Below are 70,308 nucleotides of genomic sequence, written 5' to 3' on the forward strand. Positions count from 1 at the left end.
GATTCGTGAAAAGATTCTCAGCGATAGCCACTCCATTGACAAGGCTGCTTAAGAAGGAGACTAAGTTTGAGTGGACAGAAAAGTGCGAAGAGAGTTTTCAGGAGTTGAAGCAGAGATTGATGTGGCGCCAGTGCTGACGATCCCCTCAAGACCGAGAGGATATGAGATTTATAGCGATGCTTCGCTTAAGGGGCTGGGATGCGTGCTAATGCAACATGGAAGGGTGGTTGCTTATGCATCGCGGCAGTTAAGACCTCATGAGATGAACTACCCGACCCACGACTTGGAACTGGCAGCAATCATTTTCGCGCTTAAGATTTGGAGGCACTACTTATGTGGAGAAAGGTTCCAGATCTACACGAACCATCAGAGCCTCAAGTACTTGTTTTCGCAGAAGGAATTGAATATGAGGCAGAGACGTTGGATGGAGCTGTTGAAGGACTATGACTATGACATATTGTATCATCCCGGAAAGGCCAACCGGGTAGCGGACGCCTTAAGCAAGAAATCGAGCATCGCGCATTTAATGGTCAAAGAGTGGGTTTTATTGGAAGGAGCGCGAGACTCAGAGTTTAAGTTCGAGGTAGGACACATCTCCAGTCTGATGGCGACATTAAGGATTGAACCAGAGGTGCAGACCAAAATTAAGGCGTTGCAGTCTACGGACCCTGAGATTCAGACGATCCTAGAGATGGATGGTACTAAGAGAAAACCGGACTTCTAAGTGTCCGAAGATGGGATTCTTAAGTTTCGAGGACGGTTGTGCATGCCCGATGATTTGGAGTTTAAGGAAGAGATTTTGTCGGAAGCTCATAGGAGCAATTATAGTATCCACCCGGGCAGCACGAAGATGTACCAGAACCTCCGACAGCATTATTGGTGGAACGGAATGAAGGTGGACGTGGCCAAGCATGTGGCCAAGTGTTTGACGTGCCAACAAGTGAAGGCACAGCATTGTAAACCTGGTGGAATGTTGCGGTCATTAGAAATCCCTGAATGGAAATGGGAGCATATTACTATGGATTTTGTAACGGGATTGCCAAGAAGCCAGAGGGGACACGATGCTATTTGGGTAATAGTGTACAGACTGACCAAGTCAGCGCACTTCCTGGCAGTACAAAAGGACTTCGAACTGGAAAGGTACGCAGAGTTATATGTACGGCAGATAGTCTGTCTTCATGAAGTACCGGTATCAATCACTTCGGACCGTGATCCCCGGTTTACTGCAAATTTTTGGAAGAGTCTGCAATCGGCCATGGGAACCAAGTTGCAATTCAGTACGGCCTATCATCCGCAAATGGATGGCCAGTCTGAGAGGACTATTCAGACGTTAGAGGATATGCTGAGGGCATGCATATTAGACTTTCAGGGCAAGTGGGAAGAACAGTTGCATTTGATTGAATTTGCCTACAACAATAGCTTTCAGCAGAGTATTTGGATGGCACCGTTTGAGGCACTTTATGGCAGAGCGTGTAGAACACCATTATGTTGGGATGAAGTGGGAGAAAGAAGTGTAACGGGTCCAGAGTTGGTTCAGCAGTCGATGGAAACAGTAAAGATTATCAGGAAAAGGCTGACGACAGCTTAGAGCCGTCAGAAAAGTTATGCGGACCGACGGCGTAGACCGTTAGAGTTTCAGGTTAGTGATCATGTATTCCTTAAGATCTCGTCGATGAGAAGACTGTCTCAGTTTGGTAAGAAACGAAAGCTAAGTCCGAGGTATATAGGCCCGTTCGAGATTTTGGAAAGGATTGGAACGTTGGCTTATCGTCTCGCCTTGCGGCCGAATTTGTCGCAAGTTCATAATGTCTTCCACGTGTCAATGCTGAGGAAATACGAACCGGATCCGACCCACGTGCTGAATCACGAAGTAATAGACGTGGACGACAAGGTGTCGTACGTGGAGCGACCAGTGCGAATCGAGGACGGGAAGGAACAGATTTTGAGAAACAAGACGATCCCGTTGGTCAAGGTGATTTGGGAGCATCACGGGACTGAAGGCGCCACCTGGGAAAGCGAGGAAGTAATGCGACGTCAACACCCCTATTTATTTGAATAGTCGGGTTAGATTGTAAATTTCGAGGACGAAATTTTTGTAAGGGGGGAAGAGTTGTAACGTCCTGAATTCGATCCACTTTCGTAATCAATGAAATTGATGTATTTCTCATTTCATTTTAGTAAGTCTCGCCCAGAACTGATCATTCTCGGGATACTAACCAATAGGGAGTGGCTAACTAGGAAAAATGGTACGTGGACCCAGGAACTTGACCATGAATTGAGTCTGATTCCGAGAAACAACGAGGGAATATTTTGTGTCGACGTGGGCCGATCCAAGGAGGGTGACGGATTCGGTTTGACCATCGACGTACGATCGGATAGCGGGTGATTCCGCACGATCGAGAGTACGCGCGGCTAACGATCCCGAACTTAATCCGAACAATCGCGACCCCTGAAACTAGTGATAAATTCTCGTGTTCTCTGGGAAATTGAGACCGTCATGACTCGAGTAACCCTAGGTCGATACGCGTAACCCCTAAACAGCCTCCCGTTAGCGAGAGACGCTAAAACTGCAAATTGAGCCAAATCGATCGTGGAATTAAGTCCGAACTTCGGTGTCAAATTTCGTGGGCGTGCGCAACTATTTTTGCAAGGATGACGTCATTTTTATGTGGCCACTCACATTTGGGATCAGTAGAGTCAAAAATTGAAAAATTGACCCGGGACCGAAAAATTACTATTTTGCCCCTAGGCCTAATTATAGTGTTCCGAATTTTGGGAGATTAAATTGGATTAATTTAGCCTCTATTATTGATGGACCATATTACCCCAAGATATTTTGAGTGGGATTTATCCAAGCCCTTAGATGAAGGGCATGATGGTCATTATAGGTTAGTTGGTCAACCACCCCACTAAGCTCAATTTGATAAACACTCTAGTCTCTCTCTCTCTCCTCCTCATTTCCTCCATCACCACCGGCCATCCCTTCCTCTCTCTCCCTCTCCCACGAGCTCCCTCTCTCCCTTCCTCCCGGCAGCGCGAGAAGCCGCCGGAGCGCCGCTGCCGCCGGCCGCCGGTGCCGCTCGCCTAGGCCGCCCATCTGCGCCAACCTCGCCTCACCACCACCATCTAGCCATCCCACTCTATCTCTCTCTCCTTCCCAGTTGTGTGATCAGCCCCCGCCTAGGACCGCCGCCGTCCGCAAGCCGCCGCCGCCGCCGCCGCTCGCGCCGCCGTGCAGGCCGCCCGTCGCCGCCATTTGTCCCGCCAACTCTCAGCCGCCCTTGCCACCTATTCAGCCTTGTTTGGGAGCTTAGAAATCCAAGTGAGTACAACCCTAAACCCTAGTTAGACTAATGTGCATTTCTAGATGAGTTTTAGGGGTTAATTAGGGTAATTTAGGGGTTAACTTGTGGAGGGTGTTAGGGGCTGACTTTGTGGTTAATTTAGTGGCTTAGTGTGATGATTTAATTGAGGTTTAGTGGTTCATAATGTGCTGTGTGGTGGCTGAGCTGAGGCGCCTTGATTTGGGCGAAATTGTGGATTTGGCGGATGTAATTTGTGGACCGCATGGTGGCTGTTTTCATGATGATTCTTGTGGTTTAATGTGGTGATTTGAAAGTGAATTTAGTGGCCTAGGGTGGGCTGTTCATGGCTGATTTGGTATCGGGTTGATACGGGCCATAATTGGTTAATCGAGGTTTTAGGGTGAATTGTTTAGGAATTGCGATCGACCCGTGAGGAGACGGAATTAAGTATGGCTTGATTGTGAATGTGTAGTGCCCTATGATGTGCTAGGCGACCAATTCATGAAGTGCTTGATAGACTATCGGCACGTGTAGTTTGGGTGTTTTAATTGCGTGAATTTGGGTGCCAAATTGTGTGTTGTGATTGATTGGGACTAATCGGTCTAGTGGGCATATTGAAATGTGAATTGAGCATGTTGTGGCATTAATTGAATAAATAGCCAACTAATATTGGGTGCCCCGTGTGAATTTCACGAATGCCAAGTGTGGACATTGTGGCCTTGTGCGTGCATACTGAGTATTGGCATATCATGTACATTATACGTGTGCGCATGAAAGGCATGAGCATGTGATCACCTAATCGCCCTGATGCGTTTTACGCGGGGTTCAGATAATAACTGATGTATGTGAATGTGTGATCACATAAAGCCCTGATGCGTTTTACGCGGGGTATTGAACCCGTCCTGAGGCGTGTTACGCGTGACGATGCCCGGATTACCGGAAGATGACAAACCTGATGCATTTTACGCGGGTTGTGTCGTGAGCCTGATACGTTTTACGCGGGCCAGAGATCGATCTCAAAGTGATAGACTTGATGCGTTTAACGCGGGTCGGTGAATTTGGTAAATTGTAAGTGTGCAAGAGTACAAGCGTGCGAAAGTGCATTGATGAGGCATGAGCACGAGTACGAGCACGAGCATATGCATGACATGCGTTGTGACCAAGTGACGTGTGCATGTGCCATGACTGGGTTCTGTGTTGCTATTGTGATTTATAAGTGCCTAACTTGCAGGGCCAAGTAAGTATTGGATTTGGGCCTGAGGGCCTAAATCTTTTATATTCTAGATTGAGTGTTGTTTGAGTGTTGTTTGGTGCTCGTCAGGAGGTGCATGCGAGTCTAGCTTAGGTTTAGGGGGCCTACTCGCTGAGATTTATTCTCACTGTTGTATAAACCAAACTTTTCAGACCCCCGGCCTTGAGATGTCTACAGTGCCTTTTCGTTTTGGGATCCCTTACCGGATAGACCGGGAGGAGACGGTGTACCCCGTAGGGAACGGGGATTTTTATGTGAGATACCTTACTACAGTTTTGGTGGATGCGGGAAAGCAACTTGATCAAACCCACATGTACATAGGTTGGTGTATCAGGGATCTTACAGGGACTTACGGGCCCCTTTGATCTTTTGAGGTCCCGTTTACCGAGTCAGGGAATGTTGATCGTCAGTGTCCCGATGGGGACTTGGCGAGCCCTGACCGTGCGTCCAAGGATGAGCCAGAGCAGATGGAGGAGGAGCCGGAGGTTGGGGACCCAGGCCCGGAGCCAATGGATTCGGAGGACGAGCCAGAACCGATGGAGCTGGACCTCGAGCTGGAGGCAGCACCTGAGGAGGTCGGTTCAGACGAGGAGTCATCCGGGATCGATACCGAGTTGGAGTCCATGGAGTCCGAGCCGGAGCCGTTCGAGAGTTCTTTCGGCCCGTCGAGTTCTGACTCAGACTGGGAGTCCTAGAGTAGACCCTAGACCCTAGTTAGGTCGGGCCAGTACCTTTTTGACCGGAGCCCCACCTAGTTCTAGTACCCCTGACCGCCCAGGCCACTTACCCCTTTTTGTCAGTAGTGGCCATTGACCCGCTTTTTATTTTTGGGCTCGTGCTGTATATGGATAGTGTATATGTTCTCTCTGTTAATGCAAGTGTTTATTTATAATGTTGTCGTAGTATGTGCTATCCTTGGTCATGTGTGTTTAATCGTACGGGTGTTTATATTGCTTCCGCATGTGCTTGATCTCTGTGTTGGGCGTTAGGTCGGCGACAAGTCCTGGGACGTCGCACTCGAATCGACCGCGGCAGGGATGTGGCGCGCCGTAAGGTGCAGGGCATGACATGAATTGGATCATTAAGCTTGTTACATGCCTAGGATGTGTTTGATGGATTTCTTAGGGGGTATTTGATTGTTTCTATAAGATGTGATGGCAATTCTTTAGTGATAAGAATGTGGAAAAGACGAAAATAAACCTAAAAGTGATAGCTTTGTAATTTGACTAAGTTACCAATTTACTAGCTAAATGTTGTTGATTAATTACGTGATCGATTCTTTGCATTAGCAACGTTCGCGTTGTAGAATATTTGAGTTATCGATGTTCACGTTCTGATTCTCTGAGTATACTATCATTGCTTGCATGAGAAATTAAATGAGATAACCATGTCATTATCATGTGATCATTGAAAGACATGATGATAAACGAAGAGAGGTAAGCATGTGAACATCATTGCCCACATATGTGATCATTAAAAGGGCAAGGTAATATTATGCATGAAAAAATGTGTATTGGATGTCGATTGTTGAAATGAACGTTGATTTCGCTATTGATGCAAGGGAGATCATGTTATTATAATGTTTTCATATGCATTGTTGCAATGTAAGTAAATATAGAAAGTATTATGAAAAATTATGTCCGTCGCTTACATATTAGTGGCGACGATGCCCCGTAGAGTCGTGATGCCCTGGGAGTGTTCGAGATGCCTCGAACTGGAGATGCCTCGTAGAATCAGGATGTCTCGAAGCTGAGATGCCCTAGAGTTGGGATGCCCCGTAGAGTTGGAATGCCCCGGGAGTGTTCGGGATACCTCGGAGTGAAAATGCTCCATGTGTCGAGATGCCCCGGAGTTGGGATGCCCCGGGAGTCGATGAAATGAGATGAAATAATTAATATGATGCATGACTGCATACATGTTTAAGAATTATGTGAAATAGTCACGAAATGTCTAAGTTGATTTTCAATGGTTTCATATCTTGGGCTAATCGTTAGATGGACCACTTAATTCCAAATGCTAAAAGCAGAAGCCGCCCCAAACACCCACTAACATGCTTTTGGGCCACAAGCAAACCTTGATTATCCCGAAGTCAAAGTTATCATCGGTTGGCCTCATTAGTAAGAATGACTACGTTTGTAATGAATGTATAGTACCAGATACGGTACTATCTAGGGTAAGATATGAGTTTGCTCTTTAAAGTTTTACATTTAATTAGGAGATAAATATCATCGACCATGCAGAACCCGCAAAGGGACAAACCTAAAGGCGAGTGGCTCTCTATGTGAGAGCCACTCGATTCTCCCAAAAACTCTAATAACCAGCCTTTCTCTTTCTCTTATCATTTTCTTAAAAAAATTGACTTAGGGTATCGGAGACCTATCAAGGGAAGCTCGGATTGACTTGCCCTCTCTGTGATGTGTAGATCTAATGGTCCTTTTTTTTTTTTACATAACATAGACTTATCATTTCATTTAACAACTATCCCTCAAGAGTAAGGAGCATCAAAACACAGGATCTCCCATAGAGGAGGTGGAGGGTAAAAAACCCAATAAAGTGGAAGGGCCTTAAATCTTGAGGCCTTTACAACCCAATCTGCTAATCTATTTGAATCTCAAGGGGAGTAAGCTAACTCAAGACTCTCAAAAAGGGCCATGAATCCTAAACATTCTGTGATAAGGGGCTCAACGTCCCACGAGCATAGAGAGGAATCTTGTAGGAAGTTTATCAAGGAGGAGCTATCAGTTTCCAGCACAAATTTATGTCCAGATCAGCCAGCAAAGTGTCTAAGAGCGTGGAGACAAGCAAGGGTTTCAGAGTGAAGGGCGGAGGACACTCGGATTGATTGCGTAGCTCCTTCGATCAATCTCCCTTCAGAATTGCGACACACAAAAGCAAAGCCCCTTCCGTAGGCCTCGGGAGATGTGATCCATCATTGTTAATCTTCAGCATCCCTAGCTATGGTGGTCTCCACCTCAAAGGTAAATCCTTCGATGCTCGCTCTCCTGCCTTGTTACTCCCGTTCCACTTCATATAGTTGTATGGTCCTTGAAGGAGCTCGATGTTGTCGGGGATTTTGCACATTGTCAATTTTATCGGTACTTCAATCAGTCGGCTTGTTGGTGCTTAAAAGCCGAGCCCCGGGATGGGGAAACTCTAGTTGACCGAAAGTACAAAGAGAAGGTAGTGTCAAAAGAGGATCGCATGATAAAAAAAGCCTCCTTAGTTCTAGTTAGAAAATCTTAAACCACCTTCATAAATTTCAAGAGATTAGTGGTGACTTCACGCATCATTAACAATTAAATTTTTTGGACAAGTTAAGCGGTATTAAGCCGGACACAGAGATTTGAGAAACTTCAAGAGTCAAGAGTTTCATACCCATCGTGGGCTTTGAGGCTTTAGCCTTCAGGGCTTACAGAAGCAAAGATGGATAAAAAGGCCACCTCTTCCCAAAACTCCATTCAAGCCTGTACTGAGTTTAATGCAGAACCACCTGTCACTCTCGTCCGATTCATGCTGTCACAACAACAAAAACGCTTGAAAATTGCGTGAAAACTTCTAAGCAAAGTCCACTTCGGATGGTCTTGACGGCAATCTCCTACTTTTCCTAAAATTCATCGACCGACTCGTCTACTTCCTCGCAGTTCCCGAAACGCCGTCCTATCTGACCGTAAGTATCTCTGCAGAAACAACAAGCGAACCCTGATGTCACGGTATTTACACCCACGAAGCCGTTTTCTCTTTTCCGTGTCGAACGACGGAGGCTTTGTGGCAGACTCGGTGCGGTGTTGCTTCGTCTGTGTTCTCTAGTGTTCTTGGATGATGGGTTGGAGATACAAAGCTGGTTTGGGTCTGATTGGCACGGTTGTGTTCATATGGGTCGCTTCTGCCGAGGTGACTCAGGTTAGATTTCTTTCCTTTAATTGTCTTTTGCGTATTATCTGATCTTGGTAGTTCTTCGAAATTTGAATGATGTCCGTTTGGTTGCTGCGAGAAAAGAAAAGGAGAGGTCGACCGTTTGGAATTTAAATTATACCGTGAGATCCGAAGTTAGTGATTCACTCTGCATTTGCTGCTCTATAACCCAAGAATTGATACTGATTTCTGGGAACATGACAATTGTTCTGTTCTTGATTATATGTTTTACTTGAAGGGGTTGCTTCTTCATCCCTGGTTTGGTTTCTGACTTGATAGAGGAAGAGTTGACTTTTGAAGAAAAGTTAGAAAGGATAAATGTTTTGCCTGTTTGAATGCCCTAGAAGTGTTATCGCAGCCTACATTCGTGCCAAAATCTTATTTCTGGATTATGGTAGTGCGTACACGTTGAATTGTTCATTGAATTTGGCGAATATTGTTCTTACTAAGTGTATGCTGGTTGAGATAGCGGTATCTTTTGATGGGTGTCATTTAAAACATGTTTTATTTGCTTTTGGATATATTATGTTGTCTATCCAAGTTCCTAATTTTTGTTTTTTGGGTTCTTGCTGTTCAGAAAATTTTCGAAGAATACAAACAGCCATTTGCCATTACATATCTTATGGTCTCTCTCATGGTCGTCTTTTTTCCTATCGCGTTCCTTAAGGACCGTGTATGTGACTTACTCAGAAGAGACCCTTTCAGAAGACTCTACTGTAAAATCAGTGGCAAGAGCAGCAGTTCAAGTGAACTTAACATTCCCCTTATATCCAGTGAATTGTACGATGATGCAGAGACAGCTTCAAAGAATAACCTAATTCCTGACTCGGCCTGGGATATTGGTGAGAGGGAAGAGGGTTGGCCTTTGAGGTCAATGAATGAGGAATGTGAACATCCGTTGATCAGCGAGAATCCTGGACTTGGTTCATTGGATATTGTCAAATGTAGCTTATATCTCACCCCTATATGGTTTCTGACAGAGGTAATACATCTTTGCGATTTAGAAACCTAAGTTGTTCTTTTATATGAAACAGCAATTTCTATAATCAGAAGGTGGTTTTGGATTCCTATAAGAGAGCTAGATGTGGAAGCTTGTTTAATATTTGTAAGTTTGTTGACTGCTTCCAGTCCACTATAATTTCTTAGTATTTTTGTTCAAGTGCACTGGGATAACTTGATGTTGTGTACTAGATGATAATGAATGGGGTATCTTGTCTGCATGTGATGGAATCAGATATAGATTACCCTTTCCCCCCATTCCTGTGTAATTCTTGAATACCTGTTTCTGGACAAGTTAGTAATTGACTGGTTAAATCACACGCAGTACTTGATGAATTCCGCTCTGGCAAATACCAGTGTAGCAAGTACGACTGTCCTGGCATCTACATCTTCCCTCTTCACACTTTTCTTTGGAGCTCTTCTCGGCCAGGAATCCATAAGCATTGTGAGGGTGGTCGCTGTCTTTATCAGCATGGCTGGTGTTGCCATGACCACAATTGGAGAAACTTCGGCGTCTGATGAGTCCTTAAGCGCATCAGAGTGAGTATGAGGATATAGTAGGGTTTTGCTTGCAAGATGAAGTCTTTTCCCTTATTTAGTCAGAGAAGAAGAGCATACTTGAATTTCCTAATGCTAATATCCTAAAACTTTTGTGAAAAACAATACTTTGGTAGCTTGCATACTCCGGTGTACCCCAATTTTGTCCCCAAATGAAGTGAAAGATAGGGAACTTGCACAACTAAGATATGGAGTCTGCATGGAATGTGAAAATAACTGATACTTTTTTGAAAATTTTAGTGATGTCTCTTCTACTTAATTTGGAGTGTAACGAGTTTGTTGAAGATGCAGGAAAGTTGAGTCTGCATTTCCCCACAAGAGCCGATACATTCCTTTTGGAAGATGGTCCATCGTAACCTTTTATGCCAAATTCACATTGCAACTAAACAATTACCTTTTTACATGCATCAATAAACTGAATGTTTGCCGCTTATTACGTCATGTCTGTGTGATATATCTTGCGTGTTTTTCCTGATACCTACTGTTCTTGTTGCCAAGGATCAAAAAGCACACAATCATGGGGAACATTTTTGGCCTTCTGTCAGCAGTATTATATGGTTTGTTCACAGGTGAAAATCTCTGCCTCAAAATCAGGATTTTCATAGTACTTCTTTAACTCTCTTTTCATTGTCTTTAACGGCCTGGGTCTTGTGCAGTGCTGCTAAAGAAGTTTGCAGGGTCAGAGGGAGAGAAGGTAGGTGTGCACAAGTTTTTCGGATATATTGGCCTCTTCACTCTTCTTGGCCTTTGGTGGTTTGGTAAGTGGTGCGGAAGCAGAACTGAAGCAAACTTATTCTGGTTATCTTCTGCAATGGAAACATTGAGCTGGATTTAGTTTTGACTGTTAATTTGCATGAATTTTGAGATTTAAGCTGTGGTTTTGAATATTCTAGTTGGATGGGGGAATGCGAGCCGGCTAGCTCACCTTAGTAATTGATAAGATTTAGCATTTAATTTCATGCCTAAAAGTTTAAAAGCCCAACCTTCCGGTTTTGGTTTTTCAAACATCTTTCCTTGATGATTTGTATTTTAGTTGATAGTTCTCCCCATTCCATCACATTTTTCTACTGCTTCCATAGCAGAAACTTTTCTCAGAGATGTTTGCCTCATGCAGGATGGCCACTACATGCTTTGGGGATTGAGCCCAAATTTAGCCTCCCGTCATCGACATCTATTGGTGGAGCCTTGGTTTTAAATGGCCTTGTGGGGAGTGTTCTTTTGGATTACTTTTGGTATGTCTCGCCCATTCTCGTTCCATGAAGGGTCAGTAAAACTTACCACGGTTGAAAATATGGTTCAGATGAAGTTTAGTATGCTTTTTGTGTAGTAGATGGATAAATGACAGAGCCTTTACCAATGGTTCTGAAGTGCTAATAGAATTCACTAAGTTCCAATTGACGGTTACACATTTTCTTGTTTGCAACATTAGCTAATGCTTTCTATCTATAAGTTGCCACATTCTTTGGTGGGTAATGTCGGAAAATGTTGAAACAGGGCCCTATCAATCGTCTGGACAACTCCGCTGGTTGCAACGCTTGGCATGTCCTTGACGATCCCCCTCGCAATGGTGGCAGACATGCTTGTTCACGGCCGTCGTTACTCTGCAATTTACATTGTCGGATGCGTCCAGGTATGCTCAGGTTCCTTGCCTTTATGTCACATTTGATACAATCGAAAGTTATAAGCTGAACTTGTGCTTTCATAAATGTATGATATCGGTGCAAGTATGATCAACGAAGCCTGGTTCGGACATTCTCACCAGCTCGTTCGTTTCAGGTTTTTGCAGGATTCGTCGTAGCCAATCTCTCGGATATGTTTGCAAAGAAACCAGAATTATGACACTACGAGTGTGTTTGGGTGAAAACTTTCCAACTCATGGTGCAACCACCTACATGAGATCTTCCTCACTGTAAATGGCCCTCAAGTCTGTAATACACAGGCAAATCTCTGTGCCATGACTATTGCGAACGTGATTTTCACAGTGAATAATGAGTTTATGCGCGAAATGATAAGGAGGAAGACGGTGATTACGACTTAACCCGAAATAACTTCGCATCCCTAAATATTGGTCTTTTCTTTTCTTTTTACCATGATTATTACCTTAACAATTTGTTTATGACCCTACCGTTTCCCCACGGGATATGCTCTTATGTTCCGTGGTTTGAGTCAGCTTTGTATCACATCAAATATCAAACAGAATCACTAAAAGAATATGTGGATTTACATTTTTCTGATCTCGAATCAAAACTGAGATTCACAAAACACATTGCTTGAGATCTTCGACTCGTACAATTTTTCCGGGAGAAGCTAGAGCAGTTTCATGAAGCTAAGATCCATAATAAATTAGCGGCCCTCGTCGCTCTCGGAGAAGATAACATTCATCTTCCTCTAGTTGACCTGAACCCGGAGGCCACAATCACCGGCCGGTTGCCACACCCCACCCCCCCCCCCCCCCCCAAATCTCTTGTCCGGCCGCCTGAGGTCGCGCGACTCCAGGCGACCGCCGACCCAAGCGACGGTGCATGGGCGATCGCTCGACCCAGGCGGCCATCGCCTGGGTCAGGCGACCTCGCCGACCCGTCGCCGGCCAGATCCGCCCTCGCCGGCCCTTCGCCGGCCACCCTCACGGTGAAGAAGATGAACAGTAACAGGGCAAAACCGGAAAATTGAAATTTGAGTGAGGGCAATTTGGGAAGGGAAAAATATAGGCTTCAGCATTTGTGGAATGCTGAAAGCCCAAAGCTGGTCCGGACCAGCTTTGGGCTTTCGGCATTCCAAATGCTGGCTTTCGGCTTTCCGGACTCGGAAAGCCGAACCAAACGGTTCAGCATTTTGAGAAGGGGCTTTCGAGGCCGAAAACCCCTTCCCAAAGCTGAACCAAACGGGGCCTTCATTTGTATTCCAATGTCTTCGCAGCCAACTATCAAGCACATGACAAGGACATTTGCAAAACACAATACCTCTAATCGTTAAAATTGCAGGCAAATTTATTCCAACTAAGCAGCTTCTCTGCCTCGTCCATCTCTTTGAACCTCCAATAACCGTTAATCAGTGTATTGTATGTTACCAACACAGGTGAAGTGCAGTACGCAGTCTAATAGACAAACTATCCAAAAGTCTCAACAACAGAGAATCGGCATTTGATTCGATGTCTTTTTCACTCTCTGCATCCCCTCTTACAAGTTCATCGTCATAACCAACAACAGAGAGTGAGAGAGAGAAGACAGAGAAGCACATACAGATAACCACAAAGCATCACCATCTACACTCATTCATAACATGTTTATAACAGGTTCATGTAAGAATGTCATAGCAGCCCAACAAGACACAAGCACAGAGCTACAAGCAACTGCAGTCAGGTGACAACACTGAACCTCCTAAACAAGCAAGCATTCTAATAACAAGACTGAACGAAGCATCACACCACTAATAACAGAACTAATTCAAGAATAATAGCACTTAACCAAACACTGAACCTGTGATAATAGCATTGAACCAACCATAATACCACTGAACCTGTTATAAACCAGCAAGTATTCTTACATGAACCTGTATGAACAAGTCATAACAAGAAACCAAGTATAGCAGTCCAGCAAGACACATGCATAAAACCACAAGAAACCTGTTACAAAAATACCTCACAACCAAAGAAAAAAATGTTGAATAGCTTGCAGCTTGTTGAGTAAAAACAGTTCAAACCAAAGACTGATGCAGTGAACGGATGCTGCATCAGTTCAAGTACCAATTAATCAAAAGCAGACTAAATAGCACTAATTGAAAACAAACTAAATAGCATTAGATAAACTGATCCACATTATTTGATGGAAAAGACAAACATCCCAACACAGCAGGCACAACTCAACACATAGTACATAGCCAAATCCACTCATAAACAACATGATAACTAGCAGTTTCTAGTCTACAACTCAACGTCCTTATCTAACAGCATGCACTAAATATCCACAGCATTTGCCAGCTTGCAACTTCACAGCCCACCACCAATTAAAGATTCTTGAGTGCATGGAGGTTCTGAGAAATCAGATGAAGCATGGCTTGGGGAAACTTGAACATTCCTTGCTCTTGTCTGTCTATTGAAGATGGATGAACCTAGAATATCAATAACTCTATCACAACCAGGCATCTGCAGTAAACAAACATATCAACTTGCTTTACTTTTCGATATACATATAAATAATTAGACAAAGAGATTACCCTTAAATATGCATTCCTAGTGGCTTCAGACCCAAAAAGTCCTTTCATGCCTGGAGATACAAATGAGCATAAACCATTAACTTCAACAAACTCAATGATACCTAAATCAATCGAATGTCATAGACACGAGTTCCATACCTAAATATTTGAAGAGAAAACCCCAGGCAAGTCAAAGAGTTCTGAGGAAAAAGTGGAAAAAGGGAAGCGCTAGACAAGTAACTAATGTGAGAAAGATCAAGAAAGAAAAGAGGACTGATAAAGAATAGTCCTGTGAATTTCAAATTTTATTCAGCAGAGTATTCCGCCACCATGATGCAACAGAAGGATAAGAACTCTAAGCCACTTGACCCAATAATAGAATTACTTAGGGTTTCCCTTTTCCTAGACTCGGTCAACAAAAGAAGCAGAAGACTAGGCTTCTAAAGCACAACATACTAAGTGAAACCTGTTGAGTCAAGTTTCATATGTCCACTTAGACCAACCATGAACCACACTGCAGTGCAACCAAAAAACTGTTACACTTTCGATTAAAGAACTGTGTAGTTATACTTTCGAAAGTATAAACCAGAAAAGTATCTTGACAAGCACACACAAGTAAGAACTCTGTCGCTAAGTTCGCCAGGAGCCACAAGTTTGAACAGCCCAAAAGTATGAAATTCAACTTAAAAAGCTGAACACAGGAGTTGGCTAAATTCCGGGCATAGTGACATGATAAAGAAGATCTACCAGACTTGCAGATCTCGGCATCCTAAACAATGTCCATGACAAAATAATGTCTGTAACCTTAAAGTCATTCCACAATATCAGAATAATACATTTCTTAGAGCATATCAGAGAAATCGACATGGTGCACAACCAACGAAATAGCCATTCCACGAAATTGGAAAGGAAAAAAATGAATTACTAGATAATACAATTCTTCTATTTCTCAAGATCATGGTCATTCAATGCCCTTACAAAGATCTGAACAATAGGAGCAGAACAACCCAATGTATAAGCAAACCCTCATTCAAAGTTCATCCTCCATCCTCAAGTACTCCCCAATATCGGCCTGATGGAGCACGACAAGCCCATTTGGATCCAACTTCCTACAATCCTGGGTTGACCTTTGTGAAATCCCAAATCCCAAAGGAACATCAGACATGGAAAAGACCACCACTCCATCACCTGTCATAACATTTGTCTTCAATCATCAGATATCTTCCAAATGAACCATTTTTCCCCACACAAGTATGAAGATGAGGAAGACAAATTGAACATGGTACTTCTTGAGTACTGGTCTGGGTGGATTAAAATCTTGTCCCTAATTAATCAAGTTTTGACAAATCTAAAATACAAGGCAAAAACAAACAAGTCGTTATTCTATTAAAATAAACAGCTATTTATCTTCGACATCAAGTGAAATGATTGCACTATTGTGTTTTCATTGATCTAACCTTTTGTATAAGAACCAAGACACTTCACTAACCAAAACCAAGTGCAGGAAGACTGAGTTAAATCATTTAAACAGGCTAGATCCTCAATTTCTACAAAAAATAAATCTGGATCTTCACCTCTCTCTCAATCAATTAAGGGTGCTTACTCAAAATAAGACAACACAACGTATACAACCATTCACAAATTAAACCAAAAGTGATGGTAGCAAGAAAATGTTATAGGAAGAAAGGATGATGGCAAGAAAAATGGAAGAGTGGGAGTAGGAGCCAATTCGGAGGGAATAAAGGACTGAGACGGACAATGTGATAAAGCCAAGACGAGAGGGCCATGGAAAGAAAAGAGACGGATGATTGCAAACCCAATTAGGGATTGCAACTACAGTCAAAGTGGGAGTTCCCTCCATCATCTCCATTGAGGCCACATTTTACCAGCAAATTACTGTCGATCAAGCTGAATTTTCAAGCTATTTAGATATATCATTCACCCCTTAGAAAAAGGACCAGGAAAACAGTACATCTCCAATTTAAACATTGACTAATACCCAATTAGCACAAAGTGACAATCCTAAGTTCAATTTATACAATAGCATATGAAACTTCAGATAAAGTTCCTTTGTTTCGCCCCGATGATATTCCATTCTATCTAAGTTTCTGCGTCTGACCTTCACATCTCTCTCAGATTCCAAAACCCAGACCCCATCCCACAACACCTCAAGCAGAAACATAACATTCACCAAACAACACTTAAAATCGCAAAATTTGAGCTGAAATTGACAATTCACCTGCATTGATGTTTTCGGTGATCCTTCCCAATCCACCCTTCAACACGTGATTCCCGTAAAGGAATGACATCTCCGAGGTGGGCTTGAGCCAGACCTTGTGCTTTGCGTTGGCAGCCAAAATGCTCAGCGCCTGGATTGTCAGGTGGAAGCTCCCGCCCTTGGTGAACTTGCCAATGCAGGTGCCTAGGGACGCCAGGTTGTGGCGGCCGATGTTGGTGGCTCGCTTGACCAGTGACTCGCTGACGTAGTAGACCCGGTTCTTGCAGAGCCGGAAGCAGTAGCGGCCTGGATTCGGGTCAGGCCCCTCATGGGAGGGGCTCTCGACGATATTCTTGAGGTTGTTGCCAGTGAACTTGAACAGCTTCTCAAACACCTGGGTCGTCTCCTTCTCATCCAGCGTCCTCATCACACGTTCTTGAATTTGAGCTCCTTCGGAGGTCTGTGATGAACTTTAAGGCAGAGAAATGGATCGCTTTGGATAGCCAGCTAGTGGAAACCCAGGCAGAGGACGACCTGCGGGAGGATAATTAGGAGCAGGATAGTAAGCCTGCGGTGTGGATAACAAGAGAACCGGCCTACCCTCCTATAGGAACAAACTTTAAACCTTAACTCAGTGACTTATAGGGCTGGGGCTTAACAAAAATGGAATAATCACGTTTAAACACCTCAAGTGTTGGCTGGAATGAAATATTAACGTCAAAGAGGTATTTCATCAAACATGCAGAGTGACTTCTGGGGCCGGGGCTTAACAAAAACGGAACACTCCTATCCAGAAAATATTTACAGAAAAATGCGTTTAAACACCAAAAGTGTTGGCGTGAATGGGCAACATCTATATCAAAGAGGTATTTCATCAAACACGCAGAGCGCCAGTACTTTCAGCACCTCCGCCCACATCTAAACACCAGAAAAACAGCACCCACGATTCCATGGGAAATTAGCTCCTGAAGAAGGCGAGAAATCTCGACTCCCTTAACCATCAAACCGGCAGACATAACACTGGGGAAGGCTCTCACATACTAGCACACCAAAACCCAATTTCCATAAACGATACACAACTCGATAGGACCCAAAATCACTGCCTTCCACTTCACTCAATCTTAATGCTAATCGATGACTCTGTTGGTCAAAAGTCAGGTCTTTACAGTTTGATACGGTGCCTGTCATCCTCCTACGTATGGCCCAGGAGAATCGCAGCGATACCCAAATCGAGACATTCAACGAAGAAGTCGAAAGCGAAACCGACATGGACAGAGAGTACCTCGGAGTGCAGAGGCGCCGGACGTGAGAGACGGGGGGAGGGAGCGTGAGAAACCGAGAGCGATGAACGACGACAGACAGAAAGGCGGCACCTTTGAAGGACAAAAACGTAAAAAAGGCTAACTTAGGGCAGCGTGAATTGGTTCACAATCCAATATCGGTTCCCATTTTTCTCCTTTTCAAATTAAATTAAGTAAAATTAGCATTAAAAATTAGATTTGGACCAAAATAGCGTTATTTTAGATACGTCATCGCCACGTAAGTTAGAGAAGATAATAAAAATAAAAGTCATGACATTTTTCGTTAGCCAAGTTAGACATAATTAATGAAAAAACTCGATTGCACAGTATTATACCTTTTTGTAATCTTTTTAGACTCAATTATACTTTTGTAACGAGTTTTAGAACTTTCAGTGCACTTATCCAAAAAAAATTATACTGTTTTTTCTCCTCCTTAAAGATTTGCCAAAAGGTTTTTTCTTATACAATCTTTTATTTATGGAAAATTTGACTGAAATAGATTGTAATACTCCTTCTTTTAATGGGTGTCTTTCTTTTTAGCTGGGTAGAAACATATGCCAAACAAAACGTAGAGAATAGAAAGATAAACACCATCCAATCAAAAACAAAAGTGGGCAGTGCAGTGCCGTGTTCATCCGGCCATCTGACGACCGGTTCGATCGGAGGCTGCGAACCCGGTTCGATCGGAGGCTGAGAACCCGGTTCACTCTCTCTCTCCTTCTCTCTCTTTCTCTGTATGTGTTCGCCTAAACATTACGGAGGCTACAGAGCTCCGGCCTCCGTCCGTCGTCCCAGTTTCCCGGAAGCAGCATCTCCGCAAGCCCTTAACCCCTGTTCGCCATGGCGTCAGCCGCTCGCGGAAGCGGAGGGGGTCTCATGCGCGGCCTCCGCGGGGCGATTGCGCGTCGGAGCTCGGTCTGCGCGGGCTCCCGCGTCGACGGAGCCCTTCTCCGGGAACGGGTAAGCGAGATGGTCTTCCGGGTCGATTGGTGGTTTCCGGTTCTCTTTTGTCTTTGCTCGTCCGCCCGGGGTTCGGAGGATTCTGGCTTCCGCGCGAGATTGTTGTCCCTGGCTTGCTGCTTAGCTCTTGGATTATTGCAAGTTTTCATCTTTGTTTTGAACAAAGAGTTTGGTCATTAGGACGATGATTTGTTGAGGCATTCGGTGATCTCAGCCAAGCATTTCATCCCATCTGCAATGCTTGCTTGAGCTCTCTCTTGGGCTGTAAAAAATGGGTAGTGTTTGTTCCAGGTTACTTGAATTCTTATGCACTGTCTAGCGGTAAGAAAAGCAGCTCGATAATTGAAGGGCAAGTAGAAAATATCTTATACGGTGTCTTCAATCAATCAGCATGAAGCATAGTTAGGGCATGATTGTGTAAAGGGAGAATATGGTTTCTGTTGAATCCTCCCCATTTTTTCAATTTTTGTGAAATCCTTATTGTCGTTACTGCCATTTTGAGTCGCCGATAGCCGGTGAAATCTCTCGGGAAACATCCCGGGCATGTCATTTGATGATGAGGGTTTCTGCGAGCATGCTTGATGCTTGGTACGTGGGATGATTTGAGTTATGGCAGTCATTGAAAAGGCTGCAGCGGATGGAAGAATAGCGGTAGAAATGGCAGGCACGGATAAGGGGAAGTTAACTATTAAGTTACAGGGAGCAGAGGGATTAACTTTACTATGATTTTGATTGACAAGGAGCATTAGTATGTGGAATGTATGATTTAGTTAGATGAATGGTGGACATAATTGTTATTAGTCTTTGACCTTGCTGGTGTTATTTTTCTTTTGGGGACTTTCTTTTTCCTCCCAGTGGTTGAAAATATCCTTCGATCCCTTTGATAGCGAGAGAAATTTTCCAATTACACGTCGGTCTTACTTTAATGTTGGGTTGTGGGACTTCCTTGTAAGGTTTTGATCCTGAATACAGGCCGGATATTGGGAATGTTTAATGTATGCTCGCCATGGCAGAAACTATGCATTGAAATGGTTTGATTAGGTCTAGCTCATATTTACCTATAGAAGAAAAGGTCTATCTCATTTTTACTTATCAAAAAGAATGTCTAGCTCATATTGAAGCAACTCAGTCCTACCCATAATAACACAATTGCCACTCGAGGTGTGAAACCTTTCCTTGTGTCGTCTCTTCATAGTCCCCTGATACAATATAAGGACTACTTCTCTTATCAACTCATAAAGCATTTTTTTTGGATCCTCAAATTATGTAGAAGAAGACTAATGTTTCAATACCCTGGAAACATACAACATGGCATAATAGTTGATGAATGATTACTATGTTTTTCTTCTTTATTTTTTTCCAGATTCACCAAGCGAAGCAAGACATGTCCCGATCATCATCGATGTCATTGATGAAGCGTATAAGTCCATTTTTTGCTGGTCAAATTCGAGAGAACCAGAGGCTTTTGAGCTCTTCCTCTTCTTCTGCACTTCATGAAGCTTCTTCCTCTTCATCACCATCTGTTGATGATGTACATATGACAGCCGCTTGCATCCAGGTATTTATTTCCCTTTATTTCATAAAGATCGACTTAGTAGATGTATAAAAATTTGAAGCAGACTCACACTTAACACAGGACCTGCATCTGATTGACTTCCAGATGTGTATGAAAGAATAAAAACGATCACGATCTCTGTGTTGTAACAATTTAAGGTCGTAATGTCAACATTAGTGCGATGTTCCTGATTTTGTACAAATTGATAAAAGAGAGATGGACCATAAAACCATACTTTTTTTTTCTTCGAGTACTTGAGCTAAGTTCTCTGCAGCAAATATGGTAGCAATATTGTTTGTAACACTTCCTTCTTGTCAGAATTTGTAAAACTTTCATCTTGTCATTGATTTTACGTAGGGGTGGCAGGCACCCTCAGTACCTTATCTATGACATCTTTCTCAGAGAAGCAATGCTCATAAAGAATTTAAGGCTAAGCCTAGGAAATATCCCTTGTAACCTAATATAAGATGCATTCAAGAAATAAAGGTGGAATATTGCTTCCCGATTCAGGAAACGTCTTGAAGTGGCTTCATGTTTCATATCTCGTATGGGTAGACCCATGATTGAGCTCTCATTGTCATCATAAGCTGTGGCTTCTCTATACAGCTGCGAAAGATCGTCATGATGAGCACCATGCAATAAGAGCACGCTAATTTTGCTAATCTAGTGTTGGTAATTTTCCTTATTTTGTCGAGTCATTTTGAGCACTGATTGACATTAGGACTGTTTTTCAGAGAATGAAAGAACTGCAGGCTGCTGAAGGTTCCCTTAAAGAAAAAATGCTTCGTCTGAGTGTAGAAACTGGTGGATGTTCAGGATTTCAATATGTTTTTAATTTGGTTGAAAAAGCCGATTCAGATGACAGGTACTCATTAAATGATGGGAGACAGTTTCTTTTCCCTATGAGTTTCTCAAATTTGATGACCATGTGCTAACACATTCAATAGCTTGTACTTTTTTTCAGGGTTTTTGAGAAAGATGAAGTTAAACTTGTTGTAGACAATATTTCATATGATTTTGTGAAAGGGGCAACTGTTGATTATGTCGAAGAGCTTATCCGTGCTGCTTTCCAGGTTAGCTCAAATACTCTTTTTTGTCCCCCCCCCCGCATTGTCAATGTAGTCTAGTGATAATAAAGAATGTTCTTTCATGCCACAGCTATTTTTATGGTACGGTTTGACATATTGTTGATAGTGGAGACCATTGGCAATAGCAGTTTGCTTCTCTGTAATTCTGAAGTGATATGCTAAGCTGACGGAATTTCTTGTTACTTTTTCCCATATTGTCTTATGCATGTCTACTGTTAGATTAAATTGCAACAGCTAATTTCCGGTGTAATGTGCAGGTAACTGCAAACCCAAGTGCAGTGGGAGGGTGTGGCTGCAAAAGTTCTTTCATGGTAAAACAGTAGTCCTCCAATTTGCTGTTTTCCGATCGTCAACCCACTTACCAGCGATGTATTCGTCTTCTGAGAAACAATGCATTCTTTGATTGTAATTCTGGGGAATAAAACCATGGAGCCATTGTGTAATCCATTGTAAAAGTAAATAGCCATCCATTCTTCTGGAAATAAAAGGCGCACCAATTTGTGAACTGATGATGCTAATATTTGTAAACTCAATTAACTCGACCGGCATTTTGGACTCGTAGCAATTGTTGGGATAATGAGGGATGATTCTTTCGATATCTCATGGTTGTGCATTTGTGGTCTGTTGCTTTTGCGTGCCTACATAAAGATCTGGCAACATGAGCAAGAAGGATGTTGCAAGAAGTTTGGTACATGCCTCTTATCGATGCTGCTTCGACGAGGACAATGACAGGATCAGTTAGGATCTGTCTAGCTGTCTTGATGACAAGTTTTGTGATGCAAATCGCTCACCCAGTTTAATAGAATCGCACGGAGAACAAAACCCGATATGGTTTTTGCACCCGATATGGTTTTTGCGGACTGCAGCGAATGCATTTTGCTACGAAAGATGTCTGGAGAAGAATGGAGAGACGCGCAGGTCGTACTCGAGAAGGAAGATGAAGGAAAAAGGAATCATTCGGATCATGACAGTAACTGATATAGCTTTTGTTATTGTAAAACACTAAAATTGCCGGCGGCTATGTGGACTTCTAAGATGACGGAAGATTCGATCGACCCGTTTCGTGAATAAGACGAGCGAGTTTATCTGAGAACGTATAGTCTGAGTTTACATGCGGCCAAGATATTCCAATGACAAATTATGATTCACATCGCTAGAAATATGAATCATTCGGTACGACTCAACCAATAGAAAAACCAACATTTGGTAGAATTGAAGTACGCAATTGCCTAGGTGTATGCATCATTCTTTGAAATGCTTTCCCCCGAAAGTCATTTGCTTCAACCGTTCACATGTGATTTTTCTTCACAGATCAACATCAACAATATCATCATCTCCTTCAATATTAAAATCGAAATCTACTTCTTCCTGACCAATTGTCATCGTATGCCGTCGTGTTAATATTTGTTTAACTTATCGGAATTGAAGCTCGCCAATGGTAAAGCTTCGGTCTCTTTTCTTTAATTACAGGACGGTTTTCAATTGGTGCGAATTCTAACTGATATGGATCGTCAGACCCACCTTATCGATCTAGATCTATGGAGTTTGCATGAATCTTAAAGGACCGATAATCCTAATCTATAGGATTGACTATGCTCAAGCTAATCTGATATAGTTGTGTGATGTTCATAATTAGTGACTAATCGGTTATCTCACGGCCACAATCTTTCGAGCAAAAGGAAAGGAGAAAACAATAGGAGGAAGTTTTTTCCTTTAATAGTGAACACCAATACCATAATTCAGAGACTAAATTTGAGGATGTAACATATAATGAATAGTCTTACCATTAATAATCGATACCATAATTTGCTCGGTCGCCTCGACCTGCAATGAACATATGCGCACCATCTTTAGATATCTCTGTATCCAAGAATGAGGGAAGTGATGAACAACACTAAGAAGTCTTTCCTTTAACAGAGGACACCAATACCATAATTCAAAGATCAAATTTGACTATGTTACATAGAAATGAATTGTCTTACCATTAATAATCGGTACTGTAATTTGCTCGATTGCCTCAATCTGCAATGAAAACATGTCTTTCGTTTGTCTAATACCCTAGAAAAAACAAGAAGTTTTAGGTGCAATATCAATTTTACCATAAACTTTATTATTTCAAAAAAAGCCTCTAACTTTAGGTCCAGTCCCAACTTTACCATAAACTCTTTTTTATCCCATAAAAAATCATTAACTTGTACTTGAGTCCCAAATCTGTTCCCGTTAACCTTCCATCCAAAATTTCTCTTCACAACTGAGAGATGGAAAATTTTGAAGCATGAGCTGTTCGAGCGTCCCAACCTGAGGGTCTCGAGCGCAAGCGATTTGACCGCAAGAGATAGAAGACTCTTGAGCACGGGAGATTGAAGACTGAGTGCAAAATCGAAAATCCCCGAGCGAGATGGAAGGTGACTCTATTAAAAGTAAAAGTAATTGAAGAAAATCAACCCTAATTGCTTTAATTTTTACCCAAATTTTAGATCCAAGAAGACATCGTTTAGGCCCTCAAAACGAAGTCCTCTTGGATTTGAAATTTGGGTAAAAACTAGAGCAATGACATGGAAATTCGCTAAGGGCGATTTTGCGTGGAGGGTTAACGATGGGTAAGATATGAAATTTAAATTAAAGTAGATATTTTTTTACAAGATAAAAAATGTTTAAGATAAAATTGAGTATTAACCTACAGTACGAGGTTTATTACGAGATAAAAAAATTTAGAGTACAAATGGAATTTGATCAAAAGTTCAGGATTTTCTGTGAGATGAAAAAAAAAATCATTGTAGAATTGAGATCGAAGATAAATTTGAGATTTTTTTTTTTGAGGGTATCAAAGCCTAGTTCCCTTTGGCGGCTAGAGATTGGTCAAAATTCGAACCGGGCAAATCCAGACAGAAACTACCCAGATCAAGAAAGCCTTTGCACTCGTGTTGCTGCCAACAACACTGCCTCTGATTGGTGAACAGGGGATCTCTGTAATAACTGCGCTTCCAGTTACACCGTGTCTTCTGGTTCGGATCAAGAACAAGAACTGTCTCGTGCGCAGCTCGAATCTTTGCATCGGCTTCCGCGAGCCCATTTCTTCGGAACGCCGATTCACCACCCGTACGTACTGCGAGGATACCCAGATCCATCATAGGCAGAGATCTTCCCGGGAAAGTGGGGGACGCTTCCGGGAAAGTACCCATCTGGGTTCAGGTCAAACATTTCAAGAACGAGAAATTCCATTGTGAAAGTGAAGTGTCGTCGTGGTTATGGTGGAGCGAGGTGATGTCTTGGCCTCTGAAGAGGAGGAGGAGGAGGAGGAGGTGGAGGGTGTGGAGGAAGGAGGAGGAGCGCCCGGACCGAGGGGGTGCGACTGCCTCCGTGCCTCGATCCAGTGGCTGAGAATGCTGTCGGCGGAGATGCATTGGAGCTTCGTGCTGGCGGTGGTGTTCGTGTACGGGATAGGCCAGGGGCTCGGCGGCGCTCTGTCGCGGGTCGCGACGGAGTACTACATGAAGGATGTCCAGAAAGTCCAGCCTTCGGAGGCTCAGATTTATTATGGGATCGTCAATATTCCTTGGATCATCAAGCCGATTTGGGGCCTTCTGACCGATGTTGTCCCGGTCCGCGGGTACCGGAGGCGCCCCTACTTTGTTTTCGCAGGTATATTTGGTTTTCTGCCTCTCTTGAGTTCTTAACTACTTATATTTGGGTCATGTGTCTGAGTAGATGGTGGCTTATGGATATGGTTGTAAGTATGAGCTCTATCACTGTGTTAGAAACCTTTAATGAAAGATATGACGTCTGAATGCACCATCCCCACAAGGAAAAGTTGCTGTTGAGAGTTATTTAGGTTTTGTTTCAGTGTGTTTTGCCCTTTTTGCTTTATTGGCGGCACTTTTACATGTCTACTTAGTGGTTAGCTATTTCGAAGATGTGCATTTATTTCTAAAGAATGTTCATGTTCATGTGGCAATGGATCGGTGCTCATTTGTCTTGTGGTGGCCAGGAAAAGTATTTTGTCGACCATTTGTTCAGAGGTGGACAACTCTTGCTACATGCCCCTTATGAAAGAATTAATCTCTCTGGGAGAATGGTCCGGTGAATTCTGTATGCTCATTACTCTAAATATAACAGTAAAAAATTAATATTTACTCGAGGTAGAATCTGCATGCTGCACTTTGCTTCCGACGGGGTTGGATTCCTCATTCTCCACATGTCGCAGAGTGTCTATAGTTAGGCAATAATATAAAGATTTTCCCTATTAAAGTTCTTTTCCAATTTCCAAATGCAAATCGGCATACTTGGCCGTAGTCTATTCTCTGCGATTTACACATCTCCTGGGTGGCCTTTGCACCAGACTCCTTTTGCAGAAATGACAAACAAAGAAAAAAGTGATCTCTTGTTTCTCATTTGATCACGCATACAGCGTAGAGACAGTAGGCTGCGATGATGACATTCTTACAAAATTAGGCAGCTTACGGATACTGAAAGTCATGTTATTGCTACATACTGAGGGGCAATTGAGAACCAAACAAGGTGCTGCCAATGCACTCTTTTCTTCCTCCCAAAAATCTTCTGTGTATTAGAAATAGAAGATTTGGCAGGAGAAGCTATATAAAGGAGTATGTCCTTAGAGGTTGGAGAAGGCGTAAGTGAACTACAATTAGATGCAGGAACTTTCACTAGGTAATGGGATCTAGCAGCAGCCCAGCATCATTGTCTGTGCACTCTAACTCTTCACTGCAATCTTTTCCTGAAGAGCATCATTTGAATCATAAATCAATCTGAGTGGTCAACAAAGCACAAGAAAAAAGATAACCCTGTCTGATGAATGAAAGTAGTGTAAGGAAACTGTGGTATCAAGTCATTAAAAGAAAAGGCCATGGGGAAACTTGATCAGGCTCTTCTGCATATCCCTCAATGAGAAGCTCTGCGCATGAACCCATTTTTGAAAACAAGTTTGGGTCACAAGAATGTCACTTCTGTCAATTTGATGGACAGTTTCTGCCTCATGTGCTTCCAGCCTAGAAATTTCTTCTTTACTCATCTCCAAATTTGATGGTTAATTTTCATGTCATCTGGTCAGTGGTAATTGTTAGTGGTGCATGGACTGGGGTGTGGAAAAGTGCTATATACCTTTGTCCCTAGGTTGATAGCATGCTGTTCAAGATGTTTGGACCTTTTGCTAGTAACATCGTTGGTAACTTGGTGAAACAAGTGGATGCATGATGCGTGAATCCTAAATAAAAATGCTCCATGCATAAAATTTTCCGTATTTATAGTGCACTTTGTATGTAATGCATTCTGATCATGGTATGGACCTGATATACCAACTCTGCACCCACTCAGGTAAACCATAAGGTCAGCAACCACATCAAACTGTCGAAATATTTTTAGCTTAACACATGCACAATGCTTTCATATAGAGAGCCCAGATTTCAGTAGTTGAAAGCAACAGAGAGAGAGTATAAATACAATCATGGCTCCCAAAACGGCCTCAATTTACAACAATGGTACTTGAGTAGCAACTGTATACTTGTCTTTGGCGAAGTCTTTACAAGCGTGGACGAGACTAAATACAACACATGTATGATTAATTGTGGAAAATACAGTGTCCAAAATGTACCCAACACAATGCAATGTCGCTTCTTAGATGTTCTGACTCTTAAACAGACTATGAAGGATTTTGTGTCACACTGCCTATATTCCTATAGAGTCGAAAAAGTTAAATGCACAGAACAGTACAGACGGAACTTGACATGACATGAAGCATAACTTTGAAGTCTGAAGTCTCTGAAAAGGCAGCAATCCATGTTTAATTTGTCTTGTGTGTTCTCTTTTTTTTTTCTCCCTGGATATCCCTCCGTCCAAGAGTAGTTTGTTAGACAAGTTCAGATATAGTGACATGTATAGCTCGGGTGTGCTGACCTGATCCATCATTCTGTCATGTTGTAGGTTTTATCGGTGTATTCTCCATGCTCGTGTTGTCATTCTACAAGGTGCACCTTGTTCTTGCCCTAGTGCTATTGACAGCAGGAAGTGCTGGTGTTGCGATAGCAGACGTCACCATTGATGCTTGTGTGGCACAAAACAGCATCAGTCATCCCTCTCTGGCAGCTGACATGCAAAGCCTGTGTGCTTTGAGTTCTTCGATTGGAGGACTTGTGGGCTTCGTCATTAGCGGTATCCTTGTTCACCTAATTGGTCCGATGGTTTGTCAACTTTGAACCCTATTACTCAATGCAGCATTTATATTTTGGGTTCACCAGACATAGCAATCCCTCATCGGAGAACTTGTTTCCATTTCTGGTTAGGGGGTATATGGTCTTCTGACAGTACCGGCTGGCCTTATGATTTTACTGGGAGTCATACTCGATGAGCCTCACATACCAAATTTTGATTACAGACAGGTGTGGAATTTTGGCATCTTCACATTTTTGGTTCCTTTAGATTCATATATTAATATTTTTCAGTCGTGGTCAGGTCAACCGGAAGTTTTTTTATGCTGGGAAGGCCATGTGGACGACTTTGAAAATTCCAGCTGTTTGGAGACCATGCTTGTACATGTATACATCACTTGCATTGAGTTTGAATATTTTCGATGGGATGTTCTATTGGTACACCGATGCAAAAGGAGGTCCATTGTTCGCTAAGGTATGTGAACTTCGATTCATCCAGGACTTCTTATATGAAAATTATTGATGGACTTACTGTGCATGAATAAATTGTGTTTAACTGGCTTGGAAAATATGATCTCCTAAAAATTTTCTAGGACATGCGGCAAAATAATGTGTTTGGCATAGTTGGTTAGGACTCTTAAGAGATTTCCTACTTAGGAACTGGAGTTCACTTGTTCAAATTCCGCCAACTGTGCAAACTGCTCTATGACCGTATCAACAACAGATCATTTTGACCTTGTCTCCTGCAGATGTATTAATTATCATTTTGTTCAAGCAGGAGACCGTCGGTTATTTGTTCTCAATTGGCTCAGTTGGCTCACTCCTAGGAGCACTACTATACCAGCACAGTCTTAGGGATCATCCGTTCCGGGATTTGCTGTTGTGGACCCAGTTGTCCTTTGGTCTATCAGGAATGCTTGACCTATTCCTGGTTCTGCGACTGAACTTGAAGTTTGGCATTCCGGACTATTTCTTTGCCGTGATCGATGAGTGTGCGTCCCAGATGATCTCGAGACTGAAGTGGATGCCTCTACTTGTACTCAGTTCGAAGCTGTGCCCCTCCGGCATAGAAGGCACCTTTTTCGCCCTGCTCATGTCAATCGACAATGTCGGACTTCTCTCGTCGTCATGGGGAGGGGGATTACTACTTCACTTACTCAGGGTTACCAGGACCCAATTTGAAAACTTGTGGTTAGCTATCTTGATACGAAACATACTACGCATATCTCCGCTCTGTCTGCTGTTCTTGGTTCCGAGAGGCGATCCAAATTCTTCCATACTTCCGAGCGAAGTATTGGCTTCTGAAGAGGACGCCGAAGCTCTGGAACCCGAGAAAATTGAACTGGTTTCCCTCGTTAAAAGCACTGATAATGGCAGATGATTTTAGGGGGGTCTTTGGAGTCGGTCCACTTGCCATTTCTTAGAAGAGGACATAAAAAGAGAAACTGAGTTAATACATCTTCACGGATACAAAGAGACTGGACAAAGAAGTTCTGGTTGTATGTCGATTCCTAACTGTAATTTGCGTTACAATAGGTTACATTTGGATATACAATTCTTTGTTCTCATTGCGTTTTGTACTCACAGGAGTAACCAATCAATGGAAAGAACAAATATTTAGGCTCCATTCGTTCCATGGAATTTGGATTTTTCCGACTAGAAAATGCGAATACCCTAATAATAGACAAAACCCAAAGAAGTGTCTATTGATATGATGCCACCAAGGCTTGCTTTGCTGCTCGTAGCCGTGTGCCTTGTGGAAGTTGAACCCAATTTCTTTAAGTAGTAACAATTTGATTGGAAGAGAAGGGGGCGAGGTTTGTACGATATATCATATGGTGTTGGGTCACATCCACAAGTCTTTTAATTCGGGTGAACTCCATGAATGTGTTCCTTCTTTTAATACGTCACTATATACATGATCGTAGCCTCAAATTCTCCATGAATCTTTTTCTTTCACGTGAAGGGAGAATACTCTCTAGGAGTTTTACATTCCGATTATCTCGAAGTCCGGATGAGAACCGAAATGAAGCTATTTAAAGAGTTGCTCGAATTCAAAATACCCTAATAATAGATAAAACCCAAAAAAGTGTCGATTGATATGATGCCACGAAGGCTTGCTATTCCTAGCCATGTGTCTTGTGGGAGTTGAACCCAATTTCTTTTAAGTAGTAACAATTTGATTGGAAGAGAAGGGGGCGAGGTTTGTTCAATAACATCATATGGCAATGGTTCACACCTTTGAGTCATTGATAATTAGCTTCGAATTTGGCGAGTTCGAGCCTCGCCGGACTATGGCGAGGCTCCAGCTTGCCTATGGTCGGTCGCTGGCCGTTGCCATGGCCGACAACCAGCCAAGGAAGAAGGAAAAAGAAGAAAAGAAAAGGAAAAGAAAAAGAATAAAACTTAAAAATTAAAAGAATAAAAAAATATTAAATATTAAATTTTTTTGGTAATTTACTCTAAAAAATCAAATCGGATACTGAACGGCGGAAAATATTTTCCAGTTCATTTTCAAGTCTCAGCCGAACACCGGAAAATATTGTTATTTTTCTGAGAAATGACTTTCCAGAAAGAAATTTCCAAAAATGTCACATTTTCCGCGAAATGACCGGAGCCTTCGTTTGTTTCGTAGAATATGAATAATTTGAAAAATATTTTCTTAAAAATGATTGCTTGTATCGTTTACAAAAATAAATGAACGAAAGACATTTTCATCGTCCATGAAAATATTTAGACATAATTTATTGTTGATAATGAAAACATATTACATCGACTAATTATTTCTAGTGATAAATACGATCTGTTTTAGAAAAATATTTTTCAAATCATTGCCGAACAAATGGAGAGTAGAGAGAAAGATTTTAGTATAGATTTGCTAGTAGGTTTTCTATTTCTCGGAGAAAAGTCTTTCATTGAAGAATGTAGGATGACGAGCTGTCTGCTTGTGACAGCACCATCATCTGTAGGAATCTCTTTAGCAAAAAATTTTGTCTTAACTTTTCTAAATAGAAATTGATGAAATTTTTTATAATTACAATGACGTCCTTCAACACATTTCCACCGATCTCTAATAGAAAAGTATAGAGTTAATATCATAAAACTCTTCAAACTGGTATATATGTGATAAATTTACCAAAAATTAATTTTTTTATCACAAAAAATCGCAAACTAGTATATCTATAACAAATTTACCCAAAATTAATTTTTTGACCGCTAAAACTCCAAACTAGTATATTTGTGACTAATTTACCCTCCGTTAGTTTTTGCTAAATTGTATTAATTCCACGAAAAATCATAAACCGGTACACTTGTGACAAATAGAGGTAAAACCCCAAACTGGTACACCCATCACCGGCCGCGTGTCATCCAACTCAGTAATTTAATGATAAAATTTAACACAAACTAATGAAGGGTAAATTTGTCACAGATGTACTAATTTGGGGTTTTTCATGGTATTAACCCAAAATTATAATTAGGAGAAACAGCATCGACAATTCTAAATGTTGCATTTGATGTGCAATTAAATCCTAAAAGTTTGAAAAAACGTAATCGAGTTTTGGATATTCTAAAATTGGCACAATCAAATTCTTCCACCAAAAGTTCATTCGATTTCGCCGACGTGGTACACCAGAAAAGGCTAACGTGGCTCCTTTCTATGGTTTTTGCCATATGTGACACTGACGTCGCATTCACGTGGCACCCCGTAAAAACCGCCAGCAAAATTAGCTAAATGGTCGGTAAAAGGATATGAGTACATTGCATTCAAAAATTTAGAATTTGAATTATTATTGTTGATGTATTGTGGCAATCATAGAGGCAAAGTGGACTGCCACGTAGTGGTGCAAGAGCAAATACTCATTCATTTTCGGCTTTAATTATATAGATCATATGAATGTCAATCAAAGCTCGAGATAAACTCTTTTTTTTTTCATTATTTTAATTTTGTTTGAATTCTGGTATTTGAAAATATGTCCAACGACAAACTTATATATTAAAGCTTATGAAGTGCTCTCTTATTTTTTTTCTAATCAATTTCCAATTACGTGGGCTTTACATAAATCATGTTCACGTTTTCTTCTACTGAATAATATTTTCTTTACAGGATATAAGAAATATTTTAAATAATTGGATTTTCAATAGGACCTAAAATTGAACATCTGCCTGTTTCAAGTACGTTATGTGTGTGTGTATATATATAGTGTCATTGGGATATACTCAACAAGTAAAAAGTCATAACATAAGCTATCCTTCAAGTTGAATTAATATTTCGACCAAAAAAAAAAGGTTGAATTAATATATACGTATATAGGTTAAGTAGATAAATTGTGTACTTACTCATATGTCGAATATGTTATATTTCGAAATATAAATCTTATTCATCTAATACAATATATTTCTCTTTCTAACTTAATTTTTAATTAACTGAATAAATATGTACACCAATTTATTTATGTATTTTCACTTTCATCAATTTCAAAATTAATAAGCAATAAAACGTGAAAGTGGTAAATATTTTGGAAGAATAATAATTATAATATAGAAAAGACATGTCTCTTTTAATTTTTTCCAATTTAAATCGATGAGAAAATAGTTGAAAGAGATATATTATGGAACGCATTTGATATTCTTTTTCATTATCCATTTTGTTCTTTGGAATTTAAGCTCAATAAAAATAAAATTTTGGAAGTAACAAGTGAATAAATCAATGTTGATTGGTCGAGTGTGAGTCACATGGCAAAATTATGCACAATACCTCGCCACGTGGCAATTATAGAGTCAAAATGAAGCGCCACGTGGCATTCATAAGAATTCTCTCAATTCCGACTTATACTATATATTATAGATGGTACAAACATAGTAAGTGTACTATAGCTAGACGATGTCCAATCACATTTATGAACTAGAACATTTATGTGTCAAGAAACTAAAACATCATAACTCCCAATCTTATTGGCCCTTAAACCCCAATTTATTCGTCATTTTATATGAATGATTAATGAAATATAGTTGATAAATGACAAACAACAAATAGATAGAATGAGGAAAATTATCAAAAAGCCTAAACTTATTGTATTAATGCCAATCCAATCATAAACCTTTCAATTTGACTAATTTACTACTTAACCTTTTGAAAATTTACTAATTTAATCTTAAACATTTCAATTGTACCAATTTAGTCTTAAACATTTCGATGATTTGCTAATTTAGTTCTCAACCTTTTCATGCATTACCAATGTAGTCATCTAGCTAATTTTGGTTGGAAATCATTGACGTGGTAGTCTAATTAATGCCAGCCATCCTATGTAGCATAACCAACGCTGAGGTGGATAATTTTTTAAAATTTTTTATTTTTTTTTATTTTTTTTTCTTTCTTTTCTTTTTTCTTCATAGGGCTAGTGGGCCGCAGGCCACTAGGTGAGGGTTGGTGACCCCCGCCGGCTCTTGGGCAAGAGTCACGAAGTCCTCGCCGGCCAAACAAGGGCGGCCAAGGGCTACGACACCTTCGTTGTAGCTAGCAAGGGTTTAGGTGAGGACTTGTTACGTCCTCACCAGATTCAATAAGGGTTGCAACCCTCACCAATACCAGCCAGGGCTTCGTGGTTCTCACCTAGGGGTCGGCAGGGGTTGCTGGGCCTCGCTCAATGGTCGGCACCCATGTCAGCCTTGTGAAGGAAAATAAAATAAAAGAAAAGAAAGAAAAGAAAAAAGAAAAAATATTAAAAAATTTTAAAAAATTATCCACTTCAGTATCGGTTGTGCCACGTTGGACCACCGCGCCACGTCAGCGATTTCTGGCCAAAATTAGTCGAAAGCGCTACATTGGTAATTCATTTAAAGATTTACGACTAAATTGGTAAATTCTCAAAAAGTTGAGATTACATTAGCACAATAGAGAGATTTATAACTAAATTGATAAATTATCAAAAAGTTTAAGATTGAATTGGCACAAATGTAATGAGTTTAGAACTTTTTTAGTAATTTTCCAATAAAATCATGGGCCGCGCTTTTTCCACTTCTCTTATGGCTTAGACACTTCCTTTTTTATTGTTTTGACCATCTTATCCCTTGTGGGGCCCACTATTTATGGTACAATTTTATATGATCCTTTTTTGATTATTTGGTCAATTGTTTTTATTTTGTTTCTTCTTATTTTTTTCATATGGGTCCCACTTTTCTTCTTCTTCGTCTTTTTACGCTTTCCACTCGTCTCTCTGTTCTCTTTTGCACGTTTTCCATGCCTCCTCCTCCTCCTCTTTTTTCTTCCACAAACCCGTCGTCCTTTGTTTATTACCTATGATGCCAAACCCATCATCCTCTACACTTTCGCCGGCACCGGCATTGGGCTCATTGGTGATCTCCCCAACGAGTGCCTTTTCTCCGCACGCAGGCTCTTCTTGCACCATGGAAGGTGATATTTTTTTTTTTGTGATATTGAGAAGCACCGCTTCTGTCTCTTCCCTTTCTTTTAATTATATATTTTTGTCTCTTCTTGCACATGTGAGAGTGTAGAGAAAGAAAACATGTGTAGACATAAAAGTCGAGGGCAATAAGTGAGTTGTGTTCTTTTAATAGTATGCGTGGGATAAATGGTTTTTGCGTAGTCTCAGCATTTAATTGAATACTCGATTTTCAGACATTATGCAAGTTTCTTAACAACAAAAAACAAAAAATCGTGCAAGTTAAAATACTCAACTTTGCTAATTAAAAATTTTGGGGGATCCATTTGTATGCATTGCACAAGTTAAATCACTAACAAAATCATCCTTTTAAAGGTCTGTTTAGTAACGTTTCTGTTTTTCTATTTTTTTGTTCTTTTGTTTTTCGGAACAGAAAAAGAATAGAAATCTGTTTAGTAACGTCAGTTAGTTTTTTTTTTCCCCGGAAGAGAAAAGTGGTCAGGGAATAGATTTGAAACAGAAATAAGAAGTAAAAAAATCTATTTTTCTGTTTCTGGAACAGAAAGAGAAACAAGATCAGCTCTCTCTCTTTCACAAGATATTTTCATACTAAATCCTAAACTCCAAATCCTAAGCCCTAAAGCCCTAAACCTTAACTCCCAAACCCTAAATCCCAAAACCTTAAACCTCAGTACCCAAACCCTAAAACCTATAACACTAAATCAAAAACCCGGAACCCCAAATCCCTAAAATCCTAAGCCCAAACCCTAAACCTTCTAAACCCCAAATCCGAAATACTAAACCCTAAACCCCAAAACTCCAAACCCGAAACCCTGAAACCTAAACCCTAAAATCGTAATTCCAAACCCTAAATCCTAAAATGCTCAATCACAAAATCCCGAATCCTAAACCATAAACCCAAAATCCTAAATTGTAAACCCTATACCCTAAATCCCAAACCCCAATACCCAAAACCTTAAACCCTAACTTAAACCCCAAACGTGAAACTCGAAACACTAAACCCAAAATCCGAAACTCTAAAACCTAAACCCTAAACCTTATAATCCAAAACCGCAAACCCCAAATCCTAAAATCCTACACCCTAAACTGCAATTTCCTCAACTATCACCCAATATTTGCTTTGTCTATAAGAAGTAATTTTCTTTATGATTGTATTAAGGTCATCAAATTCTATATCATAATATATTATTATTCTATTTTTAGTCCAATTTTATTTAAACATGAATTGTTAAGTCCTCTAAATTGCAATTTCCTCGACCATCACCCAGCATTTACTTTGTTTATAAGGAGTAATTTTCTTTATGATTGTATTAAGGTAATCCAATTCTATATCATGATATATTCTCATTCTATTTCTAGTCCAATTTTATCCAAATATGAATTGTTAAGTATCCACTAACAATTTTATAATTAAATGAAAAAATTAGGAGTATAAATTTTTAGTGCCCTTCCAAGTGTGTTTGTGTTCTTTTTCTACTTCGGGAATATAAATTTTGTGCAGTTACTAAATGTGTTTTTTTATTCAGAAACTCGTTTAGAGAATTTAGGAATAGAAACGTTACTAAACAGATCTTAAATTTCCACTCTTCTCGTTCCAAGATAAGAACAAGAACAGAAAAGAAGAAAGCTCTTTTTTGCGTGCCTAGTTGGGAACAAAATCTCTCTTTTGTTCTTGTTAATGCCATCTTATTTAGAGTTTCAAAGTAAAAAAGGTCTTCTTCTTTTTTTTTGCTAAAAAAAAAAAAAAAGAAGGTCTTCTTCTATTTTCAAAGAGAGGAGAGACAAAACAGGAACAGATCAGAATTCAGACATCATTTTCATGAACAGCGCACAATAGTTTTCGTGAACGTTGATCTGATATTGTCCTGGGATCCTCCTTGTCCTAGTCATTCTTGGAGCAAACATCGTCAGCTGCAGATTTGGATCCAGAAGTTCCTTCAAGAATTCAAGTCATGCTATTTTGGTATCCTCCTTTTGGGTCAACTCTCGGATGAGCTTAGGAGCACCCAACTCAAAGGAAACGCCGATTCTTGAACTGGGTCCTCCGTGTCTGACGACTTCCTAGATCAAAAAGAATGATTCCCTCAAGAATTCCCAACTTTCCGGGGAGGAACAAAGCGATCTTGATGTGGGTCAACCGTTACTCAAAGAAATAGACCATCTTTCACAGGAAGCTTTACTCCAACATCAAGATAGAGGCTGACATATGGAGGAGACTGACAATCTTGTGGTCTCTGAGGAGATAGAGGCTGTTGCGGAGGAGAAAGTGCCCAGATGGAGGGGTTGCGATTTCTTCTGGGCTCCAGTCCAATGGGTGAGAATGCTCGCGGCGGAAATGCATTGGAGCTTTGTTCTTGGGGTGGTGATTGGGTATGGAGTAAGCCAAGGGCTTGGGGGCGCACTGTCTGATGTCGCGACGAAGTACTACATGAAGGATGTTCAGAAGGTTCAGCCTTCTGAGTCTCAGGTCTATTCAGGAATCATATACATTCCTTGGATTGTCAAACCAATTTGGGGACTTCTGACTGATGTCCTCCCGGTTGCCGGGTACCGGAGACGGCCCTATCTTGTTTTAGCAGGTACACGAAAAGCCGGTTCTCCAGTTTCTTTTATTTTTTGTTCTGTTATTTGTATATTCTGGATTCCAGTTTTCACGTTGTGGGTAAGGCTAATAGTTTTGGAATCCTTGCATTTTAATATAGGCTAAAAGAGTAGCATCACCCAAAAGGTACTGGTGGATGTTATCTAACATGCATCACTTTGCGCTTTGATTTGGAGTGGATGTTATCTAACATGCATCACTTTGCGCTTTGACTTGGAGTGGATGTTGGTACGAAAGCACGCATTAAGAAAGCACGCATTAAAAAAGCACACTTGGGGGCTTTTAAAATGGTCTTTTAGAAAATGTTAGATTTCTTCACTTTTGTGCATTTAGTCCTCAGTGCCTGAAGAAATTTGAAGCTAGTTTAGTCGGTGGGCACTTCTACTTATGAGTTCTGATTCATATTTGAAGGGAGATATCTAAATCTTCTGTAAGTAGGCGATCAATGGGGTGATGTGAACATGGCTCCGACACTTGATGGAAATAATATTGACAAAATATTCACCTTCTTGAAGTCAGGCTTACTAGAACTGTAATTAGGTTGTTTTCATTGAAAGATAAGGTGAGTGTGGTATGAAAAAAGAAAAGAAAGGAATTGGTGAAATTGAGACGTTAAAGACGCATAGCAATAGCTGGGATGGGCGTTGCTTGGTCATCAACAGTAGGCATCTACTTAGAATCTTAGAAGATGAGGATCGGCATCACATTCACCATATGTTTAAACAAACTATTAGATGTCACAGATATCAAGCATGATGATGTAATCAAATATAGGACCAAGAAAATCCCCAAACTTGATGTTTAGCATCCGCTTGTCTGCATTTTTTTCCATGGAGTGTATATAGTTTAGCTATTTGTTCCAATCTCTAGTGTCCTAGAAGCTGAGATAACAGTTGTGATGAGTAAGACACAGCACGATCTGACCACACATTCTCTACAACTTTTGGTTTTATTTGAAGTCTCATCAGACAGCTAGTAATTTGGGGGTCTTGCCTGAGCTGAGAATGATGAACTGATCTTAAAAATTGACAATGTATGTGGCAATGGGGTGAGCTATATTAATCTTCTCTGGGCTATGTGCTGAACTTTCTTTCCACTCACTTTGGTAGATCCTTACCAGATATGGTTAGAATTACTGCATATACCAGTCTATATGGTTGTTATTTAATCAATGTAACCCGTGCCTATTAGTCTTTTGTTTTCTTAAAAAAATGGCAATGAACCAAATGTCATATTTGATTATATGTTTGTTTAGGGTAATGGATCTACGCTTTTTTCTTTATATTGTTTGTTCTGGAGATCGCAGTCAAATGGTTTTTCAAGGACAGAATTTGCAGTCTACAAATATACTACCATAGATGGACAATCTGAGACAATTGTCTAAGACATTCTACATTGTTGTATGGACAGGTAACCAAAGTACTGTTTTTGCCCCAGCGATATGTAATTTCAGTACATAAAGCTCCTTCTACTAAGTCAATTAAAGGGTATGATTTATTTGGCAACTGTCATACACCAGAGAAAATCCAATTGACAAACTACTCATGGACAAACCTTCATCATGCATCTTTGCATAGTCTGAAGTAGTTTAATAAAAAGAGGCAGCTGATATGATACATGTCCACACTGTTACCAAATACATCGAAATATGGAATCTTTTGTTTCCTCATTTTTTTACCAAAGCAAAGTATTTTGATGCACAGAGGCTCAATTTTCTTAATGTGAAAGGTGCAAGACGTGAAAGTATTCTAGAGTCAGTCCCCCATTTGTTCAGACAAGACCAACTCTTAAATTGACAGAAGCACTAGAAGAGCACCCAATTTTGTTTTTTCCCCCTGAATCATATAATGATATAGTTGTTGCTTTCCCACTAAGCAGAAACACAATCCTGGATGTACAAACTCTTGGTCAATTACATAGTGCAGTTTGCAAAAGTGGGCTGTAGGGTCTCTACCCGAAGAGCTTACCTTGAGGATAAAGGGTTTTGTGTGATTACCAACTGAAGATTTTGGCTTTTGAGGCATATCTATTGGGGAAATCGAAATACAGAGAGAATGTAAGAAAATGTCCTCATATGATCTCATATGTGAGGATGAAAAGCAGAAACTTGTGTTTTGTTTATTGATTGGTGTCAAGATTTGTTACTTTCAAGTTGCTCCTATAGTAATCTCTTTGAGCATCCAAAAGAATTCCGAATGTGATTGTGTGATTGGACTTTTTTTTATTATAGGTATTCTCGGAGTATTTTCCATGCTCGTGTTATCGTTCTATAAGGTGCACCTTGTTCTAGCCCTAGTGCTGTTGACAGCAGGAACTGCTGGTGTTGTAATTGGAGATGTTGTAATTGATGCCTGTGTGGCACAGAACAGCATCAGCCATCCTTCTCTGGCAGCTGATATGCAAAGCTTGTGTGCCCTGAGCGAGTCAACTGGAGGACTCGTGGGTTTTGTCATCAGTGGGATCTTTGTCCACAGAATTGGTCCAATGGTTTGTGTCATCTCAATATTATTTTCTTAACAAACTTATATATTCTTCTATGATATTCTACATTTCATAATCCTTCTCTCTTTTTTGGGGCTAGGGAGTGTTTGCTCTGCTTACAATACCAGCTGGGCTTATGCTATTACTAGGAAATATTCTCGATGAGCCTCACACACCAAATTTTGCTTACAGACAGGTGCAAGTTCTCAGCTTCTTCATGTTTAGTTCCTGGAGACTGGTGAACTAACATTGTGAAGTTGTACCCAGGTCAGTCAGAAGTTTCTTGATGCTGGAAAGGCCATGTGGACCACTTTGAAAATCCCAGCTGTGTGGAGACCGTGTCTATACATGTACTCATCCATTGCACTAAGTTTGAATATTCGTGACGGAATGTTCTATTGGTATACAGATGCAGATGGAGGTCCATCTTTCTCTGAGGTATGGACGACATAATTTTGCTTGTCATTCCAGTTTCTTATTTTGATGGGAAAGAATTAAAAAGTGAATTATGGACCCTAGAAGTTTCTGTTGAATTTTCTGGTTTGATGATTCTCAAGATTTTATTTATAATCTGGTCTCCGAGATTAGAAGTATACCAAGCTAGAAGTTTCCTTTGGCTCAGAGTGTAAATGCTGAATGCCTGTGGAATATACTTTGAGCTCTGGCAATCCCAAGGCAATGTCAACATGCCAAAAAATGGAGAGAGTAGAAAATGCCAGAGTTTCATTTTTGTACATTGGCTCAAGTGGAAGAATCTCATACAAATTGTATGATTAGCTACATAACAACACGTTTACATTCTCTCTGTGGTTGATATCAACGAAAACCTCTGTGATCAGAGTGTAAATGCTGAATGCCTGTGGGCTATACAGCTCCGGGAATCCCAAAGCAATGTCAACATGCCAATAAATGGAGACAGAGAGTAGAAAATGATAGAGTTTCATTTTTGTACATTGGCTCAAGTGGAAGAATCTCATACAAATTGTATGATTAGCTACATAAGAACATGTTTACATCCTCTCTGTGGTTAATATCAACAAAAACCTCTGATCAGAGTGTAACATCTTCACAAATTTGTGGCTGTACTCTAGCTCATACTTGGATCTTTCTTAATCATGAAAACCAGGGAAATGTCTCAGTGTTAACAAATTAGCTTGCTTGTTATACAAGACAAATTGAGTATTTGTTGGCTTGAAGAAAGATGATCATGGTAAAAGTTTTGAAATTTGAACTCATGAGGCTAAAGTCATTTGAATGGCTGTTATTTTTTTTCTTGTTGTCCAATCGCTTCCTGGATGATGAGATCCTTGAAGATTGATAAGCATTGTTATGGTGAAAGCTTTCACAGTGACATAACTACGTCTGATGTAGAGCATTTTGACACTAAATGATTACTCATGAACAAAAGAAACTTTACAATACAGTCTGCTAATTATTCAAGTCATTCTTGCAGGAGACTGTTGGTTATTTGTTCTCAGTTGGTTCTGTCGGTTACTTTCTTGGGGCAATACTATTCCAACATGGCCTTAAGGATCACCCTTTTCGGGATATGTTATTGTGGACTCAGTTGTTCTTTGGTCTGTCAGGAATGCTTGACCTGGTTCTCATACTCCGGTTAAATTTGAAACTTGGCGTGCCAGATTATTTCTTTGCCGTGATCGATGAAGGGGTCTCCCGTTTGATTGGAACACTCAAACTGATGCCTCTGTACGTGTTAAGCTCGAAGCTTTGTCCCTCTGGTATAGAGGGCACTTTCTTTGCTCTGCTCATGTCCATCGAGAATATTGGGATTCTCTCAGCATCTTGGGGAGGCGGCTTATTACTTCACATACTTGGGGTCACTAGAACTCAATTCGGTAATTTATGGTTGGCTATTTTGATCCGTAACATATTAAGGATCTCTCCGCTTTGTCTGCTGTTCTTGGTTCCCGGAGGGGATCCAAATGCTTCCCTTCTTCCAGACGAAGTGTTAGCTTCGAGAGAAGGGACTGAGACGGTGGAGCCACAGCACATTGAATTGGTTTCACTTGTTAATGGCGCCGAAGCTAAATAACTTTGGGGCAAACCAGTAGCTACACAATTCGCTTGCATATTTTAGAGGAAATTACTCCAAAGGGGAAATGGAGGCTGGATAGAGGGTAATTCTTGTTCTGTAGCTGATTATTGAGTGCATCTTCCCTTCCCCCGAGGCGCATTTTTTATTTTGCTCGTCTAGCTTCATATTTACAGAAACTGAGAAGCAACCCATTCATCAAAATAACGTGTCGGTTCAGAAGAGACAATGGTCGTCTTTCTTTAATTTCCGTTGCTCGGACTCCCGTTCCCATGTAACTTGTGCATGAAGAAAGACAGGATTTGTCCCCTTGGAAGGGACATTAAGAAGGTCAAGCGTGTCTTGACTTGCGATGTGCAAGAATGAAGATTTTGCAGACCGTTCCGAACAGGTGGATGAGCAATGGTTTGATTGAAGGATTTTCACTTGCGACCGACCGACCATGCCAAAGCTTTCATGTTTTTTGCATGTTCGACTCCCTACATTCTCTCCCCACGATTTAATGATAATGTATGGTATGGACAAGTGCTACTCTTTTTACAAAGAAACACATGAAATGTCTGAATTAGCAGACTCAATTTACTGACATGGGATGCTTTTCTTTTCCAAATAAAATGTACATAATCAAAGATCTAGAGGAGCTGCTTGAACTTTTTCCGCGGAAACTGGGAAGACCGACGTTGACGGAAAGAGCTGAGTATATTGATAAGAACATCGGTTTGCTGCATTTTTACCCTTTTGCTTGTACTTTGTGATTGTGAAACAGATCTAAAATTCCTCGCAACTAGTCCGAGGAACCCAGCTGATCTCTTCATTCACTCTTTATTAGGATGGCACAAGGAAGTATTTTCACGTTGATTGCTAGACGTTATCCCCTTCCTTGACCGTTCTGGCAGAAAAGGAAAGTACACAAAAGAGTTGTCATCAAGAGATCACTGAGAAGTGACGACAACCTATCAACTCTGTTGATTTCCTCTTATGACCACAGTGGTGTTTGTACCGTTCATCAATCTTCTTCTCAATTGTCCTATTAATCCAAAACTTTTAAATGTATCTCTTCTGCATTTTCGATTTTATTATCAGAAAGATTGAAACGGACGGGCTGTAATATTTTCCATCATTTCCTACGACAATGCTTCTGATTAGTGGGTTACGGCAGTATTGACATCATCTTTATGCAAACTTTATTAAATATAAATCTGTGTAATAACCATTGTTATAACCCACAAATTAGAAGAATGATTAGAGACATCTCTCCAACCAGAGACGGAGGAAAACATGGCCCTTACACTAATTGAGCACAATAAAATGAGTACTGTACATGTTTACGGAAAACGTTTAGAAGCTTTAATAGTTGTGACGAAATGCAAATTTTTTTAGATGTGAGATTTATAATTAGAGTTCGAGGTTAACGTGAATCTTCCCTAAAGTTTAGGTCGATGAATGGAATTTTTCCTAATTTTTATTTGTTGGAAAATAGATGAACTTTTTTTTTGGGCGGGGGCTCTCCACTTGTGTGTCTTCGTCTTTGCGTGTAGGAGAGAGAAATGTTTTATAAAATAATAGAAGTAAGTCAATCATTTGATTATTATAATTGTATATTACAGTACATACTAACTTATCTATGGAAAATTACCCAATTAGTCATAAACCTATTGTACGGATGCCAATTTAGTCTTAGACTTTTCAATTTGGGCGGTTTAGTCCTGAACCTTTGTGCGAAATTCCAATGTATTCTTTCCGATCAATTTTCGTCGGAAATCGCTAATGTTGTGATCCGATCATTGCCAGCTGTCCCATATGGTACATAGCCATGTTGCGCAAATGTTTACAACTAAATTAGTGAATTTGAAAATTTTAAAACTAAATTGACATATGTATAATAAGTTTATGATCGATTGGACAATTTCCCTTACTTATCTATGACATAATGCCTTCTCTATAGAAGGAATTCAATACGCAAAGGAATCCGAAAATCAACCAACCAATAATAAGAAGATGCCAAGATGTGAGTCGTGGCTGATTGGCGATGCCGTCCATGAAATTCTTTAGACATAAATTGTTATCAATAATAAAAATATTATTCATTGGCTAATTATTTCAAGTGAAACAAGCTATCACTTTTGGTAAATGTTTTACAAATCATTCATTTTTCGTGAAACAAGCGGAGCCTTAGTGAAATAATAATATCATATTGTAGGTTGTGTAACGTTATGGTATTCTCTAGAAAAATTGCTTCTATCATATCTTTGAAGTTATAATACATATCCAATGCAATCCATAATTCTAAAAAATTCGAAGTATTATAGTTTTCGAATTTCTATTATATAGTTGTATTGCTGACCCTTAACCCTCATTTTATCCATACGACTTACTAACTCTTATGTACAGTTAAATTTGACCACAATAATGCATTGAAGAGAATGTTAGAATATAACCCTATAGTCTATTGAGGATGACAAAACATTCTAATTACACTAACATTTATACTTGAATGGGAAGAAGAAACAGCCTCTAGATATACAGATTCATATATGGTGTTAGTAATGAGATGTCTACGAGAATGTGCACGAGTATAAGAGGACTTTCGCTCCACCGAAGGTGAAGAAGCTACTGGACGTGAAATATTATGATGATCGGATGGACCTTGCAAAATGGTAAACAAGTCATTGAATGAGGAATATGTCGATGTTCGGATGGACATTCTGGATGGTGAACAAATTAGAGGACGTGTGATTATCAAAAATTTGGATGGACCAACAGAAGGTGAACGGGCTTGAGGTTATGAAGGCGTCAATAAGATTGGATAAACCTTGCCAATGGCGAACAAACCAGAGGACCTGTGATTGTCGAAGACTTGGATGAACCAATAGAAGTGAATGGACTTGAGGACATGAAGGTGTCCATAAGATTAGATGGACCTTGTTAATGGTGCACAAATTAGAGGACGTGTGATCATCGAAAAGTTTGGACGGACCAAGTAAATGATGAACATCAATATGCTTGGAGGTACCTATTTGTAGGAGGAGAACAAACTTGGATGGACCAACTACCGAAGTTGTTCTCGGCACAAATGGAGTGGTGGTTCTACTGCGAGCCTCTATAATCCCAAGGCAAGGCCTAGATTCTTTATCAATTTCTTCTGTTCCAACAAATTGGTATTTTACAACTATTTTCAAGTGTTCACATACACAAAAAGCAGACCGGAGAAAATAAGATTAGTTTGCCATACTTGGGGAAACAATGAAGGACGATACACTGATATAGAAACAGAACAGACCATTTGCGAAAATTGTCTCTATAAAATTACAAGACTAGGTTTTGCAACTACAGACAGCAGAACCATAGGCTAGTCGTGGAATTTGGATTTCAAACGGTTGTTTGAGATGTGACGGCAATAAAATCAACCAAGAGCAGTAGTTAATACAATCGATGCCGAGAATTAAAAATTCAAGGACCCATATGTACGCATTGCCCGAGTTATATCATAAAAAAAAAACGACCCTTTTAAGTTTCAACTCTTCTAGTTCAAGAGAGAAAAAGGGCAAAAAAACAAAGAAAAAAGTAAAAGGCTCCCTTTTGCGTGCCTAGTTGGAAACGCCTCTTGTTCTTGTAATGTCAGCCAATTTGGAGATCCAAGTCAAAATGGTCTTTCTATAGAAAAAAAACAAGAAAAAAAGGGAAAAAAACACAAGCAGATCTGACATCATTTTCATGACAAGCCAATCATCAGTTCGTGAACGTTGGTGTGATTGTGACCTGGGTTCCTCCTAGTCTTTCTTGGAGCAAATAGGGTAAGCTGCAGACTTGGATATAGAAGTCACTTCCAGTCATGTGGTTATTCTTTCTGTTTCTCCCTCTTTTTGGGGTCAACTCTCTGATTAGCTCAGAAGCACCCACCTCAAGGAAACGCCCATTAATGAACTAGGTCCTCCATGTCTGACGGCTTCCAAGATCCAGTGAGGAAAAACCGGTCCTGATGCGAGTCAACCATTTCTCGAAGAAATAGAGACAACCTTCTTTAGCAAGTTTGACTCCAACAAGTGTGTCATATGGAGGAGACGAGGAATCTTGTGGCCTCTGCGGAGGAGGTGGAGGAGGCTGTCGAGGAGGAGAATGAGCTCAGATCGCGGGTGTGCGATTGCTTCCTGGCTCCATTCCAATGGCTGAGAATGCTCGCAGCGGAAATGCACTGGAGCTTTGTTCTTGGGGTGGCGATTGTGTATGGAATAAGCCAAGGGCTTGGGGGTGCACTGTCTGATGTTGCAACCAAGTACTACATGAAGGATGTTCAGAAGGTTCAGCCTTCTGAGTCACAGGTCTATACAGGAATAATAAAGCTTCCTTGGATTGTCAAACCAATTTGGGGACTTCTGACCGATGTCCTCCCGGTTGCAGGGTACCGGAGACGGCCGTATCTTGTTTTAGCAGGTATATGAAGAGTTGGTTATAATTCTCCAGTTTCTTTATTTTGTTGGTACTTGTATTTTCTGAATGCCATCTTTCCCATTGTGGTTTACTGGTTTAGGCTAATAGTTTTGGTATCCTTGCATCTTAATATATGCTAAAAGTTTAGCATCACTCAAAAGCTACTAGTGGATGTTATCTAACATGCATAACTTTGCACTTTGATTTGGAATAAATATTGGTCTGAAAACACGCAATGGAAAGCACACTTGGGGACTATTGAAATTGTTTAGAATAGGTTTGATTTCTTCACTTTAGTGCATTTAGTCCTCGTTGCCTAAAGAACTTTGAAGCTAGTTTAGTCAGATGAGCACATCTACTTATGAGATAACATGCATCACTTTGGCTTTTGAGGCATGCGTTGGGGAAAAGTAAATACCGAGAGAATGTAAGAAATATCCTCATACGATCTCATATATGAGGATGAAAAGCAGAACCCTGTGTTTTATAAGATTGGAGTCTAGATTTGTCTCTTTCAAGTTGCTCCTAAAGTAATCTCTTTGACCATCCAGAAGAATTTCGGATGCGATTGTGTGATTGAATTTTTCTTTATCATTATAGGTTTTCTCGGAGTATTCTCCATGCTCGTGTTATCATTCTACAAGGTGCACCTTGTTCTTGCCCTAGTGCTGTTGACAGCCGGAACTGCTGGTGTTGCAATAGCAGATGTTGTAATAGATGCCTGTGTGGCACAGAACAGCATCAGCCATCCTTCTCTGGCGGCTGATATGCAAAGCTTGTGTGCTCTGAGTGAGTCAACTGGAGGACTGGTGGGATTTGTCATCAGCGGGATCTTTGTCCATAGAATGGGTCCAATGGTTTGTGTCCTCTCGATACCATTTCAAGTCCAACTTTTATATTTTTCTATGAAATTCCACATTTCACAATCCTTCTCTCCTTTTTGTTTGTTAGGGAGTGTTTGCTCTGCTGACAATACCAGCTGGGCTTGTGCTATTACTAGGAAATATTCTCGATGAGCCTCATACACCAAATTTTGATTACAGACAGGTGTGACTTCTCAGCATCTCCGTGTTTATGTTCCTGGAGACTATTGAACTAACATTTTGAAGTCGTACCCAGGTCAATCAGAAGTTTCTTGATGCTGGAAAGGCCATGTGGACCACTTTGAAAATCCCAGCTGTGTGGAGACCGTGTCTATACATGTATTCATCCATAGCACTAAGTTGGAATGTCCGCGATGGAATGTTCTATTGGTATACTGATGCCAATGGAGGTCCATCTTTCTCTGAGGTATGGACGAGTTAAGTTTGCTTCTCATGCCGGACTACTTATTTTGAAGGGCAAGAACTAAGAAATGCATTAATGAACCCAGAAATTTCTGTAGAATTTTCTGATGATTATCAAGATTTTATTCATAATCTGGTCTCCGAGATCAGAAGTATACTCAAGTGGAAGAATCTTAGACAAACAGGTCAGATTAGCTACAAAAGAACGTGTTTACATTCTCTATGTGGTTGTGATCAACGGACACCACTGTGATCAGAGTGTGACTTCTCCACTAATATGTGGCTATACCAGTTATATAAGACAAATCGAGTATTTGTTGGCTTGAAGACATGATCACGATAAAAGTTTTGAAATATGAACTTACGCAGCTAAAGTCATTTGAGCGGCTGTTTTTGTCTCCTTATTGTCCAATTGCTTCCTAGATGATGAGATCCTTGAAGATTGAGATACATTGTTATGGTAAAGCTTTTATAGTGACCTAAGTTCCGTCTGATACAAAGAATTTAGAGTCCAAATGATTACTCATGAGCAGAAGGAACTTACAATACAGTCTGCTAATTATCCAAGCCATTCTTGCAGGAGACTGTTGGTTATTTGTTCTCAATTGGATCGGTTGGTTCCTTTCTTGGGGCAATAGTATTCCAACATGGCCTTAAGGATCGCCCTTTTCGGGATCTGCTATTGTGGACTCAATTGTTCTTTGGTCTGTCAGGAATGCTTGACCTGGTTCTTGTACTGCGGTTAAACTTGAAGCTTGGCATGCCGGATTATTTCTTTGCTGTGATCGATGAAGGGGTCTCCCGAATGATCGGAACACTCCAGCGGATGCCTCTGTACGTGTTAAGCTCGAAGCTGTGTCCCTCTGGTATTGAGGGCACTTTCTTTGCTCTGCTCATGTCCATCGACAATATGGGGGTCCTCTTGGCATCATGGGGAGGAGGCTCACTACTTCACATACTCGGGGTCACTAGAACTCAATTCGGTAATTTATGGTTGGCCATTTTGATCCGTAACATTCTGAGGATTTCTCCACTTTGTCTGCTGTTCTTGGTTCCCGGAGGGATCCAAATGCTTCCCTTCTTCCAGACGAACTGTTAGCTTCAAAAGAGGGAACCGAGACGGGGGAGCCACAGCACATTGAATTGGTTTCACTTGTTAATAGCGCTGAAATTTGATAACTCTTGGGGGCAAACCAGTAGTTACACCGCACTCCACTCGCATAATCTGGAGCAAATAACTCCAAAGGCGATAAGGAGGCTGGACAGAGGGGATTTCTTGATCTTAGTTGATTCTTGAGTGCATCTTCCCTTCCACCGAGGTACATTTGATTTTGCTCGTCTACGTACGTATTTGTTGAAGCTGAGAAACAACCCTGTTCGTAAAAATAACGTGATGGTTCAGAGGAGACAATGGTTGTGTTTCTAGAATTTCCGTCGTTCGGACTCCCATTCCACGGTAGCTTGTGCAGGAAGAAGGCAGGTTTTGTCCCCTTCGACTAGACATGGCTTCTGGTAATTCAAGGGCCGCGGCTCAATTTTCAGGTCAAATGGGTCTTGATTGGCGATGCGCAAGAATGGATGTGTTTCAGAGAGCTTATTCACTGAATTGAGCCAGCTTTTGGTCGGTCTTTGCCCACACACTAAGCTTGCCAACTGAGCTGCTTCCCCAACTGTATCAGATTTTCAAACTTCTGCAGCTGCCAAGCGAGCTATTTTGTCTTCAATTTTCACATGCCTTTAGGAGCTTATCCCTAATCAATTTTTGTCTATTTGCACATCTAATGGTCGTCTTCCACCTTAGCCAGAGATCATGCTGATTGGGTAGCTGAGTAGGATATAGTGGGGCCACGAAGTTGCCTACTCAGTAGCTTCGAATTGTGGCCAAATCGTGGACTGGATTTTGGCAGCTGGTTTAAGTGCTTTAATTCTTAACTTTGGCCGAAAGTTTTGGTTAATAGGAAACCTGATGTGTAGTACTTTTGGCCCTTGATCGTACTTTGCAAGTCTCTTTGCCCAATTTTGCAAAAAAGTCCCTCAAAGTCGGCCATCTTCTTGCCCGAGAATGCGCAATTAAATGCCATTTGCTCCTTTCGGCTCAATTTAATCAATTCGACCCGGCCCAAGTTCAATTTCAAGCTTAATTAGGGGTCAAACGATAAAAATGATGATTTAAGGGCTTGGGCAAATTTTGTAAAATTTACGAATTGGTCCCACAAGTATTGGAAATTGCATTTTGGCTCCCGACTTGCTGTTTCAATTGCAATATGATCCCTCAGGGCTTGGTTACTCACACTCAGATTCTTGGCCCTCGCAACTTTTTTTTCACAAACAAAATCTTTGGACAAAAATTCAGGTGTGAACATGTAATACCAAGAATTGACCCTCATTTTATCATCAATCTGAATTAAAACTCTTATGCATAATCAGATACTATCACAAAAATAAAAGAAAATGTTATGGAAAATTCATATGTTTTGAGGATGACAAAATATCAGTATACTAACGTGAGCACTTGAATGTGTACAAGATACATTCTCTACATAAATAGAATCATATGTAGATGGTGTTAGGAACGGGATGTATTCTAGTGTGAAAAGACCTTTGCTCTATATAAGGTGAATGAGTGATTGGACCTGAAATATTCTGATGATTGGATGGACCTTGCAAGTAGTGGACAAGTTTTTGGATGAGGGCTAGGGCATGACTTCTTGCTGGCCTATGTCTTCTGCTTCTTATAGACTCGAATGAACTGGCTATTGAACTAGCCTTCATTTTTTTTTTTATTTCTTGTATGGTGAACAAATTAAAGGACATGTGATTGTCAAAGAGTTTGGATGGACCAGTAGAAGGGGAACGAGCTTGAGGACATGAAGGGATCAATAGCTTGGATGGACCTTGCCGATGGGGACAAGCTAGAGAAGGTGTGATCATCGAAGAGTTCGGATGTACAAAGTAAATGACGAACAATCTACGGCGAACCTCTACGATCCTAGAGACATGACGTAGACTCTTTATCGATTTGATTTGAAATAAAATTGGTATTTGACCACTAATTTCAGGTGATGGAATGCACAAAAAGAATACTGTGGAAGACAAGATTAATTTCCATATTTTAGTGTGCAATAGAAAAATGGCATGCCGTTGCAAAAGCAGAACTAACCAATATGGGGAATTGTCTATGTGGAGTTGCAGAGTGACGTTTTGCAACTGCAGACAATAGAAGCAACAACTACTCATGGGATTTTTATTTCAAAAGGTCACTTGAAGTCTAAATGACAATAAAATTCAACCCAAGTGCGGTAGCTGAGGTGGGGAAAAGGAACAAAGACTAGTCTAGGCTCTAAGCTCTATTCTTCGTGTTATTCGCGTGTGTAGGAGCTGCGTATACATGTGTTACTTTGTAGAAGTCCGAGTGTCTGAAATCAGACAAGAGGATGTTGTGTGTAGTAAGAATTGCTTGAATATGAAGAAGAAGAGCAACGCATATAAAGAAGAATTTTCTGACACCGTAACATCTCAATGATTACATGTTAATCCAACCTCAACTTGGATTGTTAGAGCTATGAAAGTAGAGTAGGCGAAATGAATAGGCGGAACCACTATAAATAAACTTTACATTTTCTTCTATCTCTTAAAATCCTTTCCTATTCTGTTAATAGAATATAACTGTTTTTGTATACTCACGATCGGCGAAAAATGTTAACAGTATCGTTTGTGTCTAATCCATTTATCAGAGAATAGTTCAAAAATGACCCGAGAATAATCTCAAAATTTAGGTTCCCGCATAAAAGTTGATGCTGAAGTCATGAGTAAACAACGGAGATGACTAGGAATGGTAGCTTCCCCCGATTGACTGTAAGATGCAACAGTCATGATCGAATTTATGGACCAAAGCAGCATACATACGATATGTTTAGAGATTGAAATTTCTACTTCTAAGGTGTCGAATCAGTTTAACGAGTGTGTCAAAGAACTTTCAATTTTAGCTATTGCTTGCATATTCCTACATAGAACCTATTATTTTTTTTAGGATCCTGTTAATGAGTGCTTCAAAAAACTTTCAATTTTAGCTATTGATTGCATCGAACCCATTATTTTTTGATAATCCTGCTAACGAGTTTTCCCAAAATATGTACGAAATATATTTAATTTGGAATACTACCATTTTCAAAGTATTAGTCAACAGGTGTATATTTGAAACTGTAAATCTTTTTTAGGGTTAATACTATGAAAAATCCCAAATTGGTATACATGTGATAAATTTATCGTAAACTAGTTTTTTGACTACTAAAAACCCCAAGCTTGTTCATCCGTGACAAATTTACCCTTTAACCACTAAAAATCCAAAACTGATACATTTGTGACGAACTCACCCTCAAATTGAATTAATATCATGAAAAACATATGACAAACAGAAGGCAAAATCCTAAATCGGTACACCCGTCAACTGTCACGTATCATCCAACTTATAAATTTGACGGTAAAATTTAATAATTGTCACAGTTATATCGGTTTGGGGTTTTTATTATATTAACCCTTTGTTAAATTCCTTAGTTAAGGAGTGCCCTGGAAACGAGGGCTGGATACCATTGTAATAAAATATTCTAACCAATAAAAATTAACTGATGTTTCCTATTCTCCGATAAGATATCAACACTCTGATATCATAATTTAATGACCCCACTTACTGTGGATTATCTCAGTGCTTGGGAACGTTCCTCGTCCATCTCCTGAATTAATTATTTGAACTTTGGTCGAAACTAGGGTTTCCTTTATCAAATCATCAACATCATCTGCTGCGTAATAGGTCCTACCACGGGCACGATTTGTCAACTTTCTTGATCAGTGTTGTCCCATAACGGACGGAGGGAATGAAAAAGACAAGAAAAGGAATCATGATGGGCTTGAAATGATTGCCCAAAAAAGAACAATTTCTTATAACTCTATAGATGTTTTCTTTTTCAGAATTTTGAGAGCACGTGTGTAGAGGACTTACTATTTGGAAGCCCACAAGACATTGTATAAACAACTGATCAAATTTAGACGTTTGATCTATGTAGGTGACTTGATTCAGGGTAATGTGTATGCAGTTGATGGAATTTGAGTAGATGATTTTTAGTTCCTTAGTTGAGAATCCTTGACACTTCAACTAATTGTGCTAAAAAAAAAACTAATTGTGTCAACCTAGAAAAATATTAATCATATTTTGTTATTAACTATCACACATTGAGGGAAAAAGATTTCCACGTAAAAACACAAGTAAAGGAAACTAGAAATTGTAATTTCCTTCATGAATATTGACAATGGCCGCCATAAATTCCTAATTACGAAATTTTTATACCTCTTAAGGTACTGACCTTTTACATGTTACATGTAATCAAATAATTTGAAAATTGAACGACTTCATGCATAAATACGATTAGCCAAAAATTCGAAGCCACTACATCAACATCATTTTTTATATGCTTTATAGTTGGAAGTATCCGCAGAACATCAACAATATAAATGATTCATAGAAGTCATGCACACAATTGATGGGTCTCCATTAGTATCCCTAAGCTACCCTCTCTTTTCATTTAAAACATTTTCCTTCCTCAAAAGCCGAATTGGACCCACGAATTCCCTTGCGTCTGCTGATTCACAGCAGTCATGCACCCGTTTTACAAGGTTGAGAATGAATCGACTTTTGATGCATAGATTCCCACAGACAGCGCGAAATGATCGGGCCGGAAAGGGACTTTCATGTCCGATGCGCAGACACAAGAACCAATGATTCTGCATCAGCATTGCGTTTCCTTCTCTTGAGGGTAAAGTTGCATAGGTTTCAGAGCCTGCGAGAGCGACAAACTACATAGGAGGTCATCCTTTTCCAGGGAAGTTACCCTCGCCTGCTCAGCAACTGCGAGGCTCGCTGGGGCGGGCAAGGTCAGCGAGGTCGACTACCCTGAGGAGAAGTTATTTTCTGCTCAATTTTGAGATTGGAGATGCGACCATCGGTTTAGGAACTCCCAATTACTTCGATATCCAACTTCAACATGTCGAGTTGTTTCATGAGCTGATGCACAAACCAGTCTTAATGCCCAACACTATTAATTAGAACTAACAATATTTGGTCTCAAGATAGAACAACAAATCGGTAATGGACTTGGTAGACTATTTTTTTGTCAGGCTTAACTAGATAGACTTAATTGGTGAATGGTTATGCACATGCTACCATGGGTAATCGGTTCCAAGGTAGATTAATTCTCACCCTGAAATCGGGAACTGGGAACCGAACTAAAAGAGTCAGTTCCCTGTTTGTGGAACCGGGAACTAGCCCACCTAATCTTGAAACCGGATTGACCGGTCTGGTCCGATTCTCTGGGTCCAAGAACTGGCGTTGAAATCTCTGTTTTTTTTTTTTCAATTCCCTACAAGACTGCAAGTGTTGCATGGTCTAAACTACTATATGAGTGATTTTAATATAATTAATTGATATCACTGCCAGATCTATTCCAAGAGCTTTACTTACGGGAGGAGCGATGGAGAGTGAGTGTGAGAATGAGAGAGGGAGGCGATTGGCGAGAGAGTCCGCGGGCAAAGAGATGGCGTTGCGCGAGAGGGACAAAGGAGGTGTCAAGCAAGAGGGGCGAAGGAGGGAGGCGTAACTCGCGCCACGTGAGTTGGAGAGGTTAGAGGCGTGAGAGAGACTAAGCAAAAATGGACAATTAAGGTTTTGTAATAATAAGAATTATAAGAATAAACTACCAGTCCAATCCCATCTAGGTGATTCGGTTCACACTTGAAATTAGGAATCAAGTTGATTATCACTGGTTCCAAAATTTAGGAACTGGAAATTGAATTGGCTTCATTAAAAAACCACCTAGATCTGACCAGTTCAGTTCGGTTATAGTGCTCACCTCTACATGCTACAAAAGAAAGAACACCAGTCATGTGAATCCGACATTCAATGTCTTCTTCGTCAGGCTAACACATGTCGGGCATAGATAGGTTGCATCTATTAACAGAGGTATTTAAGTGTAGGAAGATCGAGTTGGCCCAAGTTGTCCGCCGGAGCTATTGAAGTTTAGGTGAATGCAGAATCTAGCTAAACATGACAGGTTTTTAGGTGCCATCGGAGTTCTATTATTGACTTTCAAAAATCGAAGAAAGATATTTTGGTAAGACTCGGCACTTTTTTATTGGTTGGATGGACAATCATGTGATGCTCTGAAAGTACATAAAACTTACACCCTTTGGAAATTATGAAAAAAAAGGGTACAAATTTGCTAATATTTAGTTTGACCCCTCGTCCCTCTATGGACTAAGTTGATATAATGCAAAACTACGAGTATTTTAGTCCGTTTGGAGTGGATTTTTTTGGGCTAGAAATAGTACAAAGTTGAGGGAATGTGCACCCGATTAAATCTTATTGTGAATTTTAATGGAGTCTTAAACCTTTTTCTTCGCACAATCACGTCATGAACATTTTTCAACGAATTTACTTTTATGACACTCGAAATGTAATTAGTAGCTTAACTTGCGCTTTGCTTTTAAAGAACTCGACTGCATTTTTTATAAAACCTGTTTTAATTACTTCAATTGAAAAAATGGATTAGCTTTTGATTTCGCTATTATAAGTAAAGATTCACGTTTGGATTGTACACTTAAAAGATTGAAGACTCAATTACACTCTGTACGTAGAGTTTAAGACTTTGGTACGAGTTTTCTCATAGCACTGGTAGTGATGGAAAAGTTGTGGTGAAGTGGTAGAGAGCATATCAAAGGAAACTACATCTAAAATTTCTTTTTTCATTGGGTCAATTTGATAACCGAATTTCGAAATATTACGTCTCTTTGATCTCGAAGTACAATCATGACTGCACCGGGAAATTTCGGATTTCTTCGATTAGGTGGTATTTTCAATCGGTCGTAAGTCGCAAGTTACCAGTTTCACCAACTTCCGCGTTGCTTATAATTTTTTAAAAGAAGAGGTACAACAGATATAACTGCACTTTTGTTATAAAAATCATGGGAATGCGTGTATGTTTTTATGGTAAAGTAACGACGAGAAGTTGATGCACCTCGATGGCTACACCACAACGTACCCTCGTGATACCGAACAAACCTTCTTTACCAGAAAATCTCAGGACCCGGTCCGACACCGACACAGACAAGCTAGACATGGCCTAAACAAGTGGAAAAAAATGGCGTCACACGCTCTGGTCGACTGTGTCGTGCGCGAGAGCGAGACGAGACGCAAAGGAGAGAAGTTTCTTGAAAGTGGAAAGAACAATCCTTGACCCTCGTTCTCCTGGTGGATCACCACCACTCACCCAGTTACCAGAAACTTGACGGATCCATCTCTCTGTCTCCCTCGCTCTCGTTCATCTATGTCTTTTCGTTGAAATTGGAGCAACCCCTTTTCCTTAATCCTTCCCTACGCTCCTCCCTCTCGGATTCCGTGAAGACCCAAATGCGTCTTTGACCGGTTCTTGGCCCAAAGCACTTCAGCCGTGTAAGTGTGCCTCAGTGTCGTGTTGGGTTGTTGTCCACCTGATCTCGAGTGATTAATCCTACCCTTTTCTTGTGCTAATTTGAGGTCTTTCGGATCAGGCTTCATCTTACTTGGACTTGGGAGACGTGAGTCCTGCTATAACCTTTGCCTTACTCGCGTGATTATTGTAGTAATTTGATGTTAGCTTCTCGAGGCGTCGTCAGGGTACTGCATTGGTCACTGTTATTGGTTTGTTCTGTAGTTTCTGATTTGTTGGTGTTCCGTGCTTGATCGGGAATGTCTAGAGTTCGTCGATCTATTCATCCGGGGTAACGTCTTTGACTATTGACTGACAGTTGCTAAACTTTGGAAATACTAGCGGTCAGATTTCTATTTTGGGAATCTTGGTGGTTGAAGTGTTGATAGAGATATTAATTTGATACGAAGGTTGATAAATCCAACCATGAGGGACTTGGAATAGGGAAGCTCCAAAGGATGGAACACTGGCTTATGCGTGCCTCTATCTGATTTCGACATGGTTGTCGTGTGATTTTGGGCTTTGTTGAACCACAATGAACTTTTCTTGCACTTTTTCAAGATTATAGCCGAGGGCAAGAAATCGATCGTTGAAATAGGATTAATCGGTCTGGGAATTTCTTCTAGTATCTACTTATTCTGAATTTGACATTCATATGCTTTTTAGCCGGGGAGTTCTCTGTCATGTTGTTTTTTTTTTCCCTATTTGATCATCTGAGTGAAGTAATGTCTCATTTCTGACTTACAGACAGAAATGGGGATATATCTGAGCACTCCAAAAACTGAAAAGTTCTCAGAAGATGGCGAGAATGATCGAGTTAGATATGGCCTATCATCTATGCAAGGTTGGCGTGCGACGATGGAGGACGCTGTGAGTAACTTAGTTGAAGCTTTGCTGCTGTCACTCTGTGTTAGTATGGCATGTAATCAAAAGTCTGTTTTCTTTGCAGCATGCTGCCTATCCTGACCTGGATGCTTCCACCTCATTCTTTGGTGTTTATGATGGCCATGGAGGTATTACCAACAATATTTTTCGATGCCAAATATCTTTTATCTTAAAGAACCAAAGTTAGCCTAGACAGACCTGCTCCTCTGTTCCATATTCAAGTCAGAGGTCCATCTGGTTATTGATGTTTAGTGATTCTTTGTCTATTGAATTGCCATCGATGTGCCATCTCATGAATTAATGCAAGTGCTTTTTGCTGCATCAGAGAGTTTTGAATATTGATAAGCTAGTGAGTCATGAGCATGTTGATCCTGTGGCAGATCTCTCAGAGACTCCTAATCAATTATCAATAGCAATGCAGTTGCCTTCTTCTGATGTTAATTACATCTCTACTAACTGTTCCATGGCCACTTTTAGTTATTCACATCATATGTGTGGAGTGCAAGTACCAGGTTGGTGTTTAATGGAGGCATCTTTAGCTTTCTGCACCCGTCAATCTAATCAGCAGTTTTACTTGTACTGCTTGGCCTGAAAACAGGTCATTAAAATTCCTATATAGGACATGGGCATATCCATCTTAACTTACATGATGCATCGAATTATCAAATCATCATATGGCTAATGTGAAATGCATATGGCTTTAAAATAAGTTGATTGAGGTTCCAATAGTGTCGTACAAAAGATGTACTCCATTTCACAATTTGAAATCTTTGTGCGATTGATATGGTTTTCATAATGATAATGACTTTCATGAATGATGAACTACTGCCTTTATTTGTACTGTTTTCGGATTGTTGCCAGAAATTACAGAAGGTAAACCCCTGTATATATAATGATACAAGACATCATTTAAAACCTAGCAGTGTTATCACATGCCACAAAGCATTGGTCAATCAAATTCTGGACTTGTTAGAGTGAGCTTTTGGGAAGCCTCATTGGTCAGCTTCAGCTTCTCACTGAAGACTTCATGTAGTTATAAAGTTATAGGATTTCTGAAGATGGAAAATGAATGCATGAAATGCTTTCATCAACGGCTCAATCTATCAGATTCAAACACTTGTTCACAGGTTCAGTTGATTATGTCTGATATTTTTTGCATTCAATTTGTAGAAGATCTTTGTTCACTAATTATTTTACATCTGCATGAGGGCTTTTGGGAGAAAAAGAAACCTATTAAATCAAATTGGTCCGAACCAAACTAAACCAAGTTGGCAGTTTTGGTCTGTCAATTTGTTTGTTTGTTTCGGTTTGGAGTTCTTACTGAGTCATTGGTTCATATTTAGTTTATCCAATTGAAATAATTTATAAACCCAATCAAACTAGCTATATGTATAGTAATGAATATTTTCCGACCAAAAAAACACGTAATGAATATTTTTATTAGTCATCATACAATAGGAATGTTTGGCCTCTAGCACTTGATGGGAGGTTATTGTGGTTATTTGGTTTTGTTGTTTGTGTACTGTATACTTTCGTTCAGTGCCTTGACAATTCATAAATTTTAAGCTCTTTTTTTTTTCGATATTTATGAAGAGAGTCACAAGTCTTTGCCGTGCCGTTTTGTATCTGATGTTGGAGATAAAAAGTCATTAGCCAATGTTATTGTCCTTATGAAATTCCCGGCTCTGCTTTAATAACTGAAAACCAAACTGAATAAAATCGGGACCCAATTTATCACATTGGTTGCAAATTTTCGAACAATAGTTGTTGGTTGAGTCGTAAATATACTCTAAAATGAACAGCTAATCCAAACTGCACCTTCTAGCCGTTTCCTACTAAGTGAGGTCAGCTATATGGTTTCCCTTATGCATTTGCTGTCTGTCCTCTATTCTGAACACCTCTATTTTAAATCCCACCAAATAAATTGACTGGACTGAATTTAGAAAATGTAGATCTTAAGAAAATAGCCTGCATATCCCAACAAAACTGTCAGCTATAGTGGAGTTCAGATTTTATGTATTATGTTTGTTCTTTTCGGGGAAGGGAATAATCCAGGTAAAGTTTTGTGTTTGATTTGGTGTACTTTGAAAGGGCCAGATCTTCATATCTAACATTACTGGTCTTGTATTTCTGCCATTTTTGTCCGATATGCTAAATTCTAGGGGTATATGGTCTAAAGCTAAATGCTTAAGATTAATTTTGCTGCTTGACATCAGATAGTTGTTGTGACATGTACTCTTTCTTGCAGGGAAAGTGGTCGCAAAGTTCTGTGCCAACTATCTTCACCAGCAGGTCCTCAAGAATGAGGCATATGCAGCCGGAGAAATAGGAATATCCCTTCAGAAAGCTTTTCTCCGGTGATTTCCTTCAGTCATGAATCTTCTGTTCCTCTTACATTTTCTCTCTGGGGAAACCATCTTCCTAAACATGTATTCACGATGATAAATTAGCTTTGAAGAAGTTTTGGTAGCCACTCAGTTTCTGTTTGTGCAAGGATTACTTGTCATTGATGGTTGCCTGTAGTCATGAAGTGGAATAGAACCAAAGTGCACGCAGTATGTGCTTATCTCAGCAGGTGCTGTTGCTCTCTGGAGTAAGATATCATAAGTAGAACCTGGCTACTGAAACTCAAACTTCATCTAGGTTCTTAGCTCGTTAGATAAGTACTATAAAACAGGAGAATCTATTTTGAGATCTAAAACTCATTAATTTCTGAGTAGGATTTTCTGAAACTTTAATCATATCTAGCAGCTACTGACATGCTATCCTTTCTTCTCTGTTGCAAATGGTGTTATGTTGTTGCAGAATGGATGAAATGATGCGAGGTCAAAGGGGTTGGAGGGAATTAGCTGCTTTTGGAGATAAAATCAACAGATTTACAGGAATGATAGAGGGACTTATATGGTCTCCAAGGGGTGCAGATAGCAATGGCAAGAATGATGATTGGGCTTTTGAGGAGGTATGTGTCAGAAGCAATGGGATCAGTTTTGCTCGTTTTCTGTACTTGCCATTTGCACTAAATGTTATATCTCACTATAATTTTTTGTTGCATTCGGCAAAAACGAACAGAAAATAAAAATAGTTTCTTCTTGTTTTGATGTGGCCGTTATTACCTGTCATTTTTTGTATCCTTATTTATGTTTTGTCCTTGAGTAATCTACAGGGCCCTCATTCTGATTTTGCTGGCCCTTCTGCCGGGTGCACAGCCTGTGTTGCCGTTATCCGAAATAACAAACTAGTTGTTGCCAATGCTGGTGATTCTCGATGTGTCCTGTCTAGAAAGGGTCAGGTAATTTTTTATCGCAATATATTCATTTTTGCTTTGCTATTTGAGCACTATTATGTTTTCAAATATTATGATTGTATAGGCCATTGTCCAGCTATATACATGAGAAGATCATTTGATTTAAGGTCAATCCTCTCATCCTCATCAAGGTGGTCAGTTGATCTCCATCCAAACCTTCCTCCTATAATTGCCCTTCCACCTAGAAATGACAATAGTAACTCCAAAACAAATACCGAACCACCAAATAACCCTCTACTTGCTAATATTAGTGGACTTGACAATAGAACCAGCATTTCTCGGCCAGTTTACCAACAAGACCAACCTGAACCATCTACTGAAAACCCAGATTCTCCTCATCATGCACCTACTTACTCCCAATTAATGCAAAGAGTGGCCTGAGCAACCAAATTAATTGTTCCTAGTTGGTCACCGTCTTGCTTGTAACAGGCATACAATCTGTCTAGAGACCACAAACCTGAATTGGAGGCTGAAAAGGAGAGGATTCTAAAAGCTGGAGGTTTTATCCATGCTGGACGAGTGAATGGAAGCTTAAATCTTGCAAGAGCTATAGGTATCTGACCTTTCACGACTAGGTTTTGTTGGGATTTCAACCTCAATCTGATCGTCTTTGCATACTTCTGCTTGATATTGGAAAGGAAGTTTCTGAACTTATTTGCCATCGATGCCAATGTTTCTATAACCGGGCCTGACCGGCCAGATCAAGCAGTTGATCTTGGGATGATTTCATGTTCAGGTCCAGTTTGGACCATCTAATGTGGTAGGAAAAACTGGACTAAACCTTTGTTCATACGGTTCAGCTGGTTGAATTGAATAGGAGCAGATTCGGTCCAAACTGGTAACAAGGGCAAAATTTATAAAATGTGGTGGTGGAGAGTTGACCAAGGGAGCGATTTTTAACTACCTCGGTTAGCCCTTTTCCATTTAGCCACAAGCTATCTTTATAGTAGCAGTGACAAAAAGAAATTATTGCTGTCTTATACAAGCCCAGAGCAATGAATTTATTGCTATCTTGATGCTCCAGGCATTGTGTAGGCTGTTCCCTTTGACTCCTAACTCTGCATTGGGAGGCTTCAATCCTTCAACCACTAGGCCAACAGTAATTATTCCAATGATAAGCTAGCAGGTCAACCAGTTTGAACGCCTGAACCAATAGATCTTCTGATTGGTTCTCTCCCTTCCGGTTTTGCAAACAATGCTTTTCACAATGCCTTCTTTATTTTATATAGCATCTCTAAGTACATGTTTCTTTTTTACCTATATACTGTCAACGGGTAATTGCTTTCACTTGCTTGCTGCAGGTGACGTGGAATTTAAGCAAAATAAATTTCTGCCTGCTGAAAAGCAAATTGTAACTGCAAATCCAGATCTAAATACTGTACGTGCATCTTTTAAGCAGCTACTCTCTTTTGGCAACAAATTTTATGGGATGATATGTTTAACTGCCTTCCAGCTGACAATTTCTCATCTTTTTTCTCCTCTTGCACGAGGTATGGCTATTTGAGAGAGATTTTAGGTGTAGGATGTTAAATATTGAAATAATCTGACTCACATCTATTGGGGCATTTTTGTCGATGTTCTTGCTTTTTCTGGGCATACTTGTCTGTGTATCATTTAGACTATAAATAAATATGCATTCGACTTAAAAACTTCTCTCTCTTTCTATTTGTCTAATTATCCCTTTTAACTGTTCTATGATAGGTTGACCTTTGTGAGGATGATGATTTTATCGTGCTAGCATGTGATGGCATCTGGTATGCATCTTATGACACTATGACGCTTACCAATTTCAATATGACAAATAAGAATTAACTTGAGTTTGATGCCGAAAGAAAGTTTGTGCTCTGCACTCACAGTGGAATATGAATTAGAGCCAATGTGAGCATCTGCCATGTGTGCACCCTCATGCGCACCCGTGAGTGTTGTTTTTAAAGATCTCATTGCACCTCGTTTCGAGATGTACCAGAAAGATGACATGTTAGCCTACAGTTCTAAAATAGTCCTCCGACAATTTTGAATTCCTAGTTGTAGTTTACTTGGCATCACCATAATCAACTTCTTAATAGGCACTGTTTGAAATGATATGTAGGCCATCACTCTCTTTCAGAGTTTCGCTTTACCTTGTCTTGTAGATCTTATAAATAAGCAGTGTTCTTTCTTCCATTTTGAATCATTGAGTCTAATCCTATGTTATGCATGGAGATTGTTTTGTCTGTGGAAAATATTATTTTATTCTCTTTTTGTGGAGTTTTCTTCTCAATTTTTTCGACATTAGTAAATATTTTACAGTAATCTATACAACATTTTTCTTGGACAATGTTGCCCTGTCAATTTGTCTTCCCATTGTCTTCCCATTTTCCTTACTTGTGGGGTTGTCCTAATGATGTTCTATTTGCAATCTGTGCATTTAGGGATTGCATGTCCAGCCAGCAGCTAGTGGATGTCGTGCATGAGCAGTTAATTTCTGTAAGTGGACTAGACCTCGTGGAATTCTGGTTTCTTAATCTTAGGGCTTGTGTAGAGTGACTTCTGCTTTTAACCTTTGACTAGTGAGTAGTGTGGAACTCGGATCGACTTTTATATAACCTGAAAAACTTGAAAAGAAATTGATGGTTAACATTGTGCACTGTGCAGGAAACGAAGCTCTCTACTGTGTGCGGGAGAGTTCTTGATCGTTGTTTATCACCATCTACTGCCAATGGCGAGGGATGTGACAACATGACGATGATATTAGTGCAATTCAAGAAACCGACCCCAACAATTACAGAATCGATTGAAGAGCTATCTTTGCCTTCTGAATCTGCCGACAGTGCCCTGAATCCGGGGGATAACGAACTAAAACCAGATGAAGTCGAATCGAAATAGTACTTACGTGTAAGATTTTCGATGCCACTGATCATAAGGACCTGATTTCCTGGAAATGTTCAGTTTAATCTGCAATTGTATATAACATGCCATTGTATATGATCAATCGATTGATGAATCCATGGCTACTTGTTTAGCTTTGTGGCAATGCTATAAAAGATAAATCATTCGCATAAATATTAAACTCTCTTCAGAGCTAGGATAAGATCTTGATAGTTGAATCTCTTTCTGGTTGAAGGAATATACATTCTTCAAATCGAACTCAGAGCTTTCCCATTTTCTTGGAGCTCTGTGCTGATTTTCAAGTCAAACCTAGTGTGATTCCGAGATTACGCTTCTCTTGCGGTCGACTGTTTACCAAAGCCCCTCATTGCTGGGTGCTAAGGGAAGGAAGTAAACACCAGCGATGGGGAAACTATTGAAAGTGTCACGCCTCGAATCCCATCGAGCTCGCGACATCCCGCTCCGGTCGAAATATTGCGATGTCCCAGGAACGCCGCCGACCCAACCCAAACATCATAGTTAAATCGCGGCGGAAGCAATCAAAAATTCCCGGACAATAAAATTGGAGAACACCAGGAAGGAACAAATCGACAAACCACCAAGCATATATTACACTTCCAAATATTTACATCATCCGCCAATACAAACCATAAAATAATTTATAAGCACACCGAACTATAAACTCCAAACCACCAAATTATTAAGATCAGCTCTCTAGGTCAGCACTATCCAAAAATGGGGCGCATCCTCCTCCCAGAACTATCCCCTACGCCCTCTCGAAGGCGTCCACTCTGACTCACTGTCCTCGGCATCACCACTTGAATCCTCCGCAGCTGTCTGCTCACCCGACGACTCCGAGTCGACCTCAACCTCGACATTTAGGCGGGGCTCTAAAATGGTTTGGTTGAAACAACCATGAGATCACATCTCAATAAGTCACAACCTAAGCCCCACCTAAGCTATCACGTAATTCCAGACACATCCAAAGCGCAACCAAACAACCACACAATCAGCAATCAAACATTCACACATACCTGGACTCTCTGCATACGCACCATACCCGTTAGCCCACAATCCCAACATACAATTCTTGCACACATGCCATCACACACTTTCCACATATCAATACACACGCCAATCATACCACAGCAGTACATCACAGCCGCGCGCGTGCCTCGATTATAAAGCAAAACGTACTTGGGCACGTCCCATACCATGCCTAGCAGATTTTACCCCATAATCGCGCACTGCATTACGCGATACAAACACACTCGCACACCAACTCACACCACGCGTCACTTTCTCAAACCTCGCACCTCAAGCCAATTCCCGCTCATTCTCAACCTTTCCACCACTACCGCGCCCGCGTAAAAGCATCAGGCCAACGGTCTTCTGACCTCGTTAGGCATCGACACCCCGTCGGGCCGGGCATCGTCACCTCGTCAGGGACGGCATCGTCCCGCGTAAACGAACACGCCTCAGGACGAAATCCTACACACACTTTCCTTCTACCGCGCCCGCGTAAAACGCATCAGGCCAACGGTCTTCTGACCACGTCAGGCATCGTCACCCCGTCGGGCCGGGCATCGTCACCTCGTCAGGGACGTTATCGTCCCGCGTAAACGTATACGCCTCAGGACGGACCTCACCCCGCGTAAACGTACACGCCTCAGGGTCTCACTTTTCAAACCAATCCTACATTCCAGTACCTTCGTTCCACTCAAACCACATTTGTCACACGGCCACACCTACACACTGCCAAACACGCACACCTCACACACATTTCACAATTTCACATTCTCGTCACACGAACACGCCACCCAATCACACATTCTTGGCACGCGAATGCACTATCACACCACCACATCTCACGGCCAAGCACACACTGCATATCACCAATCCACATTCAGCCCAAGCATAATCCAAATCAGCCCACGATCACAAATCACACAACCACGTACACAATTCAATTCATAGCATAATTCCCACTGATCGATTGCACAATTCAACCCCAATCCAGTCACAACATCACGGTCCTACCCAAGCTTTCTATACCTCAAATTTTCGTCGCCAAATCAGTCCACAACCACCAAATAACCAGTCTCTCAATTCAGCCCCAAACAGCCCCTAAAACAGTCACAAAATCCCCTAAACCGAACCCTAAACAGTGACCGGAATCCCATCAAAATAAATAGTAAACGAACTCCAAAAATTCTAAATTTTGGATATGTCGCAAAACACATCCCGATAAAAATTTCTTATGAAGAATACGAAATCCGGTTCAATCTACAACCATGCCTTTTTGTCCCTCAAAATCAGACCAAAATCAGTTCGCTCTAACAGACTATTTTGTCCTCAAAATACATTTATTTCAACACAAAAATCACCTTGAAAAGCTTTGAAATTTTTATATGTTATAGCCACAAATGTCCCCAACAGGTTTTGTGAAGGAAGTGTTTTGAGAATAGGCCTGGAAAAATTTATAAAAATTCGAACAGACCCGAAGGTCGGGTGAACAGTAAATCGGGCAGTTTTATTTCGGTCCAAAGATGGACTTCCGAATGGCACCAAATGATTTCCAAAAATTCCCAAATTAATATATGTTATACTTCAAAATGTTGGAAACAACTTTCATGAAGAAAACTTCCTCAAATTCGACCCTCAAAATTTTCTACAAAAATAGCAAACCGAGTGGGTACAGTAACCGCGAATCCGCGATTCACCCCGAACCTCATGGATTCAAACCCGAACCGATTTCTACCGAATTCCAACAGCCAAAACTCATTTCCCGACGTCTAATCCAACCTGCAACAACCACTAACAGTCATACTCAGCCACCAATAGCCATGATTAACCACCAATAATCATGATCAATACCTTAATCACCCTCTAAATCCTCTAAACCATACCCGAACGAGTCCGAAAATACCCGACGTCCTAAATAGGGATTAGATCGCGACTTACCGGACTCTAGACTAACTCGGCTAGAGCGGGAAGGTGGAACGGCTGGCCGGCGTGGCTCCGGCGAAACTCCGGCGAGAGAGAAAATGAAGGAAAATGGAGAGAAAGTGGAGAGAAAAGGTGGGAAAATGGGGAGAAAATTTCTGAAGAGGGCTGGTCTGCACGTGAGAGTGAGTGAGGAGAGAGAGAGATCAGCCAACTTGGTCAAATAATTTAATTAGGGGTGCCATGTGTCAAGCTTAGGTAAAAAGGACTAAAATGCCCCTAATTAAATGGTTCCTATTCATTCTTATCTAAAAAGAGAGGGGCAAAAGGGTCAATGGTCCCCAAGGATGCAGCTGATATTTATCCATAATTATCCCAATTTATCCAAAAAAAATTCGGACCCAAAAATTAGCCCAGGGGCAAAATGGTAATTTTCCGGTCCCGGGGCGAAATTCCAATTTTCGCACATACGCGTTCCATATGTGCGTGGCCAACATAATGCGGTGTCGGAATCGCGAAATTCACTTTCTAAGCCCTTGAAAATCAACTGCGAAGTTCCGGGAATAAAACAATATTATTTTTCCAATTTTTGTCAAAATTCCAATTTTTGTCCAAAACTGTTCCAAATGCACGTGGCCAACCCAAAATGACGCTAGCCTCGAAAAATAATCTCAAACGACTTCAAAATCAAACATTGGTGTCCACATGGGCAAAACCGTAATTTTTCCGGCCCCGGACCGAAATCTATTTTTTTTGCAGAAATGGGTGGCCCAAAGGTTGGCCAAGCCAAAAACGTCATCGGCCGCTCAAAATTATCACTTTTCAAAATTCTCAATTCCCGGTCCCGAATTCCAAGAAATGACTAAAATTGACCAATCGCGACTTTAGCTTATCTCTTGCTAACGAGTGGCTCATTAGGATTACGCGCTCTCAACCCGTGACCGACACCGAGTCAAATCACGTTTAAGTTTACTCTACCCGGAACGACCTCGGTTGTCATATAATTGCGAGGGTCTGTCACTAGTGCCCTTCGGACACGATCAATCAAATAGACTGGTCTCGGTTGGCTCAAAACATTCCCTCGTCAATCCATATGGTCGAAGATCGAATCCAGGTCGAGTTCTTTAGTCGTGCGAACTCAATCCCGTAATAGCCTTACCCCTAAGGTTAGCATCCCGAGAATGCGCGAGTCCCGGGTAAGATCTCACTATAGTGCATTGGTCAAATTCATTTCTTAAATTCCGGGAAAAGGATCGAAAATTCAGACTGTTACAGAAAGAGTCTTGATTGTGGACAGTGGATGTCCTTTGGCCTTCATGCTGTTCAAGAACGAACTCATCCGAAAGACCAGAGAGCAGCAGGCGATGAGGGAGAGTACATCTAAATCAGTCTACGCCGCTGCCGGTCGAGAAGGCTATGGGGCGTAATCTTGGGTAGGTTTAATCTGTCGTGAGTCCGTCTCGACAACATGACATTGCTCTTAAACTGTTCCTAACATATCAAAGTATGGAGGAACCCACAATCAGATGCTTTTACAGTAAAATCAATAGTAGATCATAACACACAGGAAAACCGCTAGACAATGGTGCTTGAAAGTAACTTGGATCTCCATTTTTCGGGATTCTGATGGAAATTGCACAAATAAACTTGTGTTCTTAAAAAGAAAGGGCATTTGATATGGCAAATTAAGTGAAAGTTTCAGGATCAGATAAAATCCTAAACCACACCAAGCTCTTGTAAGGTTTTTATAAAGAAGACTCCAAAATCTTACCTGCTAAATAAAACCCAAAACAGAACCTGAGTAAACCTGCTCCATCCCTAGCTGTCAGATGGCTTTCCTGGGTCAATTACTTACTGGTTGCTTACTTCGCGCTTGTGCGAGCATGTCTATATTCATATTTTTGAATCGTTAGGTAACCCATTAATATGAGATGTGATGTAAGAGAAAAAGATGAGATTTCGCACTAAGTTATTGCATCTTTTTGCAAAAGCGTCTCATACTTTTTGAAGGCCTAAGATTCATGCGTCGAATAAAGGAACGCCATAATGTTAAGTTTACTGAGCACACAAAATATTAGTGTAAATGATCTTTCTAGTGTATTTTTTTAACTAAACTGCAGTGTGAACTTTTTTTGTTTAAATAATTTGTTGCGCATCTGACCATGGCACTCACCAAAGTTTTAAAGTCAATGAAAATATTTATTTATGTTAAACACGCATAAGCGAAATGTTCAATAAATATTCAACATTATCTTCTTCGTCGTGTCAAACGATTAGATCACAATGCATTGGCACTTTGAATTAGTATTTTGCACATTTTTTTTTTCATCCGCATCATCTTTAATATGAGCAGTTGTAAATTGAGAATTTATCTAGACACTCAGCTCAATTGCAATAAAGGTGGCTTGAACAAAAAAAAAAATATAAAACCTGGGTAACACCTCAAAGTCCTATGCCGGATGAAAGAGATCATGCCGGGTGATTCGTAAATAAGATCTATCCCAAATGATTCGCCACTTTGTGGTTTATATTGGAGTAATCCTTTTGAGACCTTAACTCATGTCGACCGGGTCGACTTGGTATAGATTATATCAATTCAAGATCCCTTCCAGCATGATTTGAGGACGAACAAGTCGTTCAGGCGATTCTCGAGAGCTTTAGCAGGGTTGAAGGCGATCACCGGACAAAATGACTCGCGACAGACTTATGGGAAGACCCACACCTAAATTGTCAACACTTTGCGTGGTTATATACCATTCCTTTTGGCCCATATGACGTCGTTGCAAATTGTATGCCATATTGGCACGAATTTGCTTCGTGTTCTTCCTCTTTGCCTTCCATTCCCTCTTGCCTATGTTCTGTAGTCGAAGTCCTATGAGGACATTTAGATGCAATCTGCTTTTTAGCATGACACGGGAAGCATTTGGCATTAGAACCCTTAGGAGGAACATTAGAGGATTTATGGTGATTCTTCCCAGGAGCATTGGATTGAGTATTCCATGTAGTTTCTGAAAAAGGAAACGGGCTTGGACTGTAGTGTGTTGCTACTTAGGGAAGTTTGATGCCTGTTGGATGCAGTCCTGTAGTAAGATTCATACCCATCTGGTAAGCTTCCTCCAAAGTCTGCAGCGAAAGCAGCTTAACTTCATGCTTAATGTCAGCGTTGAGACCCTTGATAAACCTAGTCAGAGTTGCCATAGGTTCCTCTTCCAAATTGCAATACATTAGCGTAATTCATCGAACCTATTCATGTAATCAGTGGATCTTTCAGAAAATGGGTTCATATTCGAAGAGTGCGATGTAATTGTTTGATCTTATAGGAGATCTTCTATAATTTCGCACCGAAGAAGATCCTTTTCCTTCCCTTTTTTCGGTGAGGGGCAAGGAGATTGATCGAGAAAGATCTCTCGCACCCCTAGGTATTCTCTACCTACCCACCTGCCTCTACCATACTCCAGCTTGGTAGTTCCGTACTTACACTTTCTACCCTATAGGGATTTCTCCTAGACACTAGGAGACAATTTTTTGAGATTCCAAGTTCAATCCAGTGACTGTCTTCCATAGTTGGCAGGAAAGCATTTATCTTTCGGCTTCTGTTTTCTCTCAGCCCCAGTAGCTACGAGTTCCTCACTTACATGCTTTAGGTTCATTTGAGTGAATGTCAATGATGGTTGGCGGAGCCTACAAGTTTCAAATTCGCATAACGAATCCTATGGCTATCAGACATATCCTACCACTCAAAGCAATCCTCTAGATCAGCTAACCAATCAAGGAATGCATACGGTTCAGCTCCGCCATCAAAACTGTCTCCCTGAATCTTAACCTTTTTGGTTATATGCCCATCAAGATCCGACCGGTACCTCGTCTCTCTCTCTCTCTCTCCGAACAACTACACATGCTCCTCTCTCATCCCTCTCTCTGTCAAATTCTACACGCCTGAGATTCTTATCCTGAGGACTCTATTGTCTGAGAAACTCATCTCTGTTATCCTCGTGCCAACCCTTAACAACCCCCATATATACTTCATGTTCACTCCTAGTGTTAGGTTCACGCGGTGCGACATTTCTATGGACTTCTCTAACAACATTTCTCCTAGAGGAACACCCAAAATTCTTGGACCCTGACTTGATTGAGAGGTGTTTGCAGGTGCTTGACTAGGACTAGAAGCTTCTGCGTTTTGGGTGTTCATTCTCGACTCGACAGGTTATTTACCCATGCTAACTGACATCTACGTCACTAAGGTAGTGATATATGCTAAGAGACATGTATTAAAGGTATCAAACCATACATCAACCTTCTTCTAAAGTGTATTTATTATACATTCAAGTGTACTGTGTCTCAGTACTAGTTTTTTATACTCTTCCCTATGAATGGCGAGAAAATATTGAATACTTGACTAGTGCCAAGTAGGATATACTTTGCATCCATTGACTCACAGTGGGTCCCACTCAAAAACTTCTCCTTTTTCTGCTCTCTCTCTCTCTCTCTCTCTCTCTCTCTCTGCTTTCTTTTTCTTTCTTCGGCAATTAATCACCCTCACCTGTGCTCGATCGATCTTGCCCTCAAACAATCACCCTCGCCACTCTTTCACCTTCAATGCCGTAAGCACTACCCAAAAGCCACTTGGTCCAAGGAAACACTCACTCTTTAACTTTCTTAATTACAGGAAATTCAGAACCTCTTCTGTCTGAGTTTCTTCTACAAACTCCTCTAGACAAAGAAAGTCCCGATTTTGGGTTTTGGGTCTTCGACACCTGTTGCTGTTAATGGCATCCATTGAGCACTTTTTGCTCAAGTGACAGCAATTCTGTAGGTTCTACTCGTCGAAGATAGAAGAAGAAGAAAAAGAAAGTGTGAAGAGAGAATGAGTGGGTGTAAGGGAGTAAAAAAAAAGAGGACAAGGGCATTAGAAGTGCTATAATTTTTGGATGGCGCTCACTTTAGTATCAAAACTATTCGTCAGATCACTTAAGTGCTAAATCAAAGAAAAACGATCACTTAAGTGCCTTCGTCGACAAAT

General features: G+C 40.6%; 6 protein-coding genes and 1 pseudogene across 9 annotated transcripts; 6 read left to right on the forward strand and 1 right to left on the reverse strand.

Moving 5' to 3' along the window:
* The first annotated feature begins 8,037 nt into the window (after positions 1-8,037).
* Positions 8,038-12,064, forward strand: LOC115692975 (uncharacterized transporter C405.03c-like). The gene is made up of 8 exons (XM_030619956.2): positions 8,038-8,457; positions 9,047-9,451; positions 9,794-10,008; positions 10,525-10,595; positions 10,683-10,784; positions 11,141-11,258; positions 11,521-11,656; positions 11,803-12,064. Exons 1-8 carry the CDS (start codon positions 8,374-8,376, stop codon positions 11,863-11,865), a joined length of 1,194 nt encoding a protein of 397 aa, XP_030475816.1. The 5' UTR covers positions 8,038-8,373; the 3' UTR covers positions 11,866-12,064.
* A 3,074-nt stretch (positions 12,065-15,138) lies between these two features.
* LOC115692985 (uncharacterized) lies at positions 15,139-17,856 on the reverse strand. Its single transcript, XM_030619972.2, has 3 exons — positions 17,718-17,856; positions 16,457-16,969; positions 15,139-15,405 (listed from the first exon to the last, which is right to left on the reverse strand). The coding sequence occupies exons 2-3, from the start codon at positions 16,860-16,862 to the stop codon at positions 15,248-15,250; spliced, it is 564 nt and encodes a 187-aa protein (XP_030475832.1). The 5' UTR covers positions 16,863-16,969; positions 17,718-17,856; the 3' UTR covers positions 15,139-15,247.
* Positions 17,857-18,461: 605 nt separating this feature from the next.
* Positions 18,462-21,937, forward strand: LOC115692986 (iron-sulfur assembly protein IscA-like 2, mitochondrial). 2 transcript variants are annotated; one of them, XR_004007168.2, is made up of 5 exons: positions 18,462-18,696; positions 20,060-20,254; positions 20,986-21,116; positions 21,199-21,324; positions 21,597-21,937. XR_004007168.2 is itself a non-coding variant. In XM_030619975.2 (5 exons), exons 1-5 carry the CDS (start codon positions 18,577-18,579, stop codon positions 21,660-21,662), a joined length of 621 nt encoding a protein of 206 aa, XP_030475835.1. In that variant the 5' UTR covers positions 18,466-18,576; the 3' UTR covers positions 21,663-21,937. The 2 variants fall into 2 exon arrangements, 1 of the variants encoding a protein (XP_030475835.1); XM_030619975.2 differs by having other exon boundaries at positions 18,466-18,696; positions 21,216-21,324.
* Positions 21,938-24,190: 2,253 nt separating this feature from the next.
* LOC115692978 (probable folate-biopterin transporter 2) lies at positions 24,191-29,125 on the forward strand. Its single transcript, XM_030619960.2, has 5 exons — positions 24,191-24,981; positions 27,277-27,533; positions 27,636-27,731; positions 27,805-27,975; positions 28,279-29,125. The coding sequence occupies exons 1-5, from the start codon at positions 24,588-24,590 to the stop codon at positions 28,879-28,881; spliced, it is 1,521 nt and encodes a 506-aa protein (XP_030475820.1). The 5' UTR covers positions 24,191-24,587; the 3' UTR covers positions 28,882-29,125.
* Positions 29,126-35,689: 6,564 nt separating this feature from the next.
* Positions 35,690-41,644, forward strand: LOC115692981 (probable folate-biopterin transporter 2). Its single transcript, XM_030619962.2, has 5 exons — positions 35,690-36,501; positions 38,755-39,011; positions 39,106-39,201; positions 39,273-39,443; positions 40,459-41,644. The coding sequence occupies exons 1-5, from the start codon at positions 36,129-36,131 to the stop codon at positions 41,056-41,058; spliced, it is 1,497 nt and encodes a 498-aa protein (XP_030475822.1). The 5' UTR covers positions 35,690-36,128; the 3' UTR covers positions 41,059-41,644.
* A 3,226-nt stretch (positions 41,645-44,870) lies between these two features.
* LOC115692979 (probable folate-biopterin transporter 2) lies at positions 44,871-48,462 on the forward strand (annotated as a pseudogene).
* Positions 48,463-54,889: 6,427 nt separating this feature from the next.
* Positions 54,890-62,475, forward strand: LOC115692982 (probable protein phosphatase 2C 60). 3 transcript variants are annotated; one of them, XM_056318855.1, is made up of 12 exons: positions 54,890-55,269; positions 55,368-55,394; positions 56,033-56,155; positions 56,235-56,298; positions 58,419-58,527; positions 58,976-59,129; positions 59,334-59,459; positions 59,904-60,027; positions 60,776-60,852; positions 61,176-61,228; positions 61,886-61,940; positions 62,109-62,475. In XM_056318855.1, the coding sequence occupies exons 3-12, from the start codon at positions 56,039-56,041 to the stop codon at positions 62,337-62,339; spliced, it is 1,110 nt and encodes a 369-aa protein (XP_056174830.1). In that variant the 5' UTR covers positions 54,890-55,269; positions 55,368-55,394; positions 56,033-56,038; the 3' UTR covers positions 62,340-62,475. The 3 variants fall into 3 exon arrangements, with proteins under 3 accessions (XP_056174830.1, XP_030475824.1, XP_056174831.1); XM_030619964.2 differs by lacking the exon at positions 55,368-55,394 and having other exon boundaries at positions 54,891-55,269; XM_056318856.1 differs by lacking the exons at positions 54,890-55,269; positions 55,368-55,394 and adding an exon at positions 55,734-55,892.
* The last annotated feature ends 7,833 nt before the right edge of the window (positions 62,476-70,308 follow it).

Source organism: Syzygium oleosum, unplaced genomic scaffold, assembly GCF_021117445.2.
Source record: "Syzygium oleosum isolate NSW1041296 unplaced genomic scaffold, Sole_v2.1 Sole_v2.16, whole genome shotgun sequence".
NCBI classification, from domain to species: Eukaryota; Viridiplantae; Streptophyta; class Magnoliopsida; order Myrtales; family Myrtaceae; genus Syzygium; species Syzygium oleosum.

Coding starts and splice junctions, on each gene's coding strand:
- LOC115692982 (XM_056318855.1), top strand. CDS start 56,039: ATGGGGATATATCTGAGCACTCCAAAAACTGAAAAGTTCTCAGAAGAT. Junction 56,299..58,418: donor TGTTTATGATGGCCATGGAG/GTATTACCAACA, acceptor TCTTTCTTGCAG/GGAAAGTGGTCGCAAAGTTC. Junction 61,941..62,108: donor TGCATGAGCAGTTAATTTCT/GTAAGTGGACTA, acceptor TGCACTGTGCAG/GAAACGAAGCTCTCTACTGT.
- LOC115692975 (XM_030619956.2), top strand. CDS start 8,374: ATGATGGGTTGGAGATACAAAGCTGGTTTGGGTCTGATTGGCACGGTT. Junction 10,009..10,524: donor GAGTCCTTAAGCGCATCAGA/GTGAGTATGAGG, acceptor CTTGTTGCCAAG/GATCAAAAAGCACACAATCA. Junction 11,657..11,802: donor ACATTGTCGGATGCGTCCAG/GTATGCTCAGGT, acceptor CGTTCGTTTCAG/GTTTTTGCAGGATTCGTCGT.
- LOC115692981 (XM_030619962.2), top strand. CDS start 36,129: ATGGAGGAGACTGACAATCTTGTGGTCTCTGAGGAGATAGAGGCTGTT. Junction 39,012..39,105: donor TCCACAGAATTGGTCCAATG/GTTTGTGTCATC, acceptor TTTTGGGGCTAG/GGAGTGTTTGCTCTGCTTAC. Junction 39,202..39,272: donor CAAATTTTGCTTACAGACAG/GTGCAAGTTCTC, acceptor AGTTGTACCCAG/GTCAGTCAGAAGTTTCTTGA.
- LOC115692985 (XM_030619972.2), bottom strand. CDS start 16,862: ATGAGGACGCTGGATGAGAAGGAGACGACCCAGGTGTTTGAGAAGCTG. Junction 15,406..16,456: donor CACCGAAAACATCAATGCAG/GTGAATTGTCAA, acceptor ATGTTATGACAG/GTGATGGAGTGGTGGTCTTT.
- LOC115692978 (XM_030619960.2), top strand. CDS start 24,588: ATGGTGGAGCGAGGTGATGTCTTGGCCTCTGAAGAGGAGGAGGAGGAG. Junction 27,534..27,635: donor TTCACCTAATTGGTCCGATG/GTTTGTCAACTT, acceptor ATTTCTGGTTAG/GGGGTATATGGTCTTCTGAC. Junction 27,976..28,278: donor GAGGTCCATTGTTCGCTAAG/GTATGTGAACTT, acceptor TTGTTCAAGCAG/GAGACCGTCGGTTATTTGTT.
- LOC115692986 (XM_030619975.2), top strand. CDS start 18,577: ATGGCGTCAGCCGCTCGCGGAAGCGGAGGGGGTCTCATGCGCGGCCTC. Junction 21,117..21,215: donor AAAGCCGATTCAGATGACAG/GTACTCATTAAA, acceptor ACTTTTTTTCAG/GGTTTTTGAGAAAGATGAAG. Junction 21,325..21,596: donor TTATCCGTGCTGCTTTCCAG/GTTAGCTCAAAT, acceptor TGTAATGTGCAG/GTAACTGCAAACCCAAGTGC.